We start from the raw sequence: 71,863 nt of genomic DNA, 5'->3' as shown, positions 1-71,863 counted from the left end.
CGTTCTGCAGCTGTACTGCGCCGCAGCTATGTCGCGTTTTGGATCCCTGCTGCCGCGCCACTGCACGGAGAACGGGGCTCGATTTTGCCTCGCCGTAAGAGGGCAACACGGTCGCACCAAGTCGCACTAATGTAGGACGAGCTATGTGGTAGATGTCGGTAAAGTAAATGTCTATTATACAAATGTGTAGCAGCAGCAGTCTTTCTTTTTACTGACAAAATTAATATTTTTATTTAAATTACATACTACATACTATCAGGTCGTTCGGAAAGTAATTTCGTTTATCGTGTAGGGATGGCAATGCTTCCGTTTGTCATTACTAGACTGCGAATCTTTCTGCAAAGTAAAAATTGACTATATCGATTGCAAGAGATAGAAATCAAATTGAATGTTATTTCTTCAGCAAAGGAGAAAACGAAATGACTTTCCGAACGAGCTAATACATTAACATATTACAATAGGAGAGCTGCATAAAGTCTAAATAAAATCAATCTCATCATTTTCATACAAAGAAACATTTACCAGGTACTTTTAAGGTTCGGTAGGTGTAGAGTGTTGAAACGTCTTCGTGCAAAAAAAAATGTGTCCTACAAGGGAAAAGAAACTTAATTTATAATTTTCGGCTCGAGCGCGTTTCAAGCTACCCGAGTGCATCGGGCTGCCCGGGAGTGTCTCGATCTCGTCGGACGGGTTCGGAAAGAATCGGACAAGTTCGGGCGAGCGAGTTTTCGCGCTACTCGAGATTCAATTCTGCGTTCGCACGAACTTGTCCGCTTCTGTCTGACGTCTGAACGCGCTCGACGAAGTCGAGCCACTCTCGGGCCACCGGGCCACCCGATGGTGTGTCACGGATAGACTGCGGATCTTTATGCAAAATAAAAAATGTCAGCGTCGATTACAGGAAATAGAAACTAAATTGAATGTCATCTCTTCCCTTAATGATTTTAATAGAGGAGAAATCATATATTGACATCTTCAATTTTAAAAATTTTCCAACAACTGTCAATTTCATCTACTCAAGTTTGCTATAAATGCATAAAGATCCGCAGTCTATCCGTGACATATCAAGCGGCCCGAGAGTGGCTCGACTTCGTCGAGTGATTTGAAAATTACAGTCAAAACGTGTTGGTCGAGGAAGTGTCGACTTCCAGCTCAATAGTAATGACCTGTCATAAATCTCTCTATAGAGAACAGCCCCGGGAACGGCACTGAAAGAAATCGAGCCTACCGGGTTGGGTCTGCCTGGGTCTGCCTAGCCCGACCACAGCCGCGCGCCCGTAGTCTCAATGTGTTGACTTCGATGGCGCCCGCTGCGTAGTATGTATGACCGCTGTAATAAGTATTTCAATACAGCCGAAAATGCGTGTGAAACGAGTCCTGCCTCCTCCACTCTGATCCAATCGTCCGCGCATTCGCACCTAGACACGTCACCGTAATCCTGCCTGGGAACCTTCTTCTCAGGCTTACACCAAGTACAATGTCACCAGTTCGAATCCATGCGTGTTGGCGTCTTGCCGCCATCCCCTACAATTGCGTAGTATGTAGTGGGCGGTAACGGTATCGTATCCTAACCCACTGCTGTTCCGCTATCGCTCGTACTTACGAGGCAATGTATTGTGGATTACTTGTTGGACATAGACAAATCTAAAATGTTTTTTCACTACGTGAATGAAATATGTAATTTCAGGACAGACGCTGTCGATCCTTACGTCAGAAAATGTCTGTTCCAGGGTTGTTACCTTTCACTTAAAAAGGTATCGTTGGCCAAGACTGGTTGCTAATATTATTCTCGAGGTGTAAATGGGGTTATTTAGTCGTATATAGCGTCCTTTGCCAGCTCCTTGTGAAATGATGTACAGCATGTTGCAAAAAAGTTTTATTGAAATTGTGCAGGTTTAACGAATTTTGTCAAGGTTAAAAAACGTTCGTACCATCATTTCCTTACTTTTACCATATTCTGCAAAATTTGAGCTTTAATTTTTAAAAAAATTCATCGTTCTATCTCTTTTCTATCCAAAGTTATTCGATTTTAACACAGAATTCATCGGGTTGTCGTGCTGTGGCGACCCGGCGGTGACGACCCTTGCAGCGACCCTTGCAGCGACCCAATAGCAGCACGGGTCGCTGCAAGGACCAACCGACCACCCCCTGGATCGCGACGGAATGGCCAAAAAAGGTCTGTCACAGCTATGACCGACCAGTCCTGAACCGCTAGAGGACTCATCGGTAAGGCGGGCCCTGCCCGAGACGCTGCGATATCGGAAGGCGGTTTAAGACTGTATATATAGAGATCGGTGACGGATCAGGTAGCAGCGAGAAAGGTCTTTCTTTGACTATCTGTCCATCTTGTGGCAAATGTAGGAAATTAGCTGCCACAAAAGAGAGCGAGTTATTATTGTCCGCTTCTGTCCGAACGCGCCCGACGAGGTCGACCACGTTCGGGCCACCCGCCCGATGTGTTACGGATAAACAGCGGGTCTTTATGCAAAATAAAAAACGTCAGCGTTGATTACAAGAAATAGAAACTCAAAAGAATGTCATCCCTTTCCTTAATGATTTTAATAAAGGAGAAATCATATATTGACATTTTCAATTTTAAAAATTTTCCAACAACTATCAATTTCATCTACTCAATTTTGCTATAAATGCATACAGATCCCAAGTCTATCCGTTACACATCGGGCGGCTCGAGAGCGGCTCGACATCGGCGAGTGATTTGAGGAGTTGGGCATTTAATCGGTCATCCGATTGACGATTGATAATCGTTAGTCGTGATTAACGACTAAAGTAGAAATTCAATCGTTATCCGGAATTAACGATTAATAAGTATTTAATCTTATCCGCAAATATAACGATCAATCGGTATTTATTCGTTAACCACAATTAACGACTAAACGAGGATATTAATTGTTAATCGCGATTAACGATTGAAGTAGAAATTTAGTCGTCAATCGTCGATTGAATTTTTGCCCAACACTGGTTAGTGATTTTATTTTTATTCTATTTTCTCGAAAATGAATAAATCCATGAATACTTTCGGCCAACTCGAGGCTACAATGAACACGACCGACGCCCGAGGGTCGAGCCCTGAGGCCTGAGCCCTGAACACAATAGTAGTGCAATAAACACGGCCCGACAATCCCCCGGCCAGCCAGGTAGCTCGGCATGAAATCGCTAAGGAGCGAATGCTGAACTTAATTATTTTCCGTGCTGCCCTCACGAAAGTCACACGAGCCAATTCGTGGCGTTCTGCCGATTAAGAAAAGCCTAAACTCGACGGAATTAGGACCGTTTCCAGTGGTTTTATTCATAACGGAGTGTACACTTTCCACCTTTAAATATAAGAAATTTAAAAATATGTGCTAGGTGTCTCTTTTTATTATGTCGAGCACCCTGTATATGAGCACCAAAAACTAATTTTCATCGTTTTGTTAGTGTTTGACACGCGATTGTAAATACGTTCAAAGCATTGTGCTACCGTCTCGTCCCGTGTTATTGTCTTTACCGTTCGCGTTCAATTTGAACGATTTCTAACGAGCTCCCCAGTATGAGAGTATGGTGGGGATGCCCGCGTATTACGCGAGGACCCCGATCCGCAACAGTCGAGATTGATGACTGAGAGAGATCTCTGTTCCTCCGAAACGAGAACCGTGAGTCGTTCCTCCGAAACGACATCTCAATTGTCAGTTATTTGTACCGCGTGTTTAAAATTATTATTAAAAGTGATCTTGAAGTCGCAGAAACCCGGCTTCCCTGTTTAAACCAGTGGTTTTAATTCACCCACTTACACTTTCTCCACTACCGGACTGATCCAACCCTTCATACCTGATTTTAAACGAAGTGCTCGTGTCGGGGTAAACAGTTAGTTTGGCCGTTATAATTTAAGGAAAAACTTGTGACACCTCATATTACACGTCCGTAAAACCAACAATTTTCAAGACTTCAAGGAATTGTTTGAGATACGTTTTCTCATATTTCACTAAAGACTGCAACATATCCAAATTTGAACAAAATCCGAAACAGTAGTTCTATTTCGCATGGAAATATGGATACTCGAAAACAATTAAAAATTAAAACAATTATAAGAAACTGCGATTTAGATCAATCGTGAGCAGAAAAATTCAAAGATTCTTTTCTTTACATCTTTCAATGCCTACTATGTATATCTGGTTTATGTGTTGACCGTTTTCGATGACATTTCGGGTAATCGGATAGTGTTTTTTCATTTTCTTAGTTTTAAAAATCTTAAGCTTAATAAATATGGATTCGAAAAAATCGTTTGTCCCGCTGTTTCCAAAACCGTTGTTTAAACATGTTTAAACAATCATACTGTATTAATATTGGATATCACTGTATTTGAAAAAGTCTACAGAATCTTTTATATGGCGGGGGTAGCGAGCGCACGGTAACCCCAAGGAATCTGGTTAGACCGATTTGGTCTTTAATGTCTTTATGGTTATTACGGCTATTAACTCCTAAGGGTACGGCTGGTGGCACATTGCAGTTCGGCCATGGCACAACAAAAGCCCAAACTTCGTTTTTCAGGAGCTTTTGCTCGAAAAAGTATATTAACGGTTTCGGTGTTATTTCAGCCACTTGGCATAGTACCGTTACCGGTATTGTTCGGTATGTATATATATTTTACCGAGATTAAGTCCCTGATTTCACACAGTGAATTAAAGTTTCAAAGCGAAATGTTCAGCTCTGTACGAAGCATTAACGACATTAGATTCGAGACTAAAAGACTTGAATTTTTGGAGATGTTATGACATTTCGACGAACATTGCGCCGGACGGCGCACACGGTTTTCGCCGACATTTCACCGACTCCAGATTTGACCGGCAACAAATTTGATCGAATTGATTCAATCGATTGATGAAGTTAATCGCCATACGGTCTATCCATCTGTCACCAACTCCTCAAATCACTCGCCGATGTCGAGCCGCTCTCGAGCCGCCCGATGTGTAACGGATAGACTTGGGATCTGTATGCATTTATAGCAAAATTGAGTAGATGAAATTGATAGTTGTTGGAAAATTTTTAAAATTGAAAATGTCAATATATGATTTCTCCTTTATTAAAATCATTAAGGAAAGGGATGACATTCTTTTGAGTTTCTATTTCTTGTAATCAACGCTGACGTTTTTTATTTTGCATAAAGACCCGCTGTCTATCCGTAACACATCGGGCGGGTGGCCCGAACGTGGTCGACCTCGTCGGGCGCGTTCGGACAGAAGCGGACAATAATAACTCGCTCTCTTTTGTGGCAGCTAATTTCCTACATTTGCCACAAGATGGACAGATAGTCAAAGAAAGACCTTTCTCGCTGCTACCTGATCCGTCACCGATCTCTATATATACAGTCTTAAACCACCTTCCGATATCGCAGCGTCTCGGGCAGGGCCCGCCTTACTGATGAGTCCTCTAGCGGTTCAGGACTGGTCGGTCAGAGCTGTGACACACCTTTTTTGGCCATTCCGTCGCGATCCAGGCGGCGACCCTTGCAGCGACCCGTGCAGCTATTGGGTCGCTGCACGGGTCGCCGCAAGTTTCTGTGTTAAAGTCGAATAACTTTCGATAGAAAAGAGATAGAACGATGAATTTTTTTTAAAATTAAAGCTCTAACTTTGCAGAATATGCGGAAAGTAGGGAAATGATGGTACGAACGTTTTTTAACCTTGACAAAATTCGTTAAACCTGCACAATTTCAATAAAACTTTTTTGCAACATGCTGTACATCATTTCCCGTACATTCTTCCACGCTTATTTCAAATCTGGTCTCAGAATATGTTTACCACCTCAGGATTTTGCAAAAAATCGAATTTTTTGTCAACGAAACAAATGAAATCATATTTTCGTTGAAATCCGATTGAGCTACACTTTTTTTTTGGTGGTTTTATTAGGAAAGGATTGGGCTATTGCAAAATTATTTTTTTAATCTCGACCATCAACTGTATGGAGTCGAAAAATTTAAGCTAATTCTTTTTTTACGTCTTTTTCGATGAGCCGTCAGAGTGATTTAAATTTTGAAAAAAATATGTTTATATTCCTTGGAGTTTCCACTGTAAAATAAGCCCTTGAAAAGAAATGGAGATATAAAAATTGGCGTCACAAGGAGCTGGCAAAGGACGCTATATACGACTAAATAACCCCATTTACACCTCGAGAATAATATTAGCAACCAGTCTTGGCCAACGATACCTTTTTAAGTGAAAGGTAACAACCCTGGAACAGACATTTTCTGACGTAAAGATCGACAGCGTCGGTCCTGAAATTACATATTTCATTCACGTAGTGAAAAAACATTTTAGATTTGTCTATGTCCAACAAGTGATCCAATACACTGCCTCGTAAGTACGAGCGATAGCGGAACAGCAGTGGGTTAGGATACGATACCGTTACCGCCCACTACATACTACGCAATTGTAGGGGATGGCGGCAAGACGCCAACACGCATGGATTCGAACTGGTGACATTGTACTTGGTGTAAGCCTGAGAAGAAGGTTCCCAGGCAGGATTACGGTGACGTGTCTAGGTGCGAATGCGCGGACGATTGGATCAGAGTGGAGGAGGCAGGACTCGTTTCACACGCATTTTCGGCTGTATTGAAATACTTATTACAGCGGTCACACATACTACGCAGCGTGCGCCATCGAAGTCAACACATTGAGACTACGGGCGCGCGGCTGGGGGCGGGCTAGGCAGACCAAGGGCGCGCGGCTGGGGTCGGGCTAGGCAGACCCAGGCAGACCCAACCCGGTAGACTCGATTTCTTTCAGTGCCGTTCCCGGGGCTGTTCTCTACAGAGAGATTTATGACAGGTCATTACTATTGAGCTGGAAGTCGACACTTCCTCGACCAACACGTTTTGACTGTAATTTTCAAATCACTCGACGAAGTCGAGCCACTCTCGGGCCGCTTGATATGTCACGAATAGACTTCGGATCTTTATGCATTTATAGCAAACTTGAGTAGATGAAATTGATAGTTGTTGGAAAATTTTTTAAATTGAAGATGTCAATATATGATTTCTCCTCTATTAAAATCATTAAGGGAAGAGATGACATTCAATTTAGTTTCTATTTCCTGTAATCGACGCTGACATTTTTTATTTTGCATAAAGATCCGCAGTCTATCCGTGACACACTATCAGGTGGCCCGGTGGCCCGAGAGTGGCTCGACTTCGTCGAGCGCGTTCAGACGTCAGACAGAAGCGGACAAGTTCGTGCGAACGCAGAATTGAATCTCGAGTAGCGCGAAAACTCGCTCGCCCGAACTTGTCCGATTCTTTCCGAACCCGCCCGACGAGATCGAGACACTCCCGGGCAGCTCGAAACCCCTTGGCAGCCCGATGCACTCGGGTAGCTTGAAACGCGCTCGAGCCGAAAATTATAAATTTCAACACTCTACACCTACCGAACCTTAAAAGTAACTGGTAAATGTTTCTTTGTATGAAAGTGATGAGATTGATTTTATTTAGACTTTATGCAGCTCTCCTTGTAATATGTTATAATGTATTGGCTCGTTCGGAAAGTCATTTCGTTTTCTCCTTTGCTGAAGAAACAATTCAATTCAATTTGATTTCTATTTCTTGCAATCGATATAGTAAATTTTTATTTTGCATAAAGATCCGCAGTCTATCCGTGACACACCATCGGGTGGCCCGGTGGCCCGAGAGTGGCTCGACTTCGTCGAGCGCGTTCAGACGTCAGACAGAAGCGGACAAGTTCGTGCGAACGCAGAATTGAATCTCGAGTAGCGCAAAAACTCGCTCGCCCGAACTTGTCCGATTCTTTCCGAACCCGCCCGACGAGATCGAGACACTCCCGGGCAGCTCGAAACCCCTTGGCAGCCCGATGCACTCGGGTAGCTTGAAACGCGCTCGAGCCGAAAATTATAAATTTCAACACTCTACACCTACCGAACCTTAAAAGTAACTGGTAAATGTTTCTTTGTATGAAAGTGATGAGATTGATTTTATTTAGACTTTATGCAGCTCTCCTTGTAATATGTTATAATGTATTGGCTCGTTCGGAAAGTCATTTCGTTTTCTCCTTTGCTGAAGAAACAATTCAATTCAATTTGATTTCTATTTCTTGCAATCGATATAGTAAATTTTTATTTTGCAGAAAGATCCGCAGACTATCCGTGACACACCATCGGGTGGCCTGGTGGCCCGAGAGTGGCTCGACTTCGTCAAGCGCGTTCAGACGTCAGACAGAAGCGGACAAGTTCGTGCGAACTGGTGCGAACGCAGAATTGAATCTCGAGTAGCGCGAAAACTCGCTCGCCCGAACTTGTCCGATTCTTTCCGAACCCGCCCGACGAGATCGAGACACTCCCGGGCAGCCCGATGCACTCGAGTAGCTGGAAACGCGCTCGAGCCGAAAATTATAAATTAAGTTTCTTTTCCCTTCTACGACACATTTTTTTTGCACGAAGACGTTTCAACCCTCTACACCTACCGAACCTTAAAAGTAACTGGTAAATGTTTCTTTGTATGAAAATGATGAGATTGATTTTATTTAGACTTTATGCAGCTCTCCTATTGTAATATGTTAATGTATTAGCTCGTTCGGAAAGTCATTTCGTTTTCTCCTTTGCTGAAGAAATAATTCAATTCAATTTAGTTTCTATTTCCTGTAATCGACGCTGACATTTTTTATTTTGCAGAAAGATCCGCAGTCTAGTAATGACAAACGGAAGCATTGCCATCCCTACACGATAAACAAAATTACTTTCCGAACGACCTGATAGTATGTAGTATGTAATTTAAATAAAAATATTAATTTTTGTCAGTAAAAAGAAAGACTGCTGCTGCTGCTGCTACACATTTGTACAATAGACATTTACTTTACCGACATCTTAATGTGGAAGATCCACATAAGCGCGACCAGCTCTGTATCACCTTACCGGGGCGAGAGACCCCCTGCTCCCTAGTACAAGGCCTGTACGTGCCTGTATGGCGCTGCGTACGGCATTCGAAACATTGGCGCGACTGTGTTGCCCTCTTACGGTGAGGCAAAATCCCCCACCGTTTTCCGTGCAGCCTCGCGGCAGCAGGGATCCAAAACGCGACATTGCTGCCCGGTGCAGCCCTGGTTGTCTGATTTAGTGAAAACACCATTGTATGTGAAATATGCTATTAAAGTAGATGAAAAGTATTTTCAAAATTATGCAAGTTATGGTAGCGAAGAAATTAATTTCATAGTTGACAATAATGATGCAGTAGGTGAGAAAGAAATGATTGACAATATGGAATTGGAAAAGAAAAATCCAATCAGTTTAGATCAAATAAATAATGATGAAGTATTACTTGTTGATAATAATGCTGCAGTAGCAGAAGGGCATTCTTCCGTTGTGAATATTATTGCACCAGGACAGGGAAAATATCCATTACCATGGCATAAAATGGATGATTTGGATGAATTGTGTTTCCCAAGAATATTTGCTGGATATTCTTTCAATTTGCCGAAATCAGTATCCTATTCGGATCGTATAAGATCCGAAGTTAGACGGTATGATCGAAGATCATGCATTCCTTCTAGGATTTTATTTATGGCTAAAAAATGTTTAGAAATATCATGTTTATCTAGTATAAATGTCTGTTTGAGACGAATAAAAATGAATACGAATAAGAATTTACGTGCTCAAGATGTTTTGAATCCGGATATTATGAATAATTTGATTGAATTTGATGACGGATTCAAGTTACTTAAGGGGGTAGTCTACCCTCGATTTGTAACTAGAAAGGAACTAGAATCTTACTAGAAAAATGGCTCGAAACATGGGTTTGCGCGCTGTCGGTTTTCGTCCTTATTTGAGCAAAGTTTGGGCTGAGTGAGGGCTTATTCTAAAGAGGAAGGTTAAACACACTGCGCTCTGGTTACGAGGTTAACGAGATTATGTTTATAACTAATAATACGAGGGCCCAAAGTAGAGAAAAAATCTAGGAAAAAAAACCAGCACATTTCAATGCATTTTTCTGTCTCCAAAAGACTTTATGACTTATGAGATGACCAGGGCGCAGCGTGTTGAACCTTCCTCTTTAGAATGAGCCCTCACACAGCCCAAACTTTGCTCAAATAAGGACAAAAACCGACAGCGCGCAGACCCACTTTTTCGATCGAAAATCTGGTAACATTCTAGTTATTTGCTAGATATTTGCTATTTACTAGGATCTCACTAGATTTTGGGTCCGAAAAAGTGGGTCTGCGCGCTGTCGGTTTTTGTCCTTATTTGAGCAAAGTTTGGGCTGTGTGAAGGCTCATTCTAAAGAGGAAGGTTCAACGCGCTGCGCCCTGGTCATCTCATAAGTCATAAAGTCTTTTGGAGACAGAAAAATGCATTGAAATGTGCTGGTTTTTTTTCCTAGATTTTTTCTCTACTTTGGGCCCTCATATTATTAGTTATAAACATAATCTCGTTAACCTCGTAACCAGGGCGCAGTGTGTTTAACCTTCCTCTTTAGGATAAGCCCTCACTCGGCCCAAAATTTTCTGAAATAAGGACGAAAACCGACAGCGCGCAAACCCATGTTTCGAGCCATTTTTCTAGTAAGATTCTAGTTCCTTTCTAGTTACAAATCGAGGGTAGACTACCCCCTTAAAAATATTCGTTCATCGCCAGCATATTGGCAACAAAAAAAGAAAGAGTTACTAGCAATGATCCGTCAATTGGGTAAACCCACTTTCTTTATGACAGTGTCGGCTGCAGAAAGTTACTGGCCTGAGTTATTGCAGACATTGATGAAATATCGCGATGATGGAAAAACGTTATCTGTACAAGACGCATTCAATTTGGATTACAATACCAAAACTGATCTAATTAGAAATGATCCCGTTACATGCGCTCGATATTTCGATCATAAAGCACATAAGCTTATGTGGTTATTAAGACAAAAACAAAGTATTTTCGGAGAATATGAGGTTGTGGATAGTTATGAACGAGTGGAAATTCAGCAACGTGGAAGTCCACATGAACATATTTTTCTGTGGTTGAAAGGAGCACCTATGTACAATAGTGTTAAAGATAGACACGATCATGTTGATAACAAAGAATTGATTGATTTAATTGACCGATTTATCACATGTAGATATGATGAAAATAATCCATATATTAAATTTCAAATGCACAAACATAATCATAGTTGTTACAAAGGACAAAAAAATAAGCGGTGTCGATTTCATATCCCTTATCCAGTAATGAGAAGAACGATGATTCTGGAACCATTAAATAAAAATGAAATAGTACCAAAATCCTATAAACTTATTGATGAATTATTAAGGGGCTAGTCTACCCTCGATTTGTAACTAGAAAGGAACTAGAATCTTACTAGATTTTGGGTCGAAAATATGGGTTTGCCTCCAGACGTTGATTGACCTTATTAGAACAAATTGTGGGCTGTGTGAGGGCTCATTCGAAAGAGGAAGGTTCAACGCAGCGCGCTTTTCTCACGAGGTTAACGAGATTATGTTTATATCTAATAATATGATGGCCCAAAGTAGAGAAAAAATCTAGGAAAAAATCCCGCAGATTTCAATGCATTTTCTGTCTCTAATAGACTTTTTTGGCTTATGAGATGAGAAAGGCGCGCTGCGTTGAACCTTCCTCTTTCGAATGAGCCCTCACACAGCCCACAATTTGTTCTAATAGGGTCAATCAACGTCTGGGCGCAGATCCATGTTTCGACCCATTTTTCTAGTAAGATTCTAGTAAATAGCAAATATCTAGCAAATAACTAGAATCTTACTAGAAAAATGGCTCGAAACATGGGTTTGCGCGCTGTCGGTTTTCGTCCTTATTTGAGCAAAGTTTGGGCTGAGTGAGGGCTTATTCTAAAGAGGAAGGTTAAACACACTGCGCTCTGGTTACGAGGTTAACGAGATTATGTTTATAACTAATAATATGAGGGCCGAAAGTAGAGAAAAAGTCTAGGAAAATAACCAGCAGATTTCAATGCATTTTTCTGTCTCCAAAAGACTTTATGACTTATGAGATAACCAGAGCGCAGCGCGTTGAACCTTCCTCTTTAGAATGAGCCCTCACCCAGCCCAAACTTTGCTCAAATAAGGACAAAAACCTACAGCGCGCAGACCCAGGTTTCGGACCCAAAATCTAGTAAGATCCTAGTAAATAGCAAATATCTAGCAAATAACTAGAATCTTACCAGATTTTCGATCGAAAAAGTGGGTCTGCGCGCTGTCGGTTTTTGTCCTTATTTGAGCAAAGTTTGGACTGTGTGAGGGCTCATTCTAAAGAGGAAGGTTCAACGCGCTGCGCCCTGGTCATCTCATAAGTCATAAAGTCTTTTGGAGACAGAAAAATGCATTAAAATGTGCTGGTTTTTTTTCCTAGATTTTTTCTCTACTTTGGACACTAATATTATTAGTTATAAACATAATCTCGTTAACCTCGTAACCAGGGCGCAGTGTGTTTAACCTTCCTCTTTAGAATAAGCCCTCGCTCAGCCCAAAATTTTCTGAAATAAGGACGAAAACCGACAGCGCGCAAACCCATGTTTCGAGCCATTTTTCTAGTAATATTCTAGGTATTTTCTAGTTACAAATCGAGGGTAGACTACCCCCTTAAATGAATTTTATAAGAAAAAAATAGTTATGAGCTATGATGAAATTCTAGAGAAACTGAATATGACTGATGAAGAATACCTATTAGCTATTCGAAGTGGTTTAAAACAAAAACGGGTATTCTTAAAACGATCCAGCCTTGAAGTAAATATTAATGGTTATAATGCAGATATTTTACAATTATTCGAATCGAATATGGATTTACAGTTTGTACTTGACAAATATTCGGCGGTGAGTTATGTAACTAATTACATTAGTAAAATTGAAGGAGGTTTATCAAAATTATTAAGGGAAGCTGCTATCGATTGTGATAATAACAATAAGACTGTTCGAGAAAAATTTCGAAATATTACCAATGTTTTTTTAAATAGTAATTTAATGTCTGCACAAGAAGCAGCCTATCATGTTTTATCATTACCTTTATCAAAGCAAAGTAGAAAGACAGTATACATTAATACCAATCCGATATCAGAACGTGTATTAATGTTAAAATCTGAGAATGCTTTAAAAAAATTAAATGAAGAATCCACCGAAATTTATATGGATGATATATTTGATAATTATAGTAGAAGAGATATTGATTTACATGATATGTGCCTCGCTGATTTTGCAGCGAATTACCAAAAGATCAGGAAAAAGAAACAAGAGGAAGGTGATGCTGACAATAATGATGAAAATGACGAAGTAAATGATTTCAGATTTCGGCAGCAAACAGCTATTATTAGATACAGACGATATAACTTGGAACAAGATCCATCAAATTATTATAGAGAGAGAATATTGTTATTCATGCCTTGGCTTGATGAACCAAGTGAAGTTGAAAATATTGATCATGAAATGGTTTATAAAAATAACATAAATGTTATTGAAACAAATCAAGAAAAATTTTCAATAATTAGTGATAAAGCTATGGATGATGCTTTGGAACAAGTGGAAAATGATAATCGTGAAATAGAGAACCAGAAAGCAGAACAATATGTTGCTAAGGAAAATTCGTGTACTCAACATATTGATATATTCAAACAAGGTGGTGAACAAGACAATGCTAAAGAAAATAATATAAAAAAAGATTCTCATAAAAGTAGATACACATGTCCGGCAAGAGTAAACGAAAATGAACTTCATGATATGGTAAAAGAATTAAATTGTAAACAAAAAGAATTTGTAATTGTTGAGGACTAGTAATTAGATTTCTCACATCCCTCTCATATTTTTCTCATACTTTTGTATCGTCAGTATGTTGGTATGATTGCGTCAGTGTGTTGGTATGATTGCGTCAGTATGTTGGTATGATTGCGTCAGTATGTTGGTATGATTGCGTCAGTATGTTGGTATGATTGCGTTAGTATGTTGGTATGACTGCGTGCGTAGCGTGTCTACACGATTTTGCGTGACTTCCCTCTCTCTGCTGTTGACTGTCTGTCTGTATAGTCGTGCTTCTTTTTGTCTGCGTCAGCACGTGTCTGTTAAGTGCAATAATTGCAAGTTTCTCACTGTATATTTTATATATAACTATAACGTTTATTGTCTGAGTGCAATAGTTACCATTTCCAAAATATATTTTCAATTTTGATAAATTACGAGGTTAATATATTCCTTTAAATTAAACCGCAACAGTAATGCATACATTGAATTGTTTTAAATTGCATAAAGTTCCATTTAAAATTTTTTTAAGTGGTTCAGCTGGTGTTGGAAAAAGTAGAGTGATTAAAACACTATATCAATTAATAACTAATTATTTTGATAAATTGCCCGGCGGAGATATGGATAAAATAATAGTATTATTATGTGCTCCTTCCGGCAAGGCTGCTTTTTTAATTAATGGAGTAACAATTCATTCTGCTTTCGCTTTACCAATTAATCAATTTGGAGTTAGTTTACCACAATTGTCAAGCGACTTAGCCAACAATATTCGTGAAAAATTATCAAAAGTACAATTACTCATAATTGATGAAATATCGATGGTAAGTTGCACAATACTAGGCTACATTGATACACGTTTAAGGCAAATAAATGGTGTAAATGAATCATTTGGTGGTCTTTCTGTATTAGCAGTTGGGGATTTAAATCAATTACCACCTGTACGAGATAAACCTGTTTATCAAGTCTCGAGACGAAACGAAATGGCTCCCTTTATTGATATTAATCCACTATGGATTTGAATTTTATGAATTGACGGAAGTTATGCGACAAAAAGATGATTTGGCGTTTATAAATGCTCTAAATAATTTAGCTCTTGGAGAAATGTCTGAAGATGACATAAAATTAATTAAATCGAGAGAAATTAAAAATCAAAATGATGTTCCAGATATAGCAATAAGATTATATGCAACTAATGCTAATGTTACCGCTTACAATAATCGAAAAATATCCCAATGCAAGAGTGAGTTAATCATCTCTACTGCCGAGAATACATTTTCGAAGAATATCGATGAAAGTACAAAAAAATTTATATTACAATCTTTAAAAACACAATCAGTTCAAAACGAATTATTAACTGAGATTAAATTGAAAATTAATATAAAATATATGATAATTAATAACATTGATGTTGAAGACGGATTGGTTAATGGAGCATGCGGAATATTAAAATTTATTACTTTTCAAGAAAATACTAAAATTCCGTCTATATTGTGGTTAGATTTTCAATTGCCCAGAGTAGGAGTGAAAGTAAGAACTCGTTATCGTAATTATATGAAAAATGCAAATATTGATCAAAATTTAACACCAATAATAAAAGTATCGAATCAAGTAAATATGTCGAATGAGGAAAAATATCAAATCACACGTAGTCAATTTCCAGTGGTTCCTGCAGAAGCGATTACGATTCATAAAAGTCAGGGACAAACATACGAGAAAGTATGTTTGGATTTTAAAAAATCAGAAAGGCGAACTTTACAAATGTTGTATGTAGCACTGAGCAGAGTTTCAAAATTGAGCGGTTTATATATTTTGGGACAATTTAAATTGACAGTATCGAAGAAATCCAAGATCAATACCGCAAACCCGGCTAACGATGAATTGTATCGTTTGCGAAAAACTAAACAATTAAAATTATCATTCAATAATTTGGTCAATGAGAACGGATTAATAGTTATATATCAAAATATTGGTACTTTGGCAAGTAAATTAATTCATATAAATAAAGATTCATGGTTTCAGCGAGGCGATATATTAATTTTTAGTGAAACATTAACAAAAACCGATGATGAGTTGAATATTTTAAATTATGACATATTATTCCGATCCGACATTGACAACAACAGCCGCGGATTAATTTGTTATGGAAAAACAGAATTATTAATAGAACAATTATTTGTTGAACAGGAATTTAGTTCAAATGCGCATGTAGAACTGTTTACTTTTAAAATCAGAAATTATTACATAATAAGTGGTTATAAATCACCAAAAGCTACTAATTCTATGTTTGGTAGCGTTGTACAACGAATAATGAATAAAATTACAATTGAAAGTGAAAAGATTTTGATAGGTGATTTCAATTACAATATATTAAATTGCAAGGATAATGGTAATAATTATTTGATTAACCTTTTGAACAAGTACAATCTAAAAACTAAATTACCATCCAATAGTATAACGACCAATTTGAATACGCAAATAGATATCATTTTCTCAAATGTTGATGATACCCAACCAGCACACATCGTCTCATAGATGTCTGTTTCATGTCGTCGTCCCGTCTGAACGTCTATGTCCCAAAGATACGTCTTCTAGTCGTCAAAAAGATGTCTTTATGGAGACGTTGTTTTCACAGCAGAGGGTGAACGTCTTTCAGCTGTCTCATTTCAGTCGTAAAAGCAACGTCTCTATAAAGGATATCTTTTTGGCGACTGAGAGACATTTTCCGGAGACGTTGTTTTTCCTACGCCGCCGGTAAAGAGTGGGGTGGAGTAGGGGGATACAGCTTCTAAGGAAGAACTTTTTTCTGTACACTTTTTCGAAAAAAGAGCTCTGCATGCTAATCCGCAATAATACAGAGAGTATTTCAACGCAAAGAGCATTTGGAAAAAGTGTACAGAAAAAAAGTTCTTCCATAAAAACGTACACTTTTGTTGTTTACAAAGTTCCAAGAGCCAAATTGCAAAAAAGGGCTCTGTACGGGACCCCGCAATAATGCAGAGAATATTTCAACACAAAGAGCATAAAAAAATATTGCTTCTTCGCGAAATGCGGCTTACCCGCGTGATCGAAAAAATTAAGCTGTTTCATATATTCTCTGTCAGTGCTTTCCTGCGAGAAACATATCTGCTTCTCTGTCTTCGTAGTTCACCCCGAGTGGCGCTGTTGAAGTTACTATTTCTGGTCCGGCGCACATGGTCGACACACCCCCTGGTCGGTTTAGAGAAGTGTCTAATTGTATTAGTGTATTGTAATAGTGATAATTTATCCGACGAGTGTATATTTACAAAAGTAAGTACTTCCATTGCTGTTATTTGTTACCGTTAGTGTTTTTTGCTGATGCCCTTCCGCTATATTCGAAGTTTACTATTGGGTTGGCAAGAAAGTCAAAGAAAGTATTTACTTTCGGTATTGTAAGGGGGTAGACTGCTTTTTCCAGGATTGCAAGGGTGCGGGATTGCAATTGATTGCAATCCTGGAAACGAGTCTACCGCCCTAATGTGTAAATAAGTGTGAAGTCAAAAAATGAACAAAAATTGGTCATATTTCCATTCCTTCATTCTATTTGCTATTTTTCTAAATATATTCTCTAATTAATTATATTTACGTCGTAATTACATATATGTTTAAATTAGTCTCTAAATTTTACCATACTTTTCAATTCTTAGAATATATACACACAAATGGAGATGCCTACAAATACATGGACCGTTGTCCAATTTTTGGCGGACGGAACGGTAGAAGCAGTGCCAAATAGTTGGCTGGAAGGCGACAAATGTTATTGGCCACCGGTACACAAATCAAAATTGAGCAACGCAATCCAACAATGTGAACTGCCTCAACCTTCGTGGGAGTACTTTTCTGTAAAGATCTTCAAAAACAGTACCTTTGGTAAGTTAAAGTAGTTACACACCATACATGTACAATTAAAATAATAATTATATAATGCTTCTAGACGACTACACGAAGGCTAGAAGAAAAGCAAAGGAGGCCGAAGAGACCAGCGACTTGTTTAATAAATACACTTAAAGTAGCTGACGTTTATCTTTCATTTTCATTAAATTAACAGAATGTGATATGCTACATAACAATTTTTTATTTTAGGCAGCAGAAGTGCACAATACGGGGGGCACAACAGCTACAACTTTGCCAGGAAAGTCTAGGTATCATTATGACTGACGTGCTGGCATGGCAGTCTGCTATAGCTGATTGGGCCGGAAGGGCAAAAAACCGTTTGCAAATTATCGAACGGCCAGCCTTGTTATATGTAATTATCACCCTTATTTTAATATTATTATTATAATGATTATTCATGTGCAAATTAATAAACAAAGATATTCTTATTCAAGGTGCAGCGGAGAAAGCCAAAGTGGACGGCAGCCGCAAGAAACATGAACAAAGCGAGTGTGACCAAGTGATTTTAATTTCAATATATCTGTGGTTATCAGGAAGAACGCCGCATGTCACATATACTTTCACTTTCGATCGCTAATACTTTGACATAGGAGGTTGGTTAAATTGCATTGTTGTCTGAGCCTTCCAAACGTGTTTCCATGACTTTTTTTCTGGTAAATATGTACAGTAGCGGACAAAAGTGTAAGACCGCTCTAAAGAAGACGATAACTTTTTTAATATTTTACTATACGATTTGAACTTTTTTGGGAAACTAGAGCAATTAGTTTACTGAAGGACGCGAAAAGAAATTTTTTCAAAAATTGCAATTGATCGGAATTGTTGAAAAAATACTAAAAGTTGATTGTTTATTTAAACATATCCTGAAAATTTCGTCAAAATCGGTCGACGTTGCAATGAGCTACAAACGTTTAAAGATGGTAAAAATTGCAGATTTTCGGCAATAAATCGTGAAAATCTGCAATTTCTACCATCTTTAAACGTTTGTAGCTCATTGCAATGTCGACCGATTTTTACGAAATTTTCAGGATATGTTTGATTGACACAGATCTACACAAAACGTGTTTTTTAAATTTTCAATATAGGCCCACATAAAATAATTAAAAAATCAACTTTTAGTATTTTTTCAACAATTCCGATCAATTGCAATTTTTGAAAAAATTTCTTTTCACATCCTTTAGTAAACTAATTGCTCTAGCTTCCCAAAAAAGTTCAAATCGTATAGTACAATATTAAAAAAGTTATCGTCTTCTTTAGAGCGGTCTTAAACTTTTGTCCGCTACTGTAAATCCTATACTCTAAAGTCTAAAGCTCAATGAATGCATAAACTCGAATTTTTGAAATTGTGACATGCGGCGTTTTTCCTTACAACCACAGACATTATCAGTAATATTTTATTTTCACTTTTATATTTTATTTTAATTTTTATATTTTTTAATTTTAGTATACAGGGTGAGGCGCCAGAAACAGGCCCCCTGAATAAGCATTAATCAGATGTTAGTAGCTTTTTTGTAGATGGACGCGTAAAGGACATGTGAAGGTCAACTTAATTTTTTTAAATGGAATGAGGTATTTTTTAATACATCAATGATGCAGCTAGACATACATTATAAAAAAGTACTAACCTATGTATGTCGAAAAATTAGTAGTTCAGGGGATATTTCAATTTAAATAACTCTAAAATACCATTACTGTCGTACTAAGACGTTAATGTTTACTTACTTATGTAACGTCTTAGTACGACAGTAATGGTATTTTAGAGTTATTTAAATTAAAATATCTCCTGAACTATTAACTTTTCGACATACATAGGTCCAGCTGCATCATTGATGTATTAAAAAATACCTCATTCCATTTAAAAAAATTAAGTTGACCTTCACATGTCCTTTACGCGTCCACCTGTAAAAAAATAATACACTACATAATGTACCCCTTCAGACCATGCAACTTCTGTATACAAAACTTTTTCGTGCAACGCATACTTTGGAAGTTATTATAGGTGTGCAAGTTGCGTGGACCACCCTGTATACTGATTCTGATGTTTCAACTGTATATTTTATTCAATTTTTATATTTTAATTTAAGTGTATTAATTTTAATGTTTTAAGTGCGTGATATTGTATTTTAATTTTAATACTTTATTTCTAATATATTAATTCTAATGTTTTAAGTGCGTGATATTTTATTCTGAATGTAGTATTTTATTTTACGCATACTTTGGAAGTTATTTATTGGTGTGCAAGTTGCGTGGACCACCCTGTATACTGATTCTGATGTTTCAACTGTATATTTTATTTCAATTTTTATATTTTAATTTAAGTGTATTAATTTTAATGTTTTAAGTGCGTGATATTGTATTTTAATTTTAATACTTTATTTCTAATATATTAATTCTAATGTTTTAAGTGCGTGATATTTTATTCTGAATGTAGTATTTTATTTTACGCATACTTTGGAAGTTATTTATTGGTGTGCAAGTTGCGTGGACCACCCTGTATACTGATTCTGATGTTTCAACTGTATATTTCATTTCAATTTTTATATTTTAATTTAAGTATATTAATTTTAATGTTTTAAGTGCGTGATATTGTATTTTAATTTTAATACTTTATTTCTAATATATATTAGAATTTAATATATTAATTTTAATGTTTTATATATATTATTTTATATATATTTTTATTTTATAAATAGTACATATATTATTATAATAAACTATTTGTTCGTTTACTTTAAACTATTATCGTAAATTGATTTTTCCCTCCCACTCCCTTTTCGCATAAATACGTCTCTCTAACAAGCTCAAGAGACTTCTGAAAGTCGCCTAAAAGATGCCCGACAGAGTCGTGGAACATGTCTCTACAATGCCTGAAACACGACTAACAGTCATTCTCAAGACCACTTTAAGACAGGCAACTTTGTAACAAACGACCTTCCGGAGCCCTTGTAGAGACTTTCCGGAGACATTCGCAGACATCTTTCAGACATTTGAATGTCTAGCGGCAGACATCTTTCTGCTATCTTTGAGCTGTATCTGTGCTGGTTGGGTATAGATTGCGGTGTTTATGAAACATATTTCAGCTATCATAAGCCCATTTATGCAATCCTCGATAAGAAGGTTGTCAAATATAAAAAAGAAGAGAATGTAGAGAAAACAGATGTAACAATCACAAATCAAAAAATGAATCCTGAAAATTTTACAAATTTTGATGAATGTATAATGATCTCGGACCAGCATATCGAGCAAAATAATCATGAATATGCAGTGCCTGCAGAATGTTTCCTCAATGATGGTTATAACTATGCTTTAGAAACAGCCGAATGTAAAGAAGTCATAAAACCTGATTGTTATTTACAAGATAAACATATTAATTTATTTCACGAAATTATGAACAGAAATCTAAACGAGCGTGGAATATACAACTTTGCTCAAGATACTGGTTACGTTCGAGCTTTTTTGAATAATTTACAAGAGATCCCAGAACATGAGACGAATATTCAGATAATATACAGTGGTGAAATTGGAGAAAAGGTAGTAGGACATTGGATTTGCACAAGATCTGATGGTAACGGCAATGTACACATTTATGATAGTTTTAATGCTAATCATTTGAACCATGATGTAATAGATTATTTGAATGCCCTTTACAAATATAATAAGAAATATATATTTCACAGAGTACAATTTCAAAACAATGCGTTTGATTGTGGAGCATTTGCAATTTATTTTGCAACATTACTCTGCTATAACAAGGAACCAAGCGAGCAACGAGCATACGATGTTGGTTTAATGCGACGCCATATAGCAAACATTTTGATAAGTAGAAAACTATTGAATTTCCCTGAAAACGTATAATCTTCTTAAAACGTACACTTAATAATGATAATAATATACTGCAACTAACGAATCGGGAAGTTCTTTGTGTGGCTCGTGGAGAGTCACACACCAAATAAAAAAAAAAAACTTAATAGCTATAGGTACTACTAGCCATGCGTACCACTAACCCTTTCGCAAGACCAGTCCTATCCGCGAGCTCGCGAAGCGAGCGAGCAAAAACAACCCTACTTGCGAGCGAGCGAAGCGAGCGAGCAACAATAACCCTCTAGTTTTTTTTTTTTTATTCTTCATTTTCGTCTTATATTATAATTATAAATGCTTTTCAAAGTAAACGGTACCAAGTGAATAAGCGACTGGGGCGAAATCTGTGCGGACCGGCTGGTACGAAATTGCGAATTCCGCGCAGACCGCAAAGGGTTACATTAATTTATATTTTCATGTCCAGTTTTGCAGAAAACTACGCAAAATATAAGTCTAACTCTCGGGAACCTTTCTCCAAGTTGTATATTAAATCTAGAAACAGAGAGAGAGAATGTTTTTAATCATTTCACTTTCATAAAAATGATGTGAGATCTGATCTTCTCTGGCGCGGGAGGGGGAAATCGGCTCTGCGCATGGGATCTGATCCAGGCTAAGCGTCCGCTCTACCGTCGGTCTAGGTGCTGATCCAGGCTAAGATTTTGGTGGTGGCAGCACTATACCGGAGGCAACTCAGAACCCGGGCGTGAGCACTCTCATATCCTCTCTGGTAAAACCTAAGAAACTGCCATTCATAAAGGGTCCAAAATTTAATTCCTAGATACATCCTTGGGAAGTACTGAATGGACGCAGGACGTTTGGACGTGAACTGGACCTGAAACGTACGTTTTAGGGAGGTACGTGGCTACTTGGGTAGTCTCACACCGATATACCCGACCCGACCCGTATCATGTTACAATGTTTCACTCCACTCCACGGTGACCGAAGCCCCCGAGCTTCACTTCCCCCCAAGTAGCCACAAGTAGCCACGTACGTCCCTAAAACGTACGCAGAATGGACGTAGGACGTTTGGACGTGAACCGTACGTTTTAGGGACGTACGTGGCTACTTGGGTTTTCTCCGTTCGTCATTCGAACCAATCTACAGGAAAAACTAAACATGTGTTTGCCATAAATCTTACAGCGGTCCTTCTCGCATCCTGTTTTTCGTCTAACCGTCCCGTCGTTTTTGTAAACGTGCTACAGCGTGCATTTCAAATTTCGACACTCTAAATGCCCTTCCTAAATTCTTTAGAAAAATGTTGCGGAAAATCAGTGTCGTTCGAGCCGCGGTAGAGAGCACATCTCCAAAGACTTGTCAATTCAAAGCTAACGGTTGCTATTAGCTGTGTTTTTGATATTGATATTTAAACTAATCACTAGACTGCGGATCTTTATGCAAAATTAATGTTGGCTGACGCTATTACAAGGGACAGGAGCCAGACAGATATTTGATTCTCACTGTGATCATTTTAAGAAGTTGAAAATAATACTATGGTGTTTTGAAATTATTTTAATCTCTCTACTGTCTTAAAATGCACCTACTCATGTTTGCGAGAAATGCATGAAATCCGCAGTCTAGTGATTGCATTACATGGATTACCTGATTGTTGTGATTTATGCAGCAGTACAAGGTATATGGCAATTATTATTAGTGCATAACTATGTGTTGACAAATGTGAACAGTGATTGTGAGTGTGGAGAAATTTTAAGGCATCTGTGTGAAATAAACATACGAATTATTTATCGCTTCGAAAGTGAAAGTGAAATTCTGGATCGTGGACTTGACCGCGCATCCCTTAGGCCTTAGTATACCAACTATCTACCACCGGCTGTGCAGTTCGTCAACCTAGCTGTATGCCCCTTACCTTTCGGTATACCTGAAGACATCTGTGCAGTTCGTCACCGAGTGACCCAGTGACACACATTTCGAAGCATCAAATGGATTTACGGCTGAATAAGTGAGTTTTTAATACAATCAGTTTCTGTTTCTTCTCTGTTTTTACGATTATCTCGTAAACTAAAGCCAACCTTGGCCAAATAGTCTAAAGAGAAATGTTGTTCAGGATAATGGTCTTGACCACATGTCCAAAGCTCATTGAAATCGGATAGAAGCAAGTAGTACATCGATCCCATGGATTTACAAGTAAAGTTTCTCGCGATAATCTCGTAAACTAAAGCCGATCGCCAAAAAGTCTAAAGAGAAATGTTGTTCAGAATAATGATCTTGACCACATATCCAAAGCTCATTGAAATCGGAGAGCATTCACATAATCGAGAAACTCTTGTTCGTTGCGATGTCACGGCGTACCACCGACACTCGCTTGCCGGCGCGGCGCGGCGCGGCGGCCCAGGGCGCGCTCTGATTGGTCCGTGTTTTTCGTTAATAACTCCTAAACAAAGCCGCAGTTGACATTGGTGCAAAGGAAAATGTCTCTTAGAATGGTCTCAGGAACCTCCCATTTCCGGGACTTACACTTAGCTTGGGACACCCTGTATAAGGAGGTGGATATAGTATCAGTGAAAAAATTTTTTTTCAAAGTCATTATTTAAAGTTTTCAAGGTGACGGATGTTTTTTCTATCAACAACTGTTTATGCTACATACGGATTCTTAAAGAGAAAAAAGACAAATTCAACGATATATCATAACGTCTATTCATGTAAAGATTTAAAAAATTCAAAATTTTCAAATTTGCTGCGCCTCATTTTCCCATGATCCAATCGGCCCCAAAATTTTTCCAGATCATTTTCTCAACATTTGTTACAATTCTGGTTTACGGGACAAAAAAATTTCATGGTCGAAAAATAAGGTCCACTAATGTCCATATACGTAAATTACGAGAAGCAGTAAAGGGTGCTTAACGTCGAAGAAGAAAATCCTGGTAATTAAAACTTAATATGTACTACATTCTACGTTATTAGAATAATTGTAGTTTAATTATGATACATTTTATATCAACATTTTTTATTTACACTTAGAAACGCACTGTCTCGGAAGGAAATGGACATTCGAGAGAAGCAATAAAATTAGAGCATCATCGCGAAAAAAGATGAGTTTGCAATAACCTCAATATTTTATGAAATTCTATTATAATTATAGTTATGACTGTATTTTTTTATTATAGGAAGACAGAAGATCAAATAAACTTGTGTATGCTAGTGTAAAATCAATTTATATATATTATACAATTTATTTTATTATTTGTTTGACAACTAATAAATCTACAAATTGTTTCATAAACTAAAAAATACTTCCTGCATTTTCGTATTCTCCAATCAGTCCAAATAAATACCATCAACCTGTTCTCGATCATATACCAATTTTTATTAATGCAATTATGACAGTAACAAAACGTTTCTACATATTTAAAATGAATACATATTTTGAACATAGGTTTTACATTTTTAATTTTTTGGAAGGTTAAAAAATGTAATTAAAAAAGTAATGAAAAATAAAAATAAAAAAAAAATCCCGCTGCACGGGGATTCAAATGCTAGCTCCAGATTGCGATTCATACGCTCGACGGCTCGACAGCCGAATTTCAGTTTCGTTTCCGCCATAAAGCAATCCAACATGGCAACATGGCAAGTGCTAAAAATAGATTGTGGCTGGCATAAGCGCACAAGCAGCGCACACGGATATAAATAGTAAAGCAGGCGTGGGCACGGGTGGAGCCCCTCAAACGCCTGCTTCCCCCACCAAGCTTCCTTTCGGTGGCGCTCCTCGTGGCTCCGATGCGCGAGGCCTGCGCACTGCTTGCGACATGCGAAACGCGTCCTTCCTACATAGTAACGACTAGAGATGGCGTTTAAAATCACTCACGGTGATTTATCACAGTGATCGCAAAATCACGATCACGACTGTGATTTTAACTTTTTTATCTCGAGTCATAGTACTTCTTCATGTTTGAGTTAAAAAATGGTATTATTTATGTAATTAGTAGAAAGGTATAGACAATTTCTTATTTAAATACCAATACCAGACAATATATACGTTACTTAATATGATAATTCGATTATTTCGCGATCACGACTTTGATCCTAACCCTAACTTTTTTATATAACCCTAAATATATTTACTAATTTTTTATATTTTTATTTCAATTTAAACTGTACTATATTTGTGTTAAATTTTTATACATTTGTATATCTTTTATATATACAATATACCACACAATGTAAAACATTTCTTAAAGTTTAAAGTTTGAAAAAATTTTAAAACTGAACTTTCTTTTACAATTCACAGTCATTAGTTATTACTAATTATTAATTTATTCAATATTCTTCATTGTTTAATATACTTTTTGCCTTTATGCGATATAACTTATATTTTTGTTTTTATTTTTTGTTATGTAAAATGTCCCGAGAACATAGACTTCTATATAGAGTGACCAAGAACAGTTATGTTCCTATGCTCTCCACCAATCAGTAGCGATCACGAAAAATCACGAATCACTGTGAAAAAACACCGTGATTTAGAACGAACGTGATCGAATCACAAGTGATTCGGAATGAGCAGTTCATCCCATCTCTAGTAACGACTGGTAACGACGGATGCTGGTGGGGGACAGTGGGCGCTACGGTGGGGACAGTTTTGCCTCAATTGAGGCAAAATTGCCCACGCCTGTAGTAAAGGCACCGACGAGATACTATTAAAGACTGCCAGCCTTATGGGAGTTGGCGGGACTCGAATTTTTCGGTATTTCTTACGCCCTCTAGGATATATTCTGGCTCCATCCAGAGAAACAGAAGGCCAACGATAGCATTTTGTCGGTAAAGAAGACCACTGAGGAGATTCTCGTCGCGATGTATCGGTGAGAATGCTAATTATCACGAAACCATATCGATTATTATTAAATGTTACATTCTCCGCCATATTTCAGTCGATGTTTTGGCACTATTTTGGCACTATTTAGAACTTTTAGCGATGTGGTATATCAGATCACTGTAACTTTCACGTTATCCCCGCGCCCACTTACTGGTCCCGCGGAATAACACAGGGGCTGGCAGTCTTTAATAGTATCTCACCGACGATCGTCGGTGGTAAATAGGGCTGTTCGAGTACTCGCAAAATGCGAGCCGAGCTAAGCTCGACTCGATTGGTCGAGTCGAGTCGAGTACTCGCACGAAGCGAGCTACTCGCGCCGACGTCATCGGCTCGCATCGGTGCGAGTTACTTGCATCGATGCGAGTACTCGACCGGCTCGATCAATCCAGTCGAGCTTAGCTCAGCTCGCACCGATCCACAGTGCGCCGGAATGCCTGTTTCTTGGACAAAATTCAATAACTTTTGTTCTGTTTATGATAGAGACATGAAACAAAGTGGTTTTTTATTTATATTGAGAGCAATCACAATATGATATTATTATAAATATAGTATTTATTTAAACATTAAAAAACGATATTTATAAACAAAATTTTGTTTTATTGGTGGTTTTCAGTAGATATATGAATTCGCAGTTCAGTTCTTCCGAAACTGAAACTTCGTTTTAAATTAAATTTTTTTCATAAATAGCAACTGATCGGAATTGTGGAAGAAATACTAAAAGTTGCATTATACAACTTCTTCATGTGGACCTATATTGAAAATTTAACAAATACGCTTTGTAGATCTGTGTTAATTGAACAACAAACGTCTACTATTTGATCTTCCTAAAATTCGCGTACAGATTCGCTTGTAACTAATTTCCTACTGAATTTTTTAAATCTTTTTCTCAAAAACTGATTTATTTTGACATAGTATGAACATTGTTTTAAATCGATATGAAGCAGTGACTTTTTCGATTTTTGTCAATGGTTCGGCGCACTGTGGCGAGCGTGCGATTCGTACGAAACGAACGGCATGCATGAAGGAATTGATTCGAAATAAATTCAAGCGTAATACGACATTGAAGTTCTCGCCGTGCCACGTTTAAATTATTATATTGTACAAACTTTAAAAAACGCAATACTCTTAAAAAAATAATTTTAAAAATATTTTATTTGTCTATATTTCAATATATGAACAATACTTCCAGCAGATACGATTAGAATCCCACACCGAATGATTTTCTTTTTCGTTAAACACTTTTTTTTCTTCTTTCTTAACCATATAATTGTTGTAGTGATATTTCTCAAATATATTGTCAAAGCAATATTTATATTGCATTTTTACGTTTGTTAAAAATGTTCAATATTACATAATACACATACAAAAGGTAAAGAAATATCGAAAAAGTTGATTTTTATTTTTTTTAAGTACATTGCACTATATATATATGGTATATATAAAATTCTGAAAAACATTAAGAAAAATGATTTCGACAATATCCCATTACTGAATTTTTATAAAACTGTTATCTCCCATACTTCAATAGGAAATATGCATTTTTTTCGAATGTTTTAAAATATGCAATTTTTTAAAGACGTTCGCATAATTCGAAAATCTGAAAAGCATATGCATTAATAATCACGATGGGACACAACTAACATATTAATATAAATAAACGAGTTATGTACTCTGGAAACTTTAAAATAAAACTCATTTCACGGCTACACATCAGATACATTGTATACATTGTTCGTTTCGTGTAAGCCGTTCGCTTCGGTGCGAGTAAGCTATCTTCTCGCATCGGTGAGATCGGTGCTTTGAAAAATATATTTAATATATCTCTACAACAATTATATGGTTAACAAAAAAGAAAAAAAGCGGGATTCGATTCGCAGCGGGAGACCTTGCCGTCTGCACTAATTGTATCTGCTGGAAGTATTGTTCATATTAATTGAAATATAGGCAAATAAAATATTTTTAAAATTATTTTTTTAAGAGAATTGCATTTTTTAAAGTTTGTACTTTATTTTTCTGAATACAAGAATGTTCACTATTACATAATACACCTACAAAAGGTAAAGAAATATCGGAAAAGATTATTTTTATTTTTTTTAAGTACGATGCACTACATAAAAAATTCTGGAAAAAATTAAAAACGGTTGTTTTAACAATATCTCATTATTGAATTTTTATATACCTGATATTTCCCAAACTTCAATAGGAAATATGCATTTTTCCGAATTTTTGGTAATTTCCAATTTTTTAAAACCTGTTCGCAAAGTCTGTAAAATCTGAAAAAATATACATTAATAATCATGATAAGACACATCCAACATAATAATTTAAACGTGGCACTGCGAGAACTTCAATGTCGTATTACGTTTGAATTTATTTCGAGTCGATTCCTTCATGCAAGCCGTTCATTTCGTACGAATCACACGCTCGCTGCGAGCCGCGGTAAGCTCGACTGGACTCGCATCGATGCAAGTAACTCGCACCGATGCAAGTAACTAGCACCGATGCGAGCCGATGACGTCGACGCGAGTAGCTCGCTTCGATGCGGGTAGCTTGCATCGATGCGAGCTACTCGCATCGTGCGAGCCGCTCGCTTCGTGCGAGTACTCGACTCGGCTCGACCAATCGAGTCTCGAGCTTAGCTCGGCTCGCCTGCAGCCCTAGTGGTAAAGGTACGCTGGTGAGTGTAGCGCGCGGGCGCGTTGCTGACACGATACGTATACAGTGTCTTCTGCACCGACGAAATGCCGTCGGTGGCCTCGTGTTTCTCACTCCAGTCAGAATATATCCTAGAGGGCGTAAAAGAACACCGAAAAATTCTAGGCTCGCCAACTCCCATAAGGGGGTAGTCTACCCTCGATTTGTAACTAGAAAATTACTAGAATCTTACTAGATTTTGGGTCGAAAATATGGGTTTCGTACTAAACGTTGTTTGACCTTATTAGAACAAATTGTGGGCTGTGTGAGGGCTCATTCGAAAGAGGAAGGTTAGACGCAGCGCGCTTTTCTCACGAGGTTAACGAGATTATGTTAATAATTAATAATATGAGGGCCCAAAGTAGAGAAAAAATCTAGGAAAAAAATCCGCAGATTTCAATGCATTTTCTGTCTCTAAAAGACTTTTTTGACTTATGAGATGAGAAAAGCGCGCTGCATTGAACCTTCCTCTTTAGAATGAGCCCTCACCCAGCTCAAAATATGCTCGTATAAGGTCAAACAACGTTTAGTTCCGAACCCATTCTTTCTAGTAAGATTCTAGTTATTTGCTAGATATTTGCTATTTACTAGAATCTTACTAGATTTTGGGTCGAAAAAATGGGTTCGGAACTAAACGTTGTTTGACCTTATACGAGCATATTTTGAGCTGGGTGAGGGCTCATTCTAAAGAGGAAGGTTCAACGCAGCGCGCTTTTCTCATCTCATAAGTCAAAAAAGTCTTTTAGAGACAGAAAATGCATTGAAATCTGCGGATTTTTTTCCTAGATTTTTTCTCTACTTTGGGCCCTCATATTATTAGTTATTAACATAATCTCGTTAACCTCGTGAGAAAAGCGCGCTGCGTCTAACCTTCCTCTTTCGAATGAGCCCTCACACAGCCCACAATTTGTTCTAATAAGGTCAAACAACGTTTAGTACGAAACCCATATTTTCGACCCAAAATCTAGTAAGATTCTAGTTCCTTTCTAGTTACAAATCGAGGGTAGACTACCCCCATAAGGCTGGCAGTCTTTAAGGGGGTAGTCTACCCTCGGATTGTAACTAGAAAGGAACTAGAATCTTACTAGATTTTGGGTCGAAAATATGGGTTTGCGGCCAGACGTTGATTGACCTTATTAGAACAAATTGTGGGCTGTGTGAGGGCTCATTCGAAAGAGGAAGGTTAGACGCAGCGCGCTTTTCTCACGAGGTTAACGAGATTATGTTTATATCTAATAATATGATGGCCCAAAGTCGAGAAAAAATCTAGGAAAAAATCCCGCAGATTTCAATGCATTTTCTGTCTCTAATAGACTTTTTTGGCTTATGAGATGAGAAAGGCGCGCTGCGTTGAACCTTCCTCTTTCGAATGAGCCCTCACACAGCCCACAATTTGTTCTAATAGGGTCAATCAACGTCTGGGCGCAGATCCATGTTTCGACCCATTTTTCTAGTAAGATTCTAGTTATTTGCTAGATATTTGCTATTTACTAGAATCTTACTAGAAAAATGGGTCGAAACATGGATCTGCGCCCAGACGTTGATTGACCCTATTAGAACAAATTGTGGGCTGTGTGAGGGCTCATTCGAAAGAGGAAGGTTCAACGCAGCGCGCCTTGCTCATCTCATAAGCCAAAAAAGTCTATTAGAGACAGAAAATTCATTGAAATCTGCGGGATTTTTTCCTAGATTTTTTCTCGACTTTGGGCCATCATATTATTAGATATAAACATAATCTCGTTAACCTCGTGAGAAAAGCGCGCTGCGTCTAACCTTCCTCTTTCGAATGAGCCCTCACACAGCCCACAATTTGTTCTAATGAGGTCAATCAACGTCTGGCCGCAAACCCATATTTTCGACCCAAAATCTAGTAAGATTCTAGTAATTTTCTAGTTACAAATCGAGGGTAGACTACCCCCTTAAGGATAGACCTATCATCTTATGGGACTTCGTGTCCACGCTATGAATTACCGACTGTGCAAAAAAACCAGAGGTTTTCGTATGCCCTCTACAATTTAGAGTGGTGAGTTTAGAAATTACGTAGAATTTCATATATCGATTGCGTAGTTGCCAAAACACATTTGAAAATATTCGTCGCATAGTTGCCAATTTACTGTTACTGCCGTGTAATGCACAGCGCGTATTTTTGCTATTTTCCACGTTACAGCATCGACGAATATATATATATATAAATACAGTCCAATTCTGAAAAAGTAAACGAAACGAGTCGAGTCAGTCAATACAATTCGTCTGTGCTACCACTAATTGTAAGAAAGCTGTCAGCACAAATGGGATATAGGAATATGATTCCTATATCCCATTCGTGCTGTCAGCCTATTTTAGCTGTCAGCAGCCCCGTCGAGATCCTGCCTGGGGCTCCAAAACCGAGTTGGTAATACAGGAAATGACAAGAAAAAGAGGCCATGTGGCCTCAGCAAAGATGGCCACCAAAATACATTGGGTGATAGGTCTATCCTTATATCTCGTCGGTGATAGTATCTCGTCGGTGACCGTGGGTTTAGGTGCTGATCCAGGCTAAAAGTGGGAGGGGGAAATCCGCTCTACCGTGGGTGTAGGAGCTGATCCAGGCTAAGATTTTTAGAGGGGGCAGCACTAAACCGGTGGCAACGAAAACCCGGGCGTGAGCACTCTCATATCCTCTCTCTCTGATACAATATTCTACAATGGCAATGGCTTGTGTTCCGATGGGATGTTGGATTACATGTATGCGTTTCGTGCAAGGTGTCCGCGACAGTGCTCCGTTTTGATTATGAAAAGAATAATGTATAAGTAAACTGGGAATAATCTTGTGCACAAATGCATATCTGCAAAACGGTTGACAGCATGGGAAAGCAAGACGGACCGTGTTGGTGGTTTATGAAGACCGTCACCTGGATACCAGTTATTTTCATTTTGACGGTTATCGTGTGGTCGTATTACGCTTATGTGGTGGGATTATGTTTCTGTAAGCATTATCCGTCGATTTTTCACGTTTTCCACAATATTTGACTGTGATAATATTCACTGTGATTATTCAATTTCCTTTTTTCTTTTTATAACAAAACTGACCGTGCTTTTCAATTAATTTATGTTGTCCTTTGTTCTTTGTTTACAACGAATAGTAGAAAGAATCGATGCTCGAAAAGAAAAGTTCAGACTCACTCAGAGTGAACGGTACAATATATAGAAATAGAATCTTCCTTCAATAGAATAAATATCACATTATTCGACACCTGTTACGTATTCTAGTGGTTTATCAATTGCAAATGAAACTGATTAGACTCATATCCATATTTGTACATAGACTATCAAGTACACATATATTCAATAAACAAAACTTTCTGACAGAAAAATACGAATCTTCCAATTCGTACACCGTAAAAAAGGAATGATTAACTTTGTTGAAAGTGATTTTTATTTGGATTTTCAACCTATTGCAGAAGAGAATAAACGTTAGAAAAGTGTCTTCTTGGTATTACTGAGCAAAATAAAAAGTGTTTAGCGAATGAGGAAAATCAGATTAATTTGATTTTATTGGATTAGGAATCATTTCTAAACATAGTAATATGTCTTTTCTTTACTCAACTCTTTTTAGATATTTTATATGTCGATGCAGATAATTATATATATATATACCCAGTAAGCAAACGTGCTTGATTTTGGATAGGCATCTACGCACGCAAGCTTCGCAGCTTGTGCCGGGCAGAATCCAGGACCAAACGGCCAGCATTGTGCCCTAGCAGCTTCTGCCGGGGCTGGGCCAAGCAAAATTCAGAACCGACCGGCCATGCGCTCTCTGGCTGGCATATGCATGTGTAGATATCTGTCCAAAATCAAACATCCTATGCTTCGAGTAGCTTTGAGCGACGTTCGGCCAGTATAATGTCCGCTACCTGCTCGCCAGGCTGGGCTTGATTTCTGCTAGAGGCAGGCCTGGCTGACTGGATATATATATATTATACATTATTTTATATTATTCATGTTATATATCGCTATTAATTATGTTCATCTTCTTTTAGATACAATAGATAATTATGTTCAGAAAGGTATGTAACTTTTTGTTAGTACAAACAAATAATAATACTGTTGAGAATGAAAAGCTGTTTACTTAGGATGACTTACTTAAATTATGTGTTACGCTTGTTTGTTGGCAGCCTTTTACCTAATTTTCTATCATGCCGTATTTCTAATGTTTTTGTGGTCTTACTGGCAAACCGTATTTACAGATCAAATAGCAGTACCGGATAAGGTAACATTACAATTCTGTAGCAGCTTTTGAAATCTAAATCTTTCTGTAATATCATTTTCTATATAGTTTAGGATACCGGATGTAGAAATGGAAAAATTTCAACAAGCTGAAACCGAAGAAGCACACAGGCAAATTTTAGAAAGATTTGCACAAGATCTTCCAGTTACGAATCTTACAATTAAAGGAGGTATGGTTTTACACGAGTATTCATATATATATATATACGTATATCTTCACTGAGATTCGTCCTATATACTGTATATTATATTTTTAGTAATACGTTTCTGCGAGAAATGTCAGTTGATTAAGCCTGATCGTGCACACCATTGTAACGTATGTAGAACATGCGTTTTAAAAATGGATCACCACTGTCCATGGGTAAACAACTGTATAGGCTTTCACAACTACAAGTTTTTCATGCTGTTTCTGGCATACGCTCTACTTTACTCTTTATTCATTACCGCTACATCTATACAGTATATTATACTCTTTTGCAGAGTAAGTACAACATAAGCTTTTAACCAGACATCCTAAGTCTAACAATAAGTTTGTAATGTATTTTGACTTGGTAGTTTGTTCCCATAATAATAGAAATACTTCTTCTGCAGGGAGAAATGGAAGGAATGAGTAGATTTCATCTTTTCTTGTTATTCTTTGTGGCATTGATGTTCACAGTTACCCTAAATTCTCTTTTTCTGTACCATTGTTATCTGGTTTTACGTAATAGGTCAACATTAGGTAACTAAACATGTTTAAATAGAAAATATAATTTTTGCATTCTATAATCCTCAACAGAGTTTACCCTATGCTACTTATGATATATTTACAGAGGCATTTACTCCACCTATGTTCCGCACAGGAAAGGACAAGAATGGGTTCAGTCTTGGAAAATACAAAAATTTTCAAGAAGTGTTTGGTGATAAACCTAAACTGTGGTTCCTTCCTGTTTTTACTAGGTATGTTCTTTGAATGTGATATTGAATGCCATATTTCTTAACACAGTGTTTTCATTAGGATTATATTTATTAAATTTTTTTAATTAAACTGTGAACCATTTGCACAATATGTTACATATGACAATTTGTCTTCTTGTACTATGTAATTTGTATATGTATATTATACAGTACACAACTTTTTACGTATTTTCAATACTTTAAGATAAATGTTAGATATCGTGTGTTGCAGACCTAGTTCGAATTTTCTAATACTAAATATGATTATGTCCAGAAAATGGGAAGTCTTACAAAGATACTAATATGTATGCTGAATAGCCTGTAGTGTCACTTATCATATTTTATTTTTCTTTTTTCGATATCATGTATGCACTGATTCAGGTAGACGGGTAGTATGACGTTACAAATAAGTTATCATTTCACCGATGAGATAGAAAATGAAGAAAATGGCAAAGTTGAATGTTAAAGCAATGTCATATGATATTCTGTAAAATATATAAAGATTTATAAACTGCCTTCAAAATCAAAATTATATAAATTAATGTTTTGTTTCGTTTAATGTCAAGCTAGGAAGAAAAAATGAGTAAAGTACTAACAATACGTATCGAGTATTTTAAGGGTTTCAAATATTTATTTTGTCAATATTTTCATTGATATTATATGCTGCATTACTATGTTTAACAGTAATTGTACGAATTAGTTAAATCGCGATGGGTGCGTTGAATGTGTTCTAGTCTTGGAAATGGTGTCACGTATGCAGTACGCGCGCAACATCAAGGCCCACCCAATACTTACGACTCCATGGGCAGTACTCAAAACAGGTCAGCATTATAGAAGCATAAAATCTCAAGTTAATAGTTGCAACTTTACTATGGAACTCATTAGTATCGTTGATTGAAAGGCAGTTCATAGTTGTTAAACGTACACGGAACCGTACGGTAATATAAACTACCGTTGTTCATATTTATTTGAAACGAAACATTTTCTTCATATTTTTATTTCTTTTTCTCAGATTCATACGTCATACGTTTAATTTGTAGAAGAATATCATCATTCGTTCCAAAGATTTTCATTTCCTGTTAATTTTGTACTTATACACAGAGTTCCAAAGTAATGAAGATCCATTGCATACACGTTGCTTCCTAAATGCATGCGACTGTTCGTTTCTGTTGTGCCATCATTTCTTTCCTAATACATAGCGATATCGTAAAGAGTAGTTATTATACTTGTAAAGTTAACTCTATTATTACTAACATTCATATCTTTATTTGCGATAATATAAATCTAACCAAGTTATCACTCTATATCTATCCGTTCGGTTTAAGCCTCTTATCGATATGTCTGTTGTTTATTGATATGCGCTTTCTTATTTATTAAAATATGTTTTCGAACTACATACATATCATGATATTATATGTATAATCCCCACGTTACATTCAATGATACTGTTATACTTATTCCTGTTTCGATTCTGTACAGTATTCAGTACAGTATTCGACACGTATATTTCACGTTTGCGACATTTATCGTTTCATACGTAATGAAATGAAATGTTCTATTTACGTACGATTAATCTGCGGATAAGCGTTAAAATATAGGTATCAGCTTCATTTGAAATTAGAAAAATTAATAACATTAGTATTTAAACAGTGCACGTGGTCTCTCCTTTTTTAGGTAGATGCATCATATTGAGCATTGTACAATTACGATTACATGTTTCTTACAATTTTAAGAGGTATTGTGCATCTGGTTCTTACAGACTGATAAATGATAAATTGTTAGAAGTGACGTAACTATTTTGAATTAGCCGCATAGCCACTTGTAAAATTGGCATAAACGATCATTTCACAAGAAGGATTGTTTATATTCGAGGACTTTAGTTTCTAGTTGAAATTCTTTGATAATGTGTTCAAGTGTGTGCTACAAGTGCGAAAACAAGTAGTTACGCTACCTCTGAGTACATGTGGGATAACATCAAGTAGAAGGTAGGGTGTGGGTTACAGTTTTGGCGATGGGGTAAACTTTCCTGAACGGCTGTGCAATGAAGACACACATACTCTGTTGGGACATACTACCCAACAGTGGGGTGATGAGACCGAGCTTGACTCTCCACCTCCCTATGGGTCGCAAGCAGGTATTGTGTAGTCTGAATCCCTTTATCGAGGCTGTGCGATTAGTCTACATACAATGTCCAAGTACATGCCACAGTATTCCTGATACAAAGCTTATTTAGCTGCAGTTACTCTGTCTATAGTCTATTCTATATTATGTATTCATGAAAGATTATAGGTTCGGTCCTGCGAATACTTCTACACATTCACATGAGCTTATATGTTACCTACATCATCTTTCTTTTCCTCAATAAGTTCAATATAAGTTATCATTTCTCTATGAAACAACAGTTAGTGCTCATTTTCGCTAATGGTTTTCATATTACATATACATATACAGCAGGTCTGAGCAACTAGCAGCGCTTCGCAAGTCGCTGTCGCAACGATTGGCTACCCTCATTATCGCGCTCCGCTCGTCTTAGGCCCGCTACACACATCCGTTTTTCTAATGTGCGGTCGTGCGGTGACCGTGCGGCAGAATAACGGACGTGTACATCGACTGATCTTCGACAATGTACTGACGATCGCATATGCGGTTTTTATAACGTGTGACGCCGCAACTACGGTTCTTTCAAACAAATATGCAGCGCCTAATTTTGAATCCATAGTACATATTTCAGACCGCAATTTCAGTACCGCACGGTCGTCGCACGTTACAAAAACGGATGTGTGTAGTCAGGGCCGGCCTTCTCTATAAAGGGGCCTGGGTGCAAGAAACCATTTGGGGCCCCAAATTTTTTGTAAAGTAAAAAAAATTTACAAACACGAACATACAGGGTGAGTCCGAAGAAACAGAACACCTAAATATCTCCGTTACTTTTCGTTGTACAAAAAAACTTCTTCGGACAAAGTTACACTGTTTGAAGAGCTACATGTAACGGTGTAAGGGAAAAAATTTTCAAGGTCATTTCTTTACAAGATTTCAAGGTCATTGATATTTTTCTAAATGGACTGAGGTATTTTTTAATACATCAAACGATGCAGCAGGACATTCGTTATAAAAAAAGTACTAACCCATGTATGTCGAAAAGTTAGTAGTTCAGGAGATATTTCAATTTAAATAACTCTAACGAAAAATAACGTAGATATTTAGGTGTTCTGTTTCTTCAGAAACAGAACTCACCCTGTATATTACTAATGCATGTTCATTTAATGCGTGATTTTGTTTTTGCTAATACATTAATTACTTCAGAAAAATTAGATTATTTTAGTTCTTGATCGTGTTGGGGCCCTCTCAATCGCGGGGCCCCGGTACATAGCATCCGCCGCACCCCCCCCCCCCCCCCAGATGGCCGACCCTGTGTGTAGTGAGCCTTAGGCCGTTATTAGACTAGGCCAGGGGTCGGCAACCTGCGGCTCTTTGGATGTGAAGCTGCGGCTCTTTAGTTCCATACGCAAATATTATTTATTTTATAAAAAAAAACATTTAAAAATCGTTCTGAACTGATTAACGAGGATTAGGCACCGATTCTATCTCTCAGCCACATGTACTCGCTTTTCACCGCACCCCTCCCCCGTGACACGAGTCGACAATGTCGTCAGTCCGTCGGAAGCTCTCGAATGACGCCGTCTTCGGATGTTTCTATGTAGGTTTTAATTCGCTTTCGACGCAAGACAATTTGGCGTCTTCACCAGTGCTTTGGCTGTGACGTATAGTTTGTTGTTTCAAGTAAAAGAGTTAGAAGTGAATTATCTTCTCAAAGTTATGTATATGTACACATATATACAATATACATATATATTATCTAATTTGTTGTGAAAAACACTACTTATATATGAATAAACAGATATTTTTTCTTATGAATAAATAGATTAGTTTTTTTTATCAAAAAACTTTATTTATGAGAGTACTATTTATTGTTGGCAAGAAAAAATTTTGTGACTCTTTAAAAACTTTGAAATTTTGTAAATTGTAATTTTTGACTCTTCAGACTCAAAAGGTTGCCGACCCCTAGACTAGGCCACTGGTGGGCAACTTGGTGGCGCCACCGAATTGAAGAGTTTTTATGAATCGGTAACTGGTGGTACCACCAAGCGTTCATTCCCGCTGTCGATGTAACGCTGTGTCGTGCTCTTATTTATTTTACGATAAATGTGGTGGTAATTTGAACGTCAATTGTTCATGTTTTCGCGATGCTGGTGGCACAACTTGGTGGCCACGGTGCATTATGGGGGCCGTCTCCTAGCAGATGACGGTCGCGCGTGAACACTCACACACTGCTAGAGTACACTCACACACCGCTAGACCACGTATACGTACGCGAGAATTGCTAGGATCAGGGAAATGTGTTCTGATTTCTCGATAGTGCAAAGACGGGGGTTTTTATTAGTCAAAATCGCTAGATAAAAGATCAATCTAGCGCGCTGTTTGCTTCAAAAGTCGTTCTTTTACGTTTCCGAGCAATGATTTTGCAATATTCGGCTGCATGTTGCCCGTCGGAGAGGCTAGTACGCCGGCGTGACTGCAGCGCCATCTGACGGGCAACATGCAGCCGAATATTGCAAAATCATTGCTCGGAAACGTAAAAGAACGACTTTTGAAGCAAACAGCGCGCTAGATTGATCTTTTATCTAGCGATTTTGACTAATAAAAACCCCCGTCTTTGCATTATCGAGAAATCAGAACACATTTCCCTGATCCTAGCAATTCTCGCGTACGTATACGTGGTCTAGCGGTGTGTGAGTGTTCACGCGCGACCGTCATCTGCTAGGAGACGGCCCCCTTATACAGGTGTGCCGTCTTCCCTAAAAAAACTGAGGCAGATGAGTCGTAATTCTCTGGCCGCCGCCAGACGGCGCATGGTCCCAGGTACTGTACATGTGCGAATGAGATTGAATGAGATTGCGCTGCTGAATACACACAATCACACTCATTCGCACACGTACGGTACCTGGGGAACCATGCGCCGTCTGGCGGCGGCCAGAGAATTACGACTCATCTGCCTCCAAATTTCAGCATTACAGAGATGCTAAGTCGGCACATCTGTAGAATGCACCGTGTTGGTGGCTTTGTCTAATAGGCTACATTCAAATCAATACCCCGGCTGGTGGCGGCGCCACCAAATGTTGCCCGGCCGGTTGCCGATGCCGTCCACCAGATCGGCAACTATTTTTGGGGGCTCCACCAGTTACCGTAGTCTAATAGGTTACATTTGTTTCAATGCCCCACGACGTGCTGAGCCACTGGTGGCGCAACCGAGTTGCGCCACCAGTCATTGATGCCAAGGCTGTGGCTGTGGTACTACACCAGGGATGGGCATTCTTGCCTCAATTGAGGCAAGACTGTCCACACCACAGCGCCCACTGCCTCCCACCAGCTCCACCGTTACCATGGAGAAAGAACGCGCTTCGCCCGTAGCGAGCAGTGCGCATGTCTGGCGAAGGGTTCGCGCATCGCGGCCTATGCGACGAAGGCGCGCGTTGCATGGAAGAGAGTTTGGTGGGAGAAGCAGGCGTTTGAGGGGCCCCACCCGTGCCCATCCCTGTACTAAACCATACCCCCACCATAGCCTACTATTGCCCCTACGTTGTTTTCCAACGCGCCCGCGCGCTACACTCACCAGCGTACCTCTATTGTATCCATAGAGGTACGCTGGTGACTGTAGCGCGCGGGCGTGTTGGAAAGGATACGTAGGGGCAATAGTAGGCTATGGTGGGGGTATGGTTTAGTACCACAGTACCACAGCCTTGGCATCACTGCCACCAGTGATGCCGAAATCGTGGTACTGTGGTACTAAGCCGTGGTACGAGACCCCCCCACTATGACCTACCGTTGCCCCTACTGGCCTTCTCCAACTCGCTCGCGCGCTACACTCACCAACGTACCTCTCATATCCTAGGAGAGGTACGTTGGTGAGTGTAGCGCGCGAGCGAGTTGGAGAAGGCCAGTAGGGGCAACGGTAGGTCATAGTGGGGGGGTCTCGTACCACGGCTTAGTACCACAGTACCACGATTTCGGCATCACTGACTGCCACCAGTGGCCTAGTCAGTGATGCCGAAATCGTGGTACTGTGCAGTGATGCCTATCGGATAGGAGAGGTACGTTGGTGAGTGTAGCGCGCGAGCGAGTTGGAGAAGACCAGTAGGGGCAACGGTAGGTCATAGTGGGGGGGTCTCGTACCACGGCTTAGTACCACAGTACCACGATTTCGGCATCACTGGGCCTAGTCTAATAACGGCCTTACAATTAGTACGATTTCGTTGCTCTCATGCGAGCCCATATTCCCCTCTTCTTGCTTGTACGAGTCGGCATGCCGCATGCCGCGGTGGCTGCAGTGCGGTAGTGAGGGTAGCCATTTTTGCAACAGGCGACAGCGACTCCATTTTTTTGGGGAAAATGTAAGGAAAAAGTAGGTTTATTATTTTTTGTACCATAAGTATATAACACATTGAGGTTTTAAGGATTGGCTAATTATTTTAATAATTGTACTTTTTTAACAGCGTGAAATATTATACTTTGATTATATATATATATGAATATTAATAGTTGAATGGTATACTATACTATGAACTTTCGTATTACGTAAGTACATATACAATATGATAATACAATTTCCATTACAAAAACTAAAGAAAACTGAAGAATACGGTATATTTGAAACTGATTACTTGTTTAAAAGTAGATTAATGTTTAATAAAGAATGTACATTTTTACAATACTTAACGTAAACGTAAGAGGATTATGCCTAATGAATTCTACAAAGATTGTACGAATTATTTATTAATAAATGCTATTACATTTCTCACTTACATACCTCCCAATGTCCAGGATACGCAGTAAATATTGTACATGATAGACATCAAATGCCCTTGTCTAATGCCATAAAACTGTAATTTATAAAAAAAAAGAATAAATTGATAACATTGGAAAGCTTATCTACTTATAGAACATGAATAACTTTTTTCTATAGAATACGAATATAGCATATATAATATGTCTTTCATTTTTGATTTTTAGAGTTGAATGCTGGGCATGATTTTGATTTGCTATGATTTTTGTAGCGCGCATGTTCTATTATGCATATAAGATTAAAATATAATGAATAATGTAAAGGTTTAATGCATATTTATGCATTACACTTATCATATGTTTCTATTTAAGAAGTACGTACATATGTACAGTAGCGGACGAAAGTTTAAGACCGCTCTACAGAAGACGATAACTTTTTTAATATTGTACTATACGATTTGAACTTTTTTGGGAAGCTAGAGCAATTAGTTTACTAAAGGATGTGAAAAAAAATTAATCAAAAATTGCAATTAATCGGAATTGTTGAAAAAATACTACAAATTCAACTTTTCCTATCAATTGCAATTTTTGTAAAAATTCCTTTTACGTCCTTTAGTAAACTAATTGCTCTAGCTTCCCAAAAAAGTTCAAATCGTATAGTACAATATTTAAAAAGTTATAGTCTTCTTTAGAGCGGTCGTAAACTTTTGTCCGCTACTGTAGATACTGTTACCTGTTACCAAAGATTTTGATAGCATTCAATTTTTGTCGATTGCGTAATTTTGATTATATTTTTCCACACAAATCATACTAAACTTCTTTCTCTTTTAATCAAAGTTTAATCGATATTTCTTGTAAATTTTATTTATCTTTTAGACATAACTGTTTTCTACAATTTTCATACTTGGAATAGTGATCTCGAAATACACTTTATCTTATCATTAACATGGTACTCGAAAACGTTTCCACACTTATTATTTTTTCTTTTTAAGTGACTTTGATACACATTAGTTAAAGATATCACTTCCATATGTATTCTTTGTAAAAAATGTATTGGAAATAGAAGGTACAAACACAAACTTACCTGAATTCGTTTACAAGAATCCTTAAAAATCATATACTCATAATAATAAGATTAAGTTTTGTATTGCCGCATGTCTTTCTATTCGTACAGCTTTAATAACACTAACATTTAACGCTAAATTTGTTTTCTATATAAGCGAAATGCAAATATTATCAGTATATGCTTGGTTATCGGTACAACCACAATCACTAATCTAATAATGTCTGAAACTTTTCCAATCTGTAGCCTTCGGTTTGATTAAATGCATTTAAAATATTTTACAGCACTGCTGTAATAGGTTTTGCTGCAGATGCAAATCAACCACTGGTGGATACAATCGAAGTTGTTTGATACAGCAATTAAAATTTCTTCGTCTTTATTACAAACAACTCTTGTTGTTGATTAACAGAAATTGACTTAAGTTTTAAAAGCTCTACATAAATCTTTTGCAGTTATCGTAATATCTCTTGTATCTGACTATTCTATTATATATGTATAAACAAAACAATTTTGTCAAGTAACCCAAGCGATTCACCTAGCTGTCCTAGCTCACAGCTTACAAGCTTTAATATTACCTTTAATATTACTGTGTGTCTGTTGATTCAGTCGCTACTTCTAGTTTCAGTTTTGGCAAAAAGATTTAATGTATGACTGCAAAAGGTTCATGCAAAGAGTGTGAATGGTACTACTGAATTCAGAGTTGATAGTCTTATTCATAATATTCTATATAAATATCTACGTACAGTAACAACAAACATTGTTACAGCAATTAACATGCAAACGAACTTGATTAGATTTCTCGCCACGAACGTTCTACCTTGTCAATAGTAAAATTTCCAGCAATATTACAATGATTTTGTTTTTAAATGCTAAGTAAGTAAGTTGCTATTCAAAAATTATTTATCAATAAAATGTAAAAAATGAGAAATTGATGTGATGATAAATGTAAATTGTACTTGAAAGAAATTACTGCCGTGAATGTTATAAACATGTATAGTATACAGTTAAGACTTCAATGCATATTGAATAGTGAATAGTAATGCATAGAACTATTGTTGGCTATCGGAAAGCGATTGAGAGTTGTATTGACAATTGTCAAAATACTAAAGAACCGGATAGAATTGTTTTATATTTCCTATTTCGCGTATATTGGAGTAAATTTATGTATTATCATATTTTATTTGAAACTATTTTTTTATTATAGCTGCCTTATTAATACCTTCATTGCACGAATGATTTCATAAAACAAGAATTCAATAAATGATTTTCCAATAGTACTTAAAACTTGCAATTATTTTTATCAAGATATAATGTACGACTTTGTAAATTTTCAATTATACATGCGTTAAGCGTAGAAAGGAGAACAATAGCACATTTTAAAATCGACTGTAATGTATCGATTTTTTGACTGATACGTGTAACATGCTTGTTTGCAAAGATAGAACAACTTTCTTTAAATGCCTTGTATTTTTTGTACTAATGTATCGTTTCGCATTTTTTCTATAACTTAATGACATAGTCTCTGTTCTGAAAATGACTAAAAGTAGAAATAACTGTTTTATAAATCTTACATATGGTACGACATGTAATAGTTGATGTTTATTTGTTTATTATACAGTTATCGAACGAAGAACAAAATATATGTAAGCTTACTGAATAACAAGTAAAACATGTATTCACAAAACTTCGTTTTGGGTATTAAAACTGTCGTTATGAATTGTTTTTGTGTCTCGTATATAAATCAAAAAACAAAATCTAATTAATGCGACAATATTACTTTAATCAGTATAAAACATTTCTTTTCCTAATATCGTAAGAACAATATATGTATATCGTTATAAGAACAAATATATATGTATATACAATATATATATATATATATACGTATAATATAAAAATAAGCTTACTTGCTTTTTGTTTTCCTATGTATATATGTATAATGTTTATAATAAAAATTGAATTGTAAAAATATTATGCATCTTGAAATGCACTTTGCATTTGTAAAATGTTCTTTATTCTTTTCTTATGCAATATTAAAGAATATATAATAACTATTATTTTGTACTGAAATAATGTTGTTAGAATTTGTAACCATACTTCTGCATCCAACTTAATCCTCCGGCCGAAGATGATTTTGGATGATATTCTAGTCCAATGTATCCATTGTATCTTTCCTTTTCCAAAACGGAAAGTACATATTTGTAGTCTATTTCTCCAGGTGTGTCGGGCTCGTGCCTGTCTGGAACTTGAGCAATTTGTATGTGTCCTGCATACAAACGAAAATAAAATTAACAATCTGGTTATTTATAATACATAAATGTATCTATACAAGTTATTTTAGAATCAATGTATACCTATATAAGGCATTAACTCCTTAATATTTTTCGTAATGCTTCCACAAATTTGCTGCAGATGGAAAATATCAAGTAACAACTTCAAATTCGGGCTATTTATTTTTTTCACTATGCTTAAACCTGAACAACAAAATTTGTCATATTAGAAATGAAACGGTTGATTCATATAGTATAGAAATATGAATCGCGAGAAGGCGACTTCTTCTTCAATTACCTTTCTCAAAACAATTCATGTAATAATTTGGAGCAGCAACACTACTGATAGGTTCAATGAGACCTGTGATTCCTTCTTTTTGAAATTTCTCAACAGCATATAAAAGATTTTTCTCATAGACATCGTCGTTGGCAGATGTTGGTTGACTCACATTACCAGACATTACATGAATTCTGACAATTAAATGAAAAATAAAATTTATATTTATCGTTGATTAGTATATAAAATTTTGTTACTTTTTGCAATCCAATGCTTTTGCATATTCTATTGTTGTATCGATGCTCTTCTTAAAGTTTTCTTCTTCTCCAGGAATTGCAGCAAATCCTAATTCTCCTTTACGTACGTCGCCTGTATTATAATAAAAATTGTTTTAATAGAATCTTCTTTCTGTTACATTAACTATAATCCGTGTGTATACCTGTATAAATGTTTATGAGAATCTGTTCGACACCAGCAGTTCTTTTAGCCTCTAGTATATCTTTAACAGGAAAATTAAAAGGAAAACCACTTTCCACAGCTTTAAAACCAGCATCTTTTGCTAATTTGTATCTTTCCTTGATAGACGGTGCCTCCACGAACATGAAAGACAAATTGCTAGCAAATTTGAAACTCATATTTGTTTATATACTTTTCTTTTAAAGTTGGATTCACAATCGTCAGCATGCAGCAAAGACTGTATTATTTTGCAGAAATAGTGTGTTATATAGGCTTCTTTATCTCTTTTGAGTACAGTAAGACTCTATCATACAGCTACATATTAGATAAGAACTGTCTTGTTTTCTTAACCCCACGGAGCCGAAATCAGTACACCGTGCTGACTGAGGAAAATTTTCAAATTGATTACAGAAGGTTAAACTACTAAATAGGTGCAACGCGTTTTCATGCAATATTGCTCGCTGTCTACATGTAGACTGCAGTTGAATCATTCCACGTGAAATCGTTTTAAGAGTACTGTTTCGGATTTTGTTCAAATTTAAATATGTTGATATACGAATGCATATTGAACTTTTCGAATTTTACAAATTGTTGACTTTACAAACGTGAAAATGAATTTTTCGGTGAAAAAATTATTTTTCATCATTTATTTTGAAATTTTTTTAAACAAATGCAATGTTTTCATAGCAGGGGAAATAGAAAAATTACGATATAGCCTCAAGTGTTCTCTTTATGGACCCGTATTTAAAAATGCGGATGAAAATTATTTGAAATGAACTCTGCACCATTCGAACGGTCGGTCGTCGCAGAAGCGCGATACAAAAAATGATGTTTTTTCAATTTTTTTATCTGAGCCTGTAACGATGATTTAAAAAATGCGTTTTGCACATTTCGATAACTTATATATTGCATACATATACATACATTTAAAGGACGCAGATTTTCAGCCTTGTCAGGGCATTTCGCCCTTACGTGATCATCTTTAAACATTTGTAGATCGATCATTGCAACACGATTTCGATGAAATTTTCAGTATGCATATATATAGTAACCCAGACAGCCAAAATCCTTGATTGTGTCCAGGCCACAACTGCGCGTGTGGGCTCGTAGTGTTCCCCTGGACACAATCTTGGCACATGATGTCGTTGCCACAATCCGGGATATCGTGCCCATCGTGCCCAGATTAACGATCGGGCCGTTGTAAGATGGCAGCACATAGCCGCACTAACTCTTCCTTTTTACTTATTTTGTACGCATTCGAGGCGGGAAAATTAAATGATAGATTTTATTTATTGTAGTATTTGTAGTAGTTTTCCTAGACTGCGGATCTTTATGCAAAATAAAAATTGTCTGCATCGATTGCAAGAGATAGATACTAAATTGAATGTGACTCAGGGGAACGACCCACGGCCCACGAATATACCATCACTGGTCCCAAGTCCCAAACCTTAGACCATATATACCTATAGACCCGGCGCAGATAATTTGGCCCTCGGAAAAGATGAAGACGGTGTGACGTCACGTTCTCGAAAGATGTATAAGCATATATATATGCTCATCGACAGTGCCTACGCTTGGCTTATGTGGGGGGTGAGGGGGATCACCGGGTGCGCCATGTACATGCACATACCCAGTACGCAGGAAGAATGGACAGGATAATTTCAAAGAATTTGACATTGTATCATGAAATTATCTATTATAAACTGTATTTGAGATACAGACGTTTATTCTGTATGTTTTATTAAGATATAAAGTAATAATAGTATTATATATATTAACTATTTTAGGAATCGCGCGATATTTGATTCTGAAGACATATTATGCAGGTTACAAAATGGTTTTTTTACATATAAATTGATCACATTTACAACATTTTAAGGTAGTACTGCTAGTTTTACACAATTTACATTTACCTCGCTTGTGATTAGTTATTGCATTGCTAGACTACGGATCTTTATGCATTTACAAAAAAATTGAGTAGATGAAATTCAAATTCGTTGAAAAATTGAAAATGTCAATACATGATTTCTGCTCTATTACAATCATTCAGGGAAGAAATAACATTCAATTTAATTTCTATTTCTTGCCATCGATGTATTGCTACCAGCTTGCTACACAAAATTTACACGGAGCAAGTGTATGATGGCGTAGTGTCGGCGTCGGTCTGCCGTTTCAGCCATTTTGAAATTATCTTAAGACTGCTTAAAACTTATCTTGTGACGTCACACCGTCCTTTATCTTTTCCGAGCTGTACTCTCGGTTTTCCTATACACATACTATACCTATGCCGGGTCTATTGGTATATATGGTCTAAGTCCCAAACAGTCCCAAACCTTCGCGGAAAAAACCGTTACGTTTATGACTCAGGTATAGATCGTGGGGGAGAAGTAAAAGAACGACTGGCGACGAGAGCCCTTGACGATGGCTAAATAGGCATAGTGGCTCTGGAAGTCAATGCGAGCAGATCGAACTGCACAGCGTAGAATAGCTTAGTACCGAGTGGACTTTTCTTTTCGATATAGTTAGTTTAGGTTAGCTTAGTATCGTTAGATCTTAAATAAAGTATATTTAATTTTACGTTATCTTACCCTTGCAATCCTGGAAAAAGGAGATACTGGAACTGCAGTTACTCGAATTAATATTCGGACGTTCTAAAACAGACGAGAACTTTTTTAATATTGTACTAAACGATTTGAACTTTTTGGGGAGCTAGAGCAATTAGTTTACTACAGGATGTGAAAAGAAATTTTTTCAAAAATTGCAATTGATCGGAATTGTATGGAAAAATACTAAGAGTTGCATTTTACAACTTTTTTATGTGGGCCCATATTGAAAAATTGAAAAATACGCTTCGTAGATCTGTGTCGACTAAACATATTTTGAAAATTTCGTCAAAATCGGTTAACGTTGCAATGAGCTACGTTTAAAACGTTTAAAAATGGTAAAAATCGCAGATTTTCAGCCTATATCGAAGAATTCTTACATCTTTCAAGGCCTGTCGTGTTTTTCCCGCATCAACCGATTTCGATGAAACTTTCACAGTGCATATTATTTACGCAGGCCTAGAAAACGTACTTTTTAAATTTTCAATATAGGCCCGCACGAAAAAGTTGTAAAATGTAAGATTTAGTATTTTCTCTGCAATTCCGACCAAATGCAATTTTTGAAAAAATTTCTTTCCACATGATGTAGTAAACTAATTGCTCTAGCTCCCCAAAAAAGTTCGAATCGTATAGTACAATATTAAAAAAGTTATCATCTTTTTTAGATCGTCCGAATATTAATTCGTGTAACTGTACGTATTAGGGGATAATTAATGTATTACTAGTTTATTGATTTATGTGTAGGTTTACTCTTAATGTAACTGTAAAGATAATGGAACGGCGAGGGGGGAAGAAGTAACATAAGGAAGAGATAACAAAAAGGAAGAGAGTGCCCTCCCTAGTAGCATTTACGGTTGGCCAACGGTGGCCAACGGTTGGGAGTTTGTTGGGGAATGGTGGGGCATGGTTAGTGGTTTTGCCAACAAATCCCCAACCTAGGGCCAACGAAGAAAAATTACGTCAGTTTGCCGACGAATACCCAACGTTGGGCCAACGACGAATAACCAACATAGGGCCAACGACGAATACCCAACATAAGGCCAACGAAGAAAAATTACCGTCAGTTTGCCGACGAATACCCAACGTTGGGCCAACGACGAATACCCAACATAGGGCCAACGACGAATACCCAACATAAGGCCAACGAAGAAAAATTACCGTCAGTTTGCCGACGAATACCCAACGTTGGGCCAACGACGAATAACCAACATAGGGCCAACGACGAATACCCAACATAAGGCCAACGAAGAAAAATTACCGTCAGTTTGCCGACGAATACTCAACGTTGGGCCAACGAAGAATAACCAACATAGGGCCAACGACGAATACCCAACATAAGGCCAACGAAGAAAAATTACCGTCAGTTTGCCGACGAATACCCAACGTTGGGTCAACGACGAATACCCAACATAGGACCAACGACGAATACCCGTCGTTCAAGATATATGTAGCGTCGATCGTCATTTGGTATTTGTCGATTTTCACTATTTCATTCTTCTGTGCTGTGTCGAACTGTCGAAGTGGTCGTTCTTTGTGTCGCGTGTTTTACTTCATTTCATTAACAAAAAATTTTGATTATGTACAAAGTGGTGGAATTTAATTCAACACCATTAATTTAATTCAATTCAGCATCATCGTTCGGTAGAACAGCAGCCATATGGATGCAGCTACGCCAAATATTTGTAAGTATATTGTTAAATTAGTAATGAGTGGTTTAGTTTAACAATTATTTATACCTATACTTAATTATACGTGTTACCACGTATTGTAGATACTTTCTAAAGAATGTGTGTAATTTATGCATGCATTCAATTGCAATTAACAATTTTGTTTCCTTTTGCTTTTCTTGTTGTAAGATTAATTTCTATGTCATTTTTCAGATTTTACTGAGGCACAAGTGTTCGATGGATCATCAGCCATGCAGCTACGCCAATATCTATAACTGCGAAAAACAGTTGTATTTTAAGTACGTCGTTATCCGATTCTTGTTTCACCATCTTAAGCGGAACTGTTGTAATTATCAGAACTATTGAAGAGGTGTAATATGAATGTAATATCATATTAATAATGTGCAACGTGTTATGTATGTAATATGAATGTAATGTCATATTACTAATGTGCAATGTGTGTTATGTACGTAATATAATATGTAATGTAAGGAATCTTACTTTTATAATATGTAATATATGTATACATTTCGTACATATATATGTAAGAAATCCGTTATATGCTAGCGTGCATAATAAGTTAGTACTTATATATTAATATAATATGTGAGGCAAAAATTGTTACCTCACAAAATGACTGATTGTGAGATATAAAAATAAAATATTTTTATAATACACATATATATATGTATATAATTAATTGACCCTACAGAAAGAATCCTTTTGTTGGCTTTTCGTATTATAGTAATGTAGGCCCTACGTTGGGTATTACCGTTGGCCCTACGTTGGGTATTACCGTTGGCCCTACGTTGGGTATTACCGTTGGCCCGACATTGGACGTGATCGTTGGCCCTACGTTGGGTATTACCGTTGGCCCGACATTGGACGTGATCGTTGGCCCTACGTTGGGTATTACCGTTGGCCCGACGCTGGCGCAACGTTGGCTGAACGTTGGCCCAACGTTGGCCCTGACTGTTGGCCCAACTGCAAAAAAGAGCGACATTTCTAACGGTTGCCCAACGCAAACCCCCAACGTAGGCCCAACGAAACGCCAACCGTAAATGCTACTAGGGCTGTATAACTCACGGCATTCGGCACATTAGTGCGACTGTGCTGTGCTAACAAATAAGATTGTCACGCCTTTCTTTTTAAATGAAATAAAATTTGATTCGTTTCTAATGAATATTTATGTGAGCATTATAAAATAAATGTAGCTTTTATATGACGAGAATTTTTTTTTTGCATAAAAAAGTAACATTCAATTTAGTTTCTATCTCTTGCAATCGATGCAGACAATTTTTATTTTGCATAAAGATCCGCAGTCTAGGAAAACTACTACAAATACTACAATAAATAAAATCTATCATTTAATTTTCCCGCCTCGAATGCGTACAAAATAAGTAAAAAGGAAGAGTTAGTGCGGCTATGTGCTGCCATCTTACAACGGCCCGATCGTTAATCTGGGCACGATATCCCGGATTGTGGCAACGACATCATGTGCCAAGATTGTGTCCAGGGGAACACTACGAGCCCACACGCGCATTTGTGGCTTCGACCCGCTTGGTTGCTTGGGAGAGTATACGTACTTACCACGTACTTACAGAGAGGTATCTTCTCTGCTAGTACGTAGGGTGGGGCTTGCGGGAAAGAGAGGTTGGTGGGGGAAGTAAGTGTTTGAGGGGCTCCAATCGTGCAAAGTGCTGCTATAAATTATAAATGATGCAGGAAACAAAAGAATGTTACCACTTTTTAATTCCGTTACGCCTGTTACGCGTTTTTTCAATTTTTTTTAAGACATTCAAAACAGATTTGCATTAGAAAATCTTTCTCCTACTAACAATAAGAATAATATTTTGGTAAAAGGAAAATAATATATTGTACAATATAATTAGTGAGTTTTATTAAATATATCGGAATCGAATGTATTTATTTTTTAAGGAAAGTATAAAACAACGTGTATTTTAATTTAGTTTATAAATTGGTATGTGTTTTCATTAGAAAATGTGAAGCGTTATAACATTAGACATGTAAAACGAAAACGATTGCATGAACGTTTTTACAAATACTTTGTCCGCATAAAATTTAAGCTGAATGCACTGAAAGCCAATTAAATGCAACATTATAAGTTAAACGTAAGGCGTACGAGTTTAGATTATTGTATTATATATAGATATATTATCACTCGTCATCGTCGCGCATACCGCCACCCGGTACTTTTGGACCTCCAGCACGTTTCGCCATTATAATGTGATCGACTTTAAGAACAGTGCAAGCAACGTCAACGGCGTACTTCAAACCCCATTGTTTCGTCAAGAACAGATCCAAAATTTGAGCTTCGGCAGCATCAATAAGCTCTGTACCCTTCTCCTAAAAATGGACATTTGTTTATTAACACACGGCATTGTAAAATGATAAAAGTATTTTGGAAAGAATTGTTGAAAAACACGTACATTGATGTCAAAACCATTATTTTTCTTGCCTTCTTTATGCGCCGCATAAAGTTTTGACAAAAGTTCAGAAGCATGACTTCCGCTGTTCTCTGCTAACGTTTTCGGGAATACTTCTAAAGCGGTTGCAAATCTACGTGCTGCATACTGTTCTAAACCGGGTAAAGTATCCGCATAAGTGGTAAGTTGCGATGCTAGTTCAATCTCGGTAGCTCCTGCACCAGGAAGGAATCTTCCGTCTCTCGTTATTCCCTTGAAAGTGTTTACACCGTCATCGATCGCCCGTTCGATGTCGTCCATGTAGTTGTCTGTAGATCCGCGAATGATTACAGTACTGATACGACTTTCCTTGCCATTTAACGTAAATTTTACTACAATGGTATCTCCAATTTCGTCAATGTTAACGGAATCTGCAAATCCTAGCTCTTCCTTCGATGGTGGTACCTTGAGAGAGAAAGATAATTGATAGAAGAATATTTATAGAGACATACATGTTATATGTAAAACAAAGAAACGCGTAGAATGAAATGATATACCAATTTTGGAAGCGCGGTGGCCCCGACGCTCTTACATAATCTTCTGAGGTCAAATTTGCTAGGTATTCGAACAGCCATTAGGTTGTATACTTCCATATAATGTAGAGCCATGTCGCCAAATTTTCCTCCGGACACTACCACGGTAGCTCCACTGTCGGCGATTGCTTTTATTTGACTTTCTAACAAAGATTCCTCTCCTCGAGAAAATTTCATAAGTTCATCCGCTGATTTTATCAATACAGTTCCCTTCGTTTCGGTTTGCATAACATCCACAGCGCATGTGAACACAGCAATTTTCGCATTATCTTTTTTGATAACGTTTCCTTCTACTTGCCGTTTGAATATCATTCCCTGCACTACTTCAGAGCTAGACAAACCGCTGCCAAGTATTTTGCAGACACGCACGTTGTCTACATTGAAAGTAGTTTTTTCTGGTAAAATAGATACACAGGCTTTTGTAACAAGCGAAGCAAGAGCATCTTCGTTTCCATACTGTTTACTCATTATAGCTGTCTTTATTCCAACTTTTACTTTCTCCTCGTCTCTAAAATCTGTTATTTCATGACAAACCAATGTTGGCAAGATTTCCAATGCTTTCTTTAATGAAACTTCGTATCCTTCGACTATTTCAGATATATTAATACCCTATTGTAAAACAAATTATCTTAAAATATTTCATAAAATGAAACCGATTATAATAATATAGTATCGCAGCATCTTACCAAACGAAGCATTTCTTCTGCAGCTTCAAGGAGTGCTCCAGCAAAGATTATAACAAAATTTGTACCATCCCCAACTTCTGCTTCTTGCATCTTTGATGCCAGAACCAATAATTTTGCAGCTGGATGCTCAACCTCCAATGCGCTAATAATTGTGGCTGCATCATTAGTAACAAATAATTTCTCGATATGATCGATGACCATTTTGTTCATGCCATTAGGTCCATAAGCGGTTCTTACAGTTTGCGCAAATAATTTGCAAGCTTGTATATTTCTGTACACAGCTTCTTCTAGACCTGAAAAATACTAATACAAAGACAGAAAGTACATTAAACTATTACATGTTATGTTGTGCTTTTCAAAATTAAAAAGAAGATATGCTACATAAAAACTCTCTATAGTTAATAATAAAATTGAATAGAGACCCACTATTGAATTAATCAATATTGTTATAATTTAGCATTACAAGATTATGTGTCCATAATCCGCGAATATCTACGAATTTTTCTTTTTGTCATTGTATTTCGTCACTGACAACTTATAGGCTATAAACCGGTAACATAACCGGAAGACAAGGGAAGAAAACATAAATATCTAAATACTTTTTGTTTATTCAATAGTAGAATATCTTTTTTTTCAATATTGGCATAAATACTATGAAATGAATGCATTATGCCTATAAAAGGCAACGTTCATTGTATTTCGAAGAGAGCATAATCCTGTAGCAGCCCATTCAACACGCTACGAAAGTATAATATGTATATTGTAAAATATCGCTGACGACTTTCTCAACTTACGCGGGCTCCATCTTTAAGCATTTGGGCTATGCCCGGTGCCTTCGGTACGTGTAAAGCCATTATTTTTCTTGAAATTGAAAGATCTTCTCACGTGCGATTCACAATTATTAGGCTACCACAGAGGACCTCTGCAGCAAAGAGCAAAAGAGTTTGCTCTGCAGAAACGAAACTTCAGCCTTATTTCAGCACCAATTTTCACTGCGCATGCGCAATATACCAATAGGCGAATGTGGGCGAATGATAGGCGAATTTTTCATACATATAAAAATTTATCAATAGTTCAATTAAAAACAAAATACGGAGATACGAGATTCATGAAATTAGCCGAAATAAGAAGTGAAAAGGCTTTATAGCTGTACCACTGTACCATATACTATTGTAGCGTGACCCGTTGATCACGCGAACATAGTTACGATAGCGTTACCGTAATATAGCTTCGATTAATGGCGCTGAGAGGGAAATTTGAATATAAAGCATAATGTTTAGGCCAAAGCCGCGTATTTCATATACATATATTCTTTATTCGGGCACGATAGCTTAGGCTTAGAATAAGTAGGGAAACAAGAGGTTTCCACAGAGATCCTTGACGAAACCAGATGGGCGAGACTAATCGAGGAATTTGGGTAAAGTCATGTAACTCTTGGAGGAGCTTCTCCAATTTCGCATAAATAGGCAGTCGAAGTCTAGAATCGGTCAAGGACGGGAAGTCGTAAATTCTCAGTCAAGGACCTTTTCTCGCTCGGTCCCACGACCCCTCCCTGATAGCACAACGGACTCCACGGGGTGTGACGAAAACGCGCATAGGTTGACTCCACCTGGAACCGTCTGGATGCAGCCCACGGGGAATGCAGCTTTCTGCAGTCCAACTGGAACGCCACTCTATCCTGGATTCCGCTTCCCCGCAAGATGGCAGCACGGTCGCACTGATTAATGCGGCGAATGCCGTTATACAGGGCAGCGCCGTCGGTAAGGGCAGATCGCACTAATGTGGCAGATATCGATAAAGTAAATTTCTATTGTACAAATATGTAGCAGTTTTCCTTTTTACCGACAATACTGATTTTTGAATGAATATTCAGTCACATGCAAGGAGAGAAAACGAAAAAAAAAATAATCTGTGCAAAATAAAAATTCTCTGCATCGATTGCAAGAGGTGGAAGCTAAGATTAAAATGTCCCCATGCAAAAAAAGACAAAGTGTCATATAAGGGAAAAGAAAATTTACTTTTTCTTATTTTTTAATATGCCGCAGGGAGTTGGTAAAGACACATGGACAATGACACAAGGAATATATATATATATATAATAAATATTATAATTTTTTATTATTACTATGCTTTATTATTGGACGAACACCTAAATATCTCTTCAGGTTATTGTGATGCAAAAAATATTTGTTACGTAATGTGCACGGTGTGCCAGATATTTGGTCCATTGACACCATGCACATTACGTAACAAATATTTTTTGCATCACAATAACCTGAAGAGATATTTAGGTGTTCGTATTTAAACGGAACACCCTGTATATTGTGATTATTACACGTTGTTGCCTCTGCTTCCCGAAACTTGTGGCCCGTAGCACATTCTGGCATAGGTGGGATACCTAAAAAATACAAAGAAAATCAGTAATGTACAATATATGCATGTGTGTTGAATGGCATAATTAGATATACGTACCACGCGAAAAATTAGAGGTCTTCCTCTTCCCCGGTTGCCGCAGCTTCCTTCTACTCCTTCCCTGGATAGCACATTATATTTATCCTCTGTTCTGTAAATTAGATTTTCAATTACACAGTGAGTAAAGGTGAGTATTTAATCTTCTTCGCTTATTGCTCATCTCAACGAATTTTCTAATTTCTGGTGCTACAATTACAAAAGGTCTTCTGACGTTTTTCATCAACTAATATACCTAACTGATTCAAACATTGCAGTGATATTTATAAAAAATCGATTAAAGTTGAACTACAAACAAAAGAATGTACTACCAGAAATAAAAAAATTCGATGATGAGAAGCAAGTGAAGAAGATTAAATATTAGGTTGTCCCAAAAGTTCCTTCCGCAATGCCTTTCTTTAATATTGCTAAATAAATATTAGGTTGTCCCAAAAGTTGTTTTTCGATGCATGCACATAATGCAAATTCATATTAAGAAGTACTAAAATATTAACATAAAGATTATCGTATTGTTTGTATTTATTTAGCTACATTAAAGGAACACAATGCGGAAGAAACTTTTAGGACAACCTAATACTTGCCTTACTGAATTGGTTTAAGCCATCATTTTGCCGATTTAGAATATTGCTAAGCTAATTCTAATCTGAATGGGCCAAAGCTGAATTGTGTTGGATTTGTTTAAAGTGATAAATGATAATAATGATAAGGAAAAGAGAGTGATAAAGTGATAAAGAAACAAACAATTTACTATTTTGGACTCTACATTGAAGTGAACATACTCGCCCCGTAGCACCTCATACGTGATGGCAAATGGCACTGTCGCGTGGTGTGCCGACAAGCGTTCTCACGCTTTTTCACGCGAAGATTCTGGGAGACATTTGAGCAAAATGAAACCGATCAACCAATATAAATATGTACAAATACCTTCCGTTCTTCCTTCCTTCCACGTAGTGCACGGAATCCAAGTAATCCACGTAATCACATAATCCAAGCAAGTCAATCTAATAAATAGTCAAATAGTCAAATGCCGCAACGCAGACCGCACTCGCGAGTGTAACGTGTAACCACAGAGCGAAGCTATGTAAATATATCTGTGATTGTGTCAAGAAAAACGCTGCATGTCACAATTTCAAAAAATTTCAGTTTATGCATTTATTGAACTTTATAGTGTAGGATTAGGTATTTACCAGAAAAAACGTCACGAAAATCAATTCAAAAGGCTCGAAAAAATAATACAATTTAACCAATGTCCTTGTCAAAGCATTAGTGATCAAAACTTTAAACGACAATATCTCGAAAGTGAAAGTACAATGTGACATGCGGCGGCGTCCTCCTGACAACCACAGATATTACGACCGAGCTAAGCGAACGAGAACTTGAGAACTGTTGAGAGTTGAGAGAATAACTGAAAACTGCTGAAAACTGAACGGCAGTTTCCCCTTCCCTGACGTATCGTCGTATCCGTGAGCGGTGTCGACCGCGCTTGACCGTGTTGGTGCATGTTCGATTGCACGCGCGCTACACAACAAACGTACCTCTACCATGTCCGTGTGACTACCTGCTCGACTGATCGACGCCGACGCGTTCCTTCGATTTTCACGTTGCCGAAGTTTCGGAAGCATGAGGCGAAAAGTCGGAACTGGAGACGGCGCGCATTTGAATCTCGGGCACAGCACGCGGCGCGACGCACATTTTGCTATAACTTTTGATCTAAAAGAGATATCGAAGAGAAATTAGGCCTAATTTTTTTTGAAAAATCGGTTTTAACGATGTAAAAAGAAATATATTTTGTATTTTTTAAATAATGTTTTCGTTGATTCTTAAGGTATAGCCGGAAAAGATGGTCAGAAGTATCCAACCAAATTTGTTTTTAGTCGCGTCATGTTCAACAGAAAATTATGAAAAAATTCATGAATATTCTACCGAATAGCATACACTACTGAGATTTTTTTCAAAATTTTTGGTTGCAAAATCGATTTTTAAACAAATCGGAAAACATAAAATTGCCGATTTTATGTATATACATACATCAAAGTCTTCAGTTGACCACATTTATATTATTACGTTAGTTGTGTCTCATCCTGATTATTAATGTGTATTTTTTCAGATTTTTCGGATTACGGAAACATGTTTTAAAAAATTGAAAACCTCCAAAAATTCCAAGAAAATGCATGTTTTGTATTGAAGTGTTAGAGACTCCAGTTTTATAAGAATTCAGTACTTGGATATTATTGAAGCAAACGTTCTTAATTTTTTAATAATTTTTTAGAGGTTGGGTAGCCGTTAACAAAACAAGTACATATATACGGCTGGGAATCTTCTGGCCCCGAATCGAATCCCGCATCTATAATCGTTTTGTTCGGTAAATACTTATTGCTTCGAGTTTTAATGAAAAGTTTAACCAAAAACATTTTTTAATTGTCTACATTTATTTTCAACTTAAAGAATTGATGCAGTTCGCGCTGTCGACTTTCGCTGTCCACTTTCTGTAATTGAAAAAAAAGAAACACAATTTAAGTTATGATTGCGAAGTGCAGAATGGTTTCGAGGTATTCGAAAATACCGCTACAGGTGGTCCCCTGTGTATCTATATCTTCGAGTAACTAATTACAAATTTTGTATCTATTATTCGTGATCCGAAATTTGTATCTAGGAGAAAAATTAAGGGCAGATTCGGAATCAGCGCAAAAAACTCTATAAGAATCATCCAACAGTAATTGTTGAAGAAATTTGGTGTCGCGGAGACTGTAAATCAAATGGGAAACTTTCTTCCAGCAGATCTATTAATGGGTCTATTAACTTTTTTCCGTGTAACATTTTGTTTATTTTCTCGTTTCTTTGTTATAATAAATGGAAGCTTATGTTAATTTGTTGTTCTTCATTCTTTAATAAGCCCCTTTTAATTTCCCATCAGTTTCAACTCCATAAAGTAATAGTTTTCTGTAAAATCCGTATCAATGCCTCCGGATCGGAAACTTTCTGCCAGGGGTTGTATTAATTCGAGTAACTTTTTTAATGTTGGACTATATGGATTTGGACTTTTCGTGAGAAGTTGGAGAAATTAGTTTACTGCACGATGTGAAAAGATATGTAGTGGACATGGCGCGTTGGAAAGAGGGACTTTCCGGACGCGGAAATTTCATCCTTCTCAAGTGCGCGCTGTGGACGGTTGCGTTGAGGGTTCGGTCGTAAAAGTGACGATTACCAGAACCCTGACTCAACCGTTGCAATGTCCTTGGCAGCGACGACTTTGAATTGTTTTGGGGAAGGAAACTTTCTCCTTACTCTTGAGGAACGGAGAATTCCTCCCCTTATTTTAACGGTCTTTCTCACGTTGCTAATCCTCCCACCAAAAAGGATTTTTACCAGTGGAAAAAAAGCTTGTGGCACTCGTTGAGAACGCATCGCTCTAGAGTTGCCCGCGCTACGTTAATTTATATCTCTGTACTTTGTTAGTACTCGTTAGTCATTAACGTTTATAATCTAGTTTTCTCGTTATTGTTATTATTATTACATCTTGTTTTGTTTTGTTATTGTTACGTGTTATTGTTTTAATAAATATCTATATCGTTGTCTGTTAACCACGCGAAACATCATAGACACTGAATTACCCGTCACCCTAAAGATATTTTTCCAGAAATTGCAGTTGGCCGGAATTGTAGAGAAAATAGGTACTAAATGTTGCACTTCACAACTTTTTTATGTGGGGCCTATATTGAAAATTTAAAAGATAGTTATAATAATTAACCATTTGCAGCTGTTTTAATTTCGGAGCTGTTTTAACTCGAAAATGAAACATCTCGTTCTAGGTAGAATAATTTCGTTCTATACGATTCTTTTCATTTGATGGATATGAAATTGATTGTAATACCTCATACAATAATTAAAGGTTTAGTAATTGATTAGCTACCAATATGTTTAACAATGTAAACAATATTTTGCATAATGGGTCAGCAATTTTTAGTGGTGATTTCGAGTCACCACTGGAGTGCTAAGGGTTAAAGATGGTAGAAATTGCAGGATATTACAACAATGACAAATATTATAAAGCAGATACGCTAACGTTACCGTTATCGCGTCAGAAGGAATAGCTGCAAGCTGCAAGTACAATTGTATAGAGTATAGAATTTCGGGGAAAACTGGGAAGAGAGGGAGGGTTGCCGGAGGATTAATTATGGCGTGGAAGAACCGACGCGACGGTGCCCGTAAGGATAATCACGGTCGCTTAGAGTGGCCGGACTATGGCAGGGTAAGACGTGGTTTCCCTCGGGTCTCAATTATCCATCGGGCCTTAATTTGTCCGGGCTGTTTGTCTCTCGATCAAGCCGGTTCGTCGAGGTCCTGGTACTGTACTTTGGAAATGAAATGGATGATTATGTGAAAATTTGCTTGTCAAATGAACATTCTGGGAAAAGGTTCAGGTAATTTCGTGCAGAAAATCCAGAGTTGTTTTGGTAACTACCCAGGACTTATTGGCCCTCGCGACGGTCAAAGTAATTGCCCAGTTTTATCGACGTTTTATTACTTCGTCGCGTACCCTGGTATAAAGCAGCGAAAGCAATTTAGATATCGTGAAACGGTTCGAATTTCTTTTCTTGCTGTTCTTGGAAATTCTGAAATTGTCAACTCAGTGGTCGGCACGGATGAGACTTTTCAGGCCGCCTCCTTTCACCGGCCGCACGTCTCGTTCTCCGTAACGGCCTTTATCCCCGAGGCAGCTCAGGCCCGTATCTATCCCAGACCGTGCGAACTGCGTACAAAATTTCTGTTTATGAAACATTAGAAATTCCATTTCTTTATACACATATTTTCAGCGTGTCTTTCTTAACATGTATGAATTAAATGAAACGAGGCTTCATTAACTGATCTATTTTTATTGAATGGAGTAGAATTACACTGTCCAACAAATTTCAACTTTTTTTATGTTCCCCAATTACTGTAGGGTCCGTCTTATAGAGTTTTTCGCGCTGATTCCGAATCTGTTTTCAATTTTTTTCCTATACGCACAGTTTTTCAGGAACAAGGCTTTGAAAAAAAAACATATTTTTCAACTTCAAACAAATATTGTGATGTTATTATAAAAGATATTGAATTGTTCTTTCTGGCAAAAGATTCTGTAGACTTTCCCGAATACAGTGATATCCAATATTAATACATTATGATTGATTAAACATGTTTAAACAATGATTAAATACGGAGAGATTTCATCGCGTCGGCGCACAGTGGAAAATTTGGCCCAGACTCGATTCAAAATCAAAGAACTTTCGATAGAAATGAGGTAGAGCGATGAAATTTTTTTTAAATGAAAGCTGAAACTTTGCAGAATATGGGAAAAATAGGGAAGTTATGGTACGAACGTTTTTTAACCGAGAAAATTCGTTTAACATGTAGGATTTAAAGAAATCGATTTTGCAATATCCTGAGGTCGTAGACAAATTTTGAGACCAGATTTGAAATCGGCGTGAAAAAATCTACGGGAAATGATATATAGCAAAAATTTTTAAAAAATTTTCCGCGCGTGGTATTGGAAAAACCACAATTTTCTCGAAATTGTGCAAGTTTAACGAATTTTCTCAACGTTAAAAAACGTTCTTACCATAATCTCCCTATTTTTCCCATATTCTGTAATGTTTCAGCTTTAATTTTTTAAAAATTTCATCGCTCTACCTTATTTCTATCAAAAGTTCTTCGATTTTGTCTCCGATTTGGACGAAAGGTCACACTGTGCGCCGTCTCCAGATTCTGACTTTTCGCCTCATGCTTTCGAAACTTCGGTAACGTGAAAATCGAAGGAACGCGTCGGCGTCTGGAACGATACTGCCCTCCAAATTCACTCCACGCTCTGGACTATTCCTGGCAGTTCCAAACTGTGCTATCAGGGACAGTTTGGAACTGCCAGGAATAGTCCAGAGCGTGGAGTGAATTTGGAGGGCAGTATCGTTCCAGACGCCGCTTATTGGCTGCTCGGAGCAACGGTTGGAGTACATCTAGAAAGAGTGTGGAGTTCATGCCAGCGGGCTTCCAGAAATACGCATACATGTAACAAAGTCCGCCGTCCACCGCCGTCACAGCATCTAGAGGGCAGCTTCTTCCGTCCAAATGGAAGGCAGCTCGTGGAGTCTGTGTGGAGCGGCGGATGCCGTTATACAGGGCAGCACCGTCGGTGAGGTTATGTCAGTAATGTTGGTAATGTCGGTGAAATGAATTTCTACATATTGTACAAATATGTAGCAGTCTTCCTTTTTACCGACAATTCCAAATACCGATTCTGAATGAAAACGAAATAATAAACCCGATATAAAAAAATATTAAATTTTTATTTATTTCTATTATATCTATATTATTTTTCCTAGACTGCGGATCTTTGTGCAAAATAAAAATTGTCTGCATTGATCGCAAGAGAGATGGAAACTATATGTACAAATTGAATGTTACGTTCTTCCCCCCTCGCCGTAATTTTCTTTACAGTTACATTAAGAGTAAACCTACACATAAATCAATAAACTAGTAATACATTAATTATCCCCTAATACGTACAGTTACACGAATTAATATTCGGACGATCTAAAAAAGATGATAACTTTTTTAATATTGTACTATACGATTCGAACTTTTTGGGGAGCTAGAGCAGTTAGTTTACTACATCATGTGAAAAGAAATTTTTTCAAAAATTGCATTTGGTCGGAATTGCAGAGAAAATACTAAAAGTTACATTTTACAACTTTTTCGCGCGGGCCTATATTGAAAATTTAAAATGTACGTTTTGTAGGCCTGCGGAAATAATGTGCACTGTGAAAGTTTCATCGAAATCGGTTGATGCGGGAAAAAACGACAGGCCTTGAAAGATGTAAGAATTCTTCTATGTAGGCTGAAAATCTGCGATTTTTACCATCTTTAAACGTTTGTAGCTCATTGCAACGTCAACCGATTTTGACGAAATTTTCAAAATATGTTTAGTCGACACAGATCTACAAAGCGTATTTTTCAATTTTTCAATATGGGCCCACATAAAAAAGTTGTAAAATGCAACTCTTAGTACTTTTTCATACAATTCCGATCAATTGCAATTTTTGAAAAAATTTCTTTTCACATCCTGTAGTAAACTAATTGCTCTAGCTCCCCAAAAAAGTTCAAATCGTTTAGTACAATATTAAAAAAGTTCTCGTCTTTTTTAGAACGTCCGAATATTAATTCGAGTAATTGCAGTTCCAGTATAGCCTTTTTCCAGGATTGCAAGGGTGCGGGATTCGCCTCTTCTCATCTCTCGATAATAATTCAAACACGGGGTTTCTCACTAGTTAGAAACGCTAGATAAAAGATCGATCTAGGGCCCCATCTCCCTCAAAGGTCCTATTTTCCGTTTACGAGGCGAAATTTACATTAGTCGTCACCGTAATTTGCATTATTCGGAAGCATACAAGCTATTTTCATAGCTACATGCTGCCGAATAATGCCAATTACGCCTCGTAAACGAAAAAATAGAACTTTTGAGGCAGATAGTGTCCTAGATCGATCTTTTATCTAGCGTTTTTGACTAGTGAAAAACCCCGTGTTTGTATTATTATCGAGAGATGAGAATAAGAGGCGAATCCCGCACCCTTGCAATCCTGAAAACGAGTCTACTTCCTTTTAATAAACTAAAGCAAGAATTTGAAACCAAGGAGTATGTTCGGTTGCAGGTAGCTACGGTATAAAGTTTAGTACTTTAACGGTATAAAAGGTCGAAATACATCTGGCTACATCGGCTGTGCTTCTTTCGGCTGGCTAAAAATCACTTTGTTGGGAGGTACATCTGGAAGGTCTTTAGTTGAATGTTTTATGACGGCCTCGCCTGTGAATTCGGACTCGCGCTTGTTCCTTCGCGCGGAGGGTTTTCCTTTTTCATTTGGAACAACCTAAGCATTGGAAAAACCGAAAGAATACCGGTATTATTTCGGTTTCGGTAGAAAATTGATTGTGCCGTTATTCGAAGACTTTGAATAAATCCACTATCCACAGTCCAAATTCTATCTTGAGATTAGTCTTTTTTTAATCGGAAGAACGCCACACGAAGCAGCTAGCGTCATTTACATGAAACAATTACGAAAAATAAACAAGGTCTGCAATTAACTTGTTAGTGGTTTCATGCCGATATGTCTGGCTGGCCGACGCGCGTCGGGTTACCTGGCCGTGTTTATTGCACCACTTGGCCACGGCGACCGAAGTTTTCGCCGCCCTGGCAGAAAATTATTCGAAGCTACACCGTTTCGATAGTTTCCAGATGGCTGGAAAACCCCAAGGTTTGGTTGCCACATCTGCGGTCTTGCCGAATCCCAGAGTCCGCTTCAAGCACTAGCTTAAAAGTTCCGTTCACCCCCAAATGGGACTTTCACCAACATGTTCAGTCGCGTTTTTAACACTTTTTAATGGGTTGTTAACATTTTTTTTCTTATTAGGAATTTATTTTAGTTAGTGATCATATTCATCGATAAAAAAAGATGAGTATACGGTACTATTTATATTGAGTCCTACAAAATATTGCAATTAGAATTACGATTTCAATTATGTCTACTTGTTCTTTGAATACAGTAGAGACTCCCGTATCCGTACCCTCATTATCCGAATACATACCCTAATATAAGGACGTCCTATTGTCCGTATGTTCTGTTATCGCCGCGTCGCTCGCTGTGCCGGGATTCAAATGCGCGCCGCCTCCAGATTCCGACTTTTCGCCTCATGCTTCCGAAACGTCGGCAACGTGAAAATCGAAGGAACGCGTCGGCGTCGATCAGTCGAGCAGGTAGTTCACACAGACAGAGTAGAGGTACGCTTGTGTGTAGCGCGCAAGCAATTGAACAGGCACTCAGACGGGCTGAGTTTTCACGTTACCGAAGTTTCGAAAGCATGAGGCGAAAAGTCAGAATCTGGAGACGGCGCACAGTGTGACCTTTCGTCCAAATCGGAGACAAAATCGAAGAACTTTTGATAGAAATAAGGTAGAGCGATGAAATTTTTTAAAAATTAAAGCTGAAACATTACAGAATATGGGAAAAATAGGGAGATTATGGTAAGAACGTTTTTTAACGTTGAGAAAATTCGTTAAACTTGCACAATTTCGAGAAAATTGTGGTTTTTCCAATACCACGCGCGGAAAATTTTTTTAAAATTTTTGCTATATATCATTTCCCGTAGATTTTTTCACGCCGATTTCAAATCTGGTCTCAAAATTTGTCTACGACCTCAGGATATTGCAAAATCGATTTCTTTAAATCCTACATGTTAAACGAATTTTCTCGGTTAAAAAACGTTCGTACCATAACTTCCCTATTTTTCCCATATTCTGCAAAGTTTCAGCTTTCATTTAAAAAAAATTTCATCGCTCTACCTCATTTCTATCGAAAGTTCTTTGATTTTGAATCGAGTCTGGGCCAAATTTTCCACTGTGCGCCGACGCGATGAAATCTCTCCGTATTTAATCATTGTTTAAACATGTTTAATCAATCATAATGTATTAATATTGGATATCACTGTATTCGGGAAAGTCTACAGAATCTTTTGCCAGAAAGAACAATTCAATATCTTTTATAATAACATCACAATATTTGTTTGAAGTTGAAAAATATGTTTTTTTTTCAAAGCCTTGTTCCTGAAAAACTGTGCGTATAGGAAAAAAATTGAAAACAGATTCGGAATCAGCGCGAAAAACTCTACAAGAAGGACCCTACAGTAATTGGGGAACATAAAAAAAGTTGAAATTTGTTGGACAGTGTAATTTTACTCCATTCAATAAAAATAGATCAGTTAATGAAGCCTCGTTTCATTTAATTCATACATGTTAAGAAAGACACGCTAAAAATATGTGTATAAAGAAATGGAATTTCTAATGTTTCATAAACAGAAATTTTGTACGCAGTTCGCACGGTCTGGGATAGATACGGGCCTGAGCTGCCTCGAGGATAAAGGCCGTTACGGAGAACGAGACGTGCGGCCGGTGAAAGGAGGCGGCCTGAAAAGTCTCATCCGTGCCGACCACTGAGTTGACAATTTCAGAATTTCCAAGAACAGCAAGAAAAGAAATTCGAACCGTTTCACGATATCTAAATTGCTTTCGCTGCTTTATACCAGGGTACGCGACGAAGTAATAAAACGTCGATAAAACTGGGCAATTACTTTGACCGTCGCGAGGGCCAATAAGTCCTGGGTAGTTACCAAAACAACTCTGGATTTTCTGCACGAAATTACCTGAACCTTTTCCCAGAATGTTCATTTGACAAGCAAATTTTCACATAATCATCCATTTCATTTCCAAAGTACAGTACCAGGACCTCGACGAACCGGCTTGATCGAGAGACAAACAGCCCGGACAAATTAAGGCCCGATGGATAATTGAGACCCGAGGGAAACCACGTCTTACCCTGCCTTAGTCCGGCCACTCTAAGCGACCGTGATTATCCTTACGGGCACCGTCGCGTCGGTTCTTCCACGCCATAATTAATCCTCCGGCAACCCTCCCTCTCTTCCCAGTTTTCCCCGAAATTCTATACTCTATACAATTGTACTTGCAGCTTGCAGCTATTCCTTCTGACGCGATAACGGTAACGTTAGCGTATCTGCTTTATAATATTTGTCATTGTTGTAATATCCTGCAATTTCTACCATCTTTAACCCTTAGCACTCCAGTGGTGACTCGAAATCACCACTAAAAATTGCTGTCCCATTATGCAAAATATTGTTTACATTGTTAAACATGTTGGTAGCTAATCAATTACTAAACCTTTAATTATTGTATGAGGTATTACAATCAATTTCATATCCATCAAATGAAAAGAATCGTATAGAACGAAATTATTCTACCTAGAACGAGATGTTTCATTTTCGAGTTAAAACAGCTCCGAAATTAAAACAGCTGCAAATGGTTAATTATTATAACTATCTTTTAAATTTTCAATATAGGCCCCACATAAAAAAGTTGTGAAGTGCCACATTTAGTACCTATTTTCTCTACAATTCCGGCCAACTGCAATTTCTGGAAAAATATCTTTAGGGTGACGGGTAATTCAGTGTCTATGATGTTTCGCGTGGTTAACAGACAACGATATAGATATTTATTAAAACAATAACACGTAACAATAACAAAACAAAACAAGATGTAATAATAATAACAATAACGAGAAAACTAGATTATAAACGTTAATGACTATCGAGTACTAACAAAGTACAGAGATATAAATTAACGTAGCGCGGGCAACTCTAGAGCGATGCGTTCTCAACGAGTGCCACAAGCTTTTTTTCCACTGGTAAAAATCCTTTTTGGTGGGAGGATTAGCAACGTGAGAAAGACCGTTAAAATAAGGGGAGGAATTCTCCGTTCCTCAAGAGTAAGGAGAAAGTTTCCTTCCCCAAAACAATTCAAAGTCGTCGCTGCCAAGGACATTGCAACGGTTGAGTCAGGGTTCTGGTAATCGTCACTTTTACGACCGAACCCTCAACGCAACCGTCCACAGCGCGCACTTGAGAAGGATGAAATTTCCGCGTCCGGAAAGTCCCTCTTTCCAACGCGCCATGTCCACTACATATCTTTTCACATCGTGCAGTAAACTAATTTCTCCAACTTCTCACGAAAAGTCCAAATCCATATAGTCCAACATTAAAAAAGTTACAGTTACTCGAATTAATACAACCCCTGGCAGAAAGTTTCCGATCCGGAGGCATTGATACGGATTTTACAGAAAACTATTACTTTATGGAGTTGAAACTGATGGGAAATTAAAAGGGGCTTATTAAAGAATGAAGAACAACAAATTAACATAAGCTTCCATTTATTATAACAAAGAAACGAGAAAATAAACAAAATGTTACACGGAAAAAAGTTAATAGACCCATTAATAGATCTGCTGGAAGAAAGTTTCCCATTTGATTTACAGTCTCCGCAACACCAAATTTCTTCAACAATTACTGTTGGATGATTCTTATAGAGTTTTTTGCGCTGATTCCGAATCTGCCCTTAATTTTTCTCCTAGATACAAATTTCGGATCACGAATAATAGATACAAAATTTGTAATTAGTTACTCGAAGATATAGATACACAGGGGACCACCTGTAGCGGTATTTTCGAATACCTCGAAACCATTCTGCACTTCGCAATCATAACTTAAATTGTGTTTCTTTTTTTTCAATTACAGAAAGTGGACAGCGAAAGTCGACAGCGCGAACTGCATCAATTTTTTAAGTTGAAAATAAATGTAGACAATTAAAAAATGTTTTTGGTTAAACTTTTCATTAAAACTCGAAGCAATAAGTATTTACCGAACAAAACGATTATAGATGCGGGATTCGATTCGGGGCCAGAAGATTCCCAGCCGTATATATGTACTTGTTTTGTTAACGACTACCCAACCTCTAAAAGATTATAAAAAAATTAAGAACGGTTGCTTCAATAATATACAAGTACTGAATTCTTATAAAACTGGAGTCTCTAACACTTCAATACAAAACATGCATTTTCTTGGAATTTTTGGAGGTTGAAAAAATACACATTATTAATCAGGATGAGACACAACTAACGTAATAATATAAATGTGGTCAACTGAAGACTTTGATGTATGTATATACATAAAATCGGCAATTTTGTTTTCCGATTTGTTTAAAAATCGATTTTGCAACCAAAAATTTTGAAAAAAATCTCAGTAGTGTATGCTATTCGGTAGAATATTCATGAATTTTTTCATAATTTTCTGTTGAACATGACGTGACTAAAAACAAATTTGGTTGGATACTTCTGACCATCTTTTCCGGCTATACCTTAAGAATCAACGAAAACATTATTTAAAAAATACAAAATATATTTCTTTTTACATCGTTAAAACCGATTTTTCAAAAAAAATTAGGCCTAATTTCTCTTCGATATCTCTTTTAGATCAAAAGTTATAGCAAAATGTGCGTCGCGCCGCGTGCTGTGCCCGAGATTCAAATGCGCGCCGTCTCCAGTTCCGACTTTTCGCCTCATGCTTCCGAAACTTCGGCAACGTGAAAATCGAAGGAACGCGTCGGCGTCGATCAGTCGAGCAGGTAGTCACACGGACATGGTAGAGGTACGTTTGTTGTGTAGCGCGCGTGCAATCGAACATGCACCAACACGGGCAAGCGCGGTCGACACCGCTCACGGATACGACGATACGTCAGGGAAGGGGAAACTGCCGTTCAGTTTTCAGCAGTTTTCAGTTATTCTCTCAACTCTCAACAGTTCGCAAGTTCTCGTTCGCTTAGCTCGGTCGTAATATCTGTGGTTGTCAGGAGGACGCCGCCGCATGTCACATTGTACTTTCACTTTCGAGATATTGTCGTTTAAAGTTTTGATCACTAATGCTTTGACAAGGACATTGGTTAAATTGTATTATTTTTTCGAGCCTTTTGAATTGATTTTCGTGACGTTTTTTCTGGTAAATACCTAATCCTACACTATAAAGTTCAATAAATGCATAAACTGAAATTTTTTGAAATTGTGACATGCAGCGTTTTTCTTGACACAATCACAGATATATTTACATAGCTTCGCTCTGTGGTTACACGTTACACTCGCGAGTGCGGTCTGCGTTGCGGCATTTGACTATTTGACTATTTATTAGATTGACTTGCTTGGATTATGTGATTACGTGGATTACTTGGATTACGTGCACTACGTGGAAGGAAGGAAGAACGGAAGGTATTTGTACATATTTATATTGGTTGATTGGTTTCATTTTGCTCAAATGTCTCCCAGAATCTTCGCGTGAAAAAGCGTGAGAACGCTTGTCGGCACACCACGCGACAGTGCCATTTGCCATCACGTATGAGGTGCTACGGGGCGAGTATGTTCACTTCAATGTAGAGTCCAAAATAGTAAATTGTTTGTTTCTTTATCACTTTATCACTCTCTTTTCATTATCATTATTATCATTTATCACTTTAAACAAATCCAACACAATTCAGCTTTGGCCCATTCAGATTAGAATTAGCTTAGCAATATTCTAAATCGGCAAAATGATGGCTTAAACCAATTCAGTAAGGCAAGTATAATATTTAATCTTCTTCACTTGCTTCTCATCATCGAATTTTTTTATTTCTGGTAGTACATTCTTTTGTTTGTAGTTCAACTTTAATCGATTTTTTATAAATATCATTGCAATGTTTGAATCAGTTAGGTATATTAGTTGATGAAAAACGTCAGAAGACCTTTTGTAATTGTAGCACCAGAAATTAGAAAATTCGTTGAGATGAGGAATAAGCGAAGAAGATTAAATACTCACCTTTACTCACTGTGTAATTGAAAATCTAATTTACAGAACGGAGGATAAATATAATGTGCTATCCAGGGAAGGAGGAGAAGGAAGCTGCGGCAACCGGGGAAGAGGAAGACCTCTAATTTTTCACGTGGTACGTATATCTAATTATGCCATTCAACACACATGCATATATTGTACATTACTGATTTTCTTTGTATTTTTTAGGTATCCCACCTATGCCAGAACGTGCTACGGGCCACAAGTTTTGGGAAGCAGAGGCAACAACGTGTAATAATCACAATATACAGGGTGTTCCGTTTAAATACGAACACCTAAATATCTCTTCAGGTTATTGTGATGCAAAAAATATTTGTTACGTAATGTGCATGGTGTCAATGGACCAAATATCTGGCACACCGTGCACATTACGTAACAAATATTTTTTGCATCACAATAACCTGAAGAGATATTTAGGTGTTCGTCCAATAATAATAAAGCATAGTAATAATAAAAAATTATAATATTTATTATATATATATATATATATATATATATATTCCTTGTGTCATTGTCCATGTGTCTTTACCAACTCCCTGCGGTGTATTAAAAAATAAGAAAAAGTAAATTTTCTTTTCCCTTATACGACACTTTGTCTTTTTTTGCATGGTGACATTTTAATCTTAGCTTCCATCTCTTGCAATCGATGCAGAGAATTTTTATTTTGCGCAGATTTTTTTTTCGTTTTCTCTCCTTGCATGTGACTGAATATTCATTCAAAAATCAGTATTGTCGGTAAAAAGGGAAACTGCTACATATTTGTATAATAGAAATCTACTTTATCGACATCTGCCACATTAGTGCGATCTGCCCTTACCGACGGCGCTGCCCTGTATAACGGCATTCGCCGCATCACCGACGAGATACTATTAAAGACTGCCAGCCCCTGTGTTATTCCGCGGGACCAGTAAGTGGGCGCGAGTGGGCGCGGGGATAACGTGAAAGTTACAGTGATCTGATATACCACATCGCTAAAAGTTCTAAATAGTGCCAAAATAGTGCCAAAACATCGTCTGAAATATGGCGGAGAATGTAACATTTAATAATAATCGATATGGTTTCGTGATAATTCGCATTCTCACCGATACATCGCGACGAGAATCTCCTCAGTGGTCTTCTTTACCGACAAAATGCTGTCGTTGGCCTTCTGTTTCTCTGGATGGAGCCAGAATATATCCTAGAGGGCGTAAGAAATACCGAAAAATTCGAGTCCCGCCAACTCCCATAAGGCTGGCAGTCTTTAATAGTATCTCGTCGGTGGCCGCATTAATCAGTGCGACCGTGCTGCCATCTTGCGGGGAAGCGGAATCCAGGATAGAGTGGCGTTCCAGCTGGACTGCAGAAAGCAGCATTCCCCGTGGGCTGCATCCCTGCATCCAGACGGTTCCAGGTTGTTCCAGGTGGAGTCAACCTATGCGCGTTTTCGTCACTCCCCGTGGGGTCCGTTGTGCTATCAGGGGTGCTATCAGGGCTGTTTTGACGGCGCTTCACCCTCGCGTGTACCCCACTCTCGTGCGCGCGCTATTGAGGCACCTCCACCACCAATCACCATCGAGCAGCAACCAAAGACGAGCCACCCGACGAATCAACGTTCAGCTGGAAGATCCGAATTTTCCTATTGGCTAAGGAAAAGGATGCTGGAAGAAGATAAAACTCCAGGACGAGGCAAATACGAGGCAGATAGAATTCTCAGATCATAGAGTCAACAACTAAAAGTTCAATTAAATAAAGTGAATAAAGTCTATATTTATTTTTCCTTTACATTATATTGTTCAAAGTTATTTTCTGCAAACCTTCCATGAGCAGAGTGCTTCAGCGCTCCACGGGCACCCGAACCCAGCAAATTCCCTAATCCCACCACACTGCGACGTAACACCAGCAATCCATACTGCATGACTATTGTTTAGCAGGTATAAAATAAAGTTTGTAAATTTGTAATTATACATGTATATATCTCAAGTCCAATTTTAATTTTTAATTGGAAAATTTTGTTCGAA

General features: G+C 37.5%; 5 protein-coding genes and 2 long non-coding RNA genes across 14 annotated transcripts in view; 4 read left to right on the top strand and 3 right to left on the bottom strand.

Annotated features, from left to right (window-relative positions):
* The first annotated feature begins 16,760 nt into the window (after window positions 1–16,760).
* On the top strand, window positions 16,761–20,375 carry LOC143207812 (uncharacterized). The gene is made up of 5 exons (XM_076421612.1): window positions 16,761–17,018; window positions 17,396–17,618; window positions 17,683–17,757; window positions 17,832–17,994; window positions 18,077–20,375. Exons 1-3 carry the CDS (start codon window positions 16,776–16,778, stop codon window positions 17,754–17,756), a joined length of 540 nt encoding a protein of 179 aa, XP_076277727.1. The 5' UTR covers window positions 16,761–16,775; the 3' UTR covers window position 17,757; window positions 17,832–17,994; window positions 18,077–20,375.
* An 11,258-nt stretch (window positions 20,376–31,633) lies between these two features.
* Window positions 31,634–44,092, top strand: LOC143207657 (palmitoyltransferase ZDHHC2). Of its 6 annotated transcripts, none has more exons than XM_076421323.1 (10): window positions 31,634–31,981; window positions 33,036–33,062; window positions 33,171–33,265; window positions 33,332–33,452; window positions 33,540–33,763; window positions 33,874–34,003; window positions 34,095–34,221; window positions 34,953–35,039; window positions 36,222–36,352; window positions 42,406–44,092. In XM_076421323.1, the coding sequence occupies exons 1-10, from the start codon at window positions 31,834–31,836 to the stop codon at window positions 42,414–42,416; spliced, it is 1,101 nt and encodes a 366-aa protein (XP_076277438.1). In that variant the 5' UTR covers window positions 31,634–31,833; the 3' UTR covers window positions 42,417–44,092. The 6 variants fall into 6 exon arrangements, 4 of the variants coding, with proteins under 4 accessions (XP_076277438.1, XP_076277441.1, XP_076277442.1 ...); XR_013008711.1 differs by having other exon boundaries at window positions 31,636–31,981; window positions 36,208–36,352; XM_076421326.1 differs by lacking the exon at window positions 34,953–35,039.
* On the bottom strand, window positions 43,889–46,189 carry Gip (hydroxypyruvate isomerase-like protein Gip). 2 transcript variants are annotated; one of them, XM_076421328.1, is made up of 6 exons: window positions 46,049–46,189; window positions 45,108–45,258; window positions 44,926–45,037; window positions 44,690–44,862; window positions 44,476–44,595; window positions 43,889–44,387 (listed from the first exon to the last, which is right to left on the bottom strand). In XM_076421328.1, the coding sequence occupies exons 1-6, from the start codon at window positions 46,127–46,129 to the stop codon at window positions 44,200–44,202; spliced, it is 825 nt and encodes a 274-aa protein (XP_076277443.1). In that variant the 5' UTR covers window positions 46,130–46,189; the 3' UTR covers window positions 43,889–44,199. The 2 variants fall into 2 exon arrangements, with proteins under 2 accessions (XP_076277443.1, XP_076277444.1); XM_076421329.1 differs by lacking the exon at window positions 46,049–46,189 and having other exon boundaries at window positions 45,108–45,303.
* A 5,080-nt stretch (window positions 46,190–51,269) lies between these two features.
* Cct8 (chaperonin containing TCP1 subunit 8) lies at window positions 51,270–54,086 on the bottom strand. The gene is made up of 5 exons (XM_076421322.1): window positions 53,894–54,086; window positions 53,100–53,402; window positions 52,378–53,022; window positions 51,845–52,285; window positions 51,270–51,761 (listed from the first exon to the last, which is right to left on the bottom strand). Exons 1-5 carry the CDS (start codon window positions 53,951–53,953, stop codon window positions 51,573–51,575), a joined length of 1,638 nt encoding a protein of 545 aa, XP_076277437.1. The 5' UTR covers window positions 53,954–54,086; the 3' UTR covers window positions 51,270–51,572.
* Window positions 54,087–55,095: 1,009 nt separating this feature from the next.
* Window positions 55,096–57,106, bottom strand: LOC143207659 (uncharacterized). The gene is made up of 3 exons (XR_013008713.1): window positions 56,493–57,106; window positions 55,572–55,662; window positions 55,096–55,497 (listed from the first exon to the last, which is right to left on the bottom strand). It is a non-coding gene; the product is annotated as an uncharacterized LOC143207659 (long non-coding RNA).
* An 11,561-nt stretch (window positions 57,107–68,667) lies between these two features.
* LOC143207782 (uncharacterized) lies at window positions 68,668–70,258 on the top strand. Of its 2 annotated transcripts, none has more exons than XR_013008750.1 (3): window positions 68,668–69,250; window positions 69,870–69,960; window positions 70,035–70,253. It is a non-coding gene; the product is annotated as an uncharacterized LOC143207782 (long non-coding RNA). The 2 variants fall into 2 exon arrangements; XR_013008751.1 differs by lacking the exon at window positions 68,668–69,250 and adding an exon at window positions 69,268–69,593 and having other exon boundaries at window positions 70,035–70,258.
* A 1,586-nt stretch (window positions 70,259–71,844) lies between these two features.
* Ggamma1 (guanine nucleotide-binding protein subunit gamma-1) overlaps window positions 71,845–71,863 on the top strand; it is a 1,248-nt gene continuing 1,229 nt past the window's right edge. Inside the window, exon 1 of the mRNA XM_076421560.1 lies at window positions 71,845–71,863. This exon is cut by the window's right edge and continues 138 nt beyond it. The gene's annotated coding sequence lies outside the window, so the exon portion shown is untranslated.

Source organism: Lasioglossum baleicum, chromosome 4 (assembly GCF_051020765.1).
Source record: "Lasioglossum baleicum chromosome 4, iyLasBale1, whole genome shotgun sequence".
NCBI classification, from domain to species: Eukaryota; Metazoa; Arthropoda; class Insecta; order Hymenoptera; family Halictidae; genus Lasioglossum; species Lasioglossum baleicum.
This window is presented reverse-complemented; position numbering and strand designations above follow the sequence as displayed.

Excerpts from the sequence above, each read along its gene's own strand:
- Gip (XM_076421328.1), bottom strand. The coding sequence starts at position 46,129 with ATGATCGATCTACAAATGTTTAAAGATGATCACGTAAGGGCGAAATGC. Across the intron at positions 44,863-44,925 it reads AAAGCATTGGATTGCAAAAA|AATTCATGTAATGTCTGGTA; the intron begins GTAACAAAATTT and ends TTTAATTGTCAG. Across the intron at positions 44,596-44,689 it reads CATGAATTGTTTTGAGAAAG|GTTTAAGCATAGTGAAAAAA; the intron begins GTAATTGAAGAA and ends TTTGTTGTTCAG.
- LOC143207657 (XM_076421323.1), top strand. The coding sequence starts at position 31,834 with ATGCATATCTGCAAAACGGTTGACAGCATGGGAAAGCAAGACGGACCG. Across the intron at positions 33,063-33,170 it reads AGATAATTATGTTCAGAAAG|CCTTTTACCTAATTTTCTAT; the intron begins GTATGTAACTTT and ends GTTTGTTGGCAG. Across the intron at positions 33,453-33,539 it reads GAATCTTACAATTAAAGGAG|TAATACGTTTCTGCGAGAAA; the intron begins GTATGGTTTTAC and ends TTATATTTTTAG.
- LOC143207812 (XM_076421612.1), top strand. The coding sequence starts at position 16,776 with ATGCGGCTTACCCGCGTGATCGAAAAAATTAAGCTGTTTCATATATTC. Across the intron at positions 17,019-17,395 it reads ACGAGTGTATATTTACAAAA|AATATATACACACAAATGGA; the intron begins GTAAGTACTTCC and ends TTCAATTCTTAG. Across the intron at positions 17,619-17,682 it reads CTTCAAAAACAGTACCTTTG|ACGACTACACGAAGGCTAGA; the intron begins GTAAGTTAAAGT and ends TAATGCTTCTAG.
- Cct8 (XM_076421322.1), bottom strand. The coding sequence starts at position 53,953 with ATGGCTTTACACGTACCGAAGGCACCGGGCATAGCCCAAATGCTTAAA. Across the intron at positions 52,286-52,377 it reads CCACCGCGCTTCCAAAATTG|GTACCACCATCGAAGGAAGA; the intron begins GTATATCATTTC and ends TTCTCTCTCAAG. Across the intron at positions 51,762-51,844 it reads ATAATGGTTTTGACATCAAT|GAGAAGGGTACAGAGCTTAT; the intron begins GTACGTGTTTTT and ends GTCCATTTTTAG.